Source organism: Triticum urartu, chromosome 2 (genome assembly GCF_003073215.2).
Source record: "Triticum urartu cultivar G1812 chromosome 2, Tu2.1, whole genome shotgun sequence".
Lineage (NCBI taxonomy): Eukaryota > Viridiplantae > Streptophyta > Magnoliopsida > Poales > Poaceae > Triticum > Triticum urartu.
The window spans coordinates 489899481-489971569 of record NC_053023.1 but is presented as its reverse complement, the minus strand read 5'-3'; the positions used below and the strand labels follow the sequence as shown (position 1 = coordinate 489971569).

At 45.9% G+C, this 72089-nt stretch overlaps 1 protein-coding gene across 1 annotated transcript; it reads right to left on the bottom strand.

Annotated features, from left to right (window-relative positions):
* Positions 1 to 34948: 34948 nt before the first annotated feature.
* On the bottom strand, positions 34949 to 35904 carry LOC125541709 (protein SOB FIVE-LIKE 1-like). The gene has a single exon (XM_048705053.1). The coding sequence runs from the start codon at positions 35772 to 35774 to the stop codon at positions 35112 to 35114; it is 663 nt and encodes a 220-aa protein (XP_048561010.1). The 5' UTR covers positions 35775 to 35904; the 3' UTR covers positions 34949 to 35111.
* Between the last annotated feature and the right edge of the window lie 36185 nt (positions 35905 to 72089).

Below are 72089 nucleotides of genomic sequence, written 5' to 3'. Positions count from 1 at the left end.
CTTGGTTCTCCTACTGGTTTGATAACCTTGGTTTCATCACTAAGGGAAATACCTACCGCCGCTGTGCTGCATCATCCCTTCCTCTTTGGGGAAATACCGACGTAGTCCTAGCAGACATCAAAAGGAATTTTTGGCACCGTTGTCGGGGAGGATCTTCAACATATACCGGGTTCCTAATCAAAAATGCCATCTCCTCGCAATTTACATTATTTGCCATTTGCCTCTCATTTTCCTCTCCCCCACTTCTAAAAAATTTGTCGTTTTATTTGCCCCTCTTTTTCGTCCGCCGTTTTCTTGCCAGATCTATCCACTTCCTTGCTTCCTAGCCATTATGGCTGTGTGCCTACTCCTCCTTTGTCACCAGATTTTGAAGTTCTTTACTTCAAGCAAAGACAACGAGAAAATTTGTAAGATGCCTGGTATAGGCTTATGGAATCTTATCGTATTTGCAATTTAAAGGGGGACGCTAAGATTTTGCTTCGTAATTTTTACATAGGATTGGCTTTGCATCATAGACAACTTCTAGATTTTGCCGCTAAAGGGAATTTTATTGAGCTTGATGCCAATGCTGCCTATGAAATTTTAGAAGGAATTTTGGGGGTTCCACCTAAAAAGAAGGGGTTTTCTTTCACCCCTGAGGGAGTTCAAATGTTGGACAAACTTGGTGATTTGCATAAACATATGGTTGAAATACAAGAATATAATGAACCCTCAAACACCTCAATGGTAGTATCAAATGCATGAATACCTTAATTACCCTCTGCAACAAGCGATTGGATATTTTTGATCTAAAGATGGTTTATTTTCCTGAGAATTTAGGGAAGCGTAAAAAGCCTCCTGGGTTTGAGAAAACCCTTACCAAAGTAGCCAAAACTACAAATGACAAAACTTAGATCCTTGCTTTATGCCTAGCTAAGGGCGTAAAACTATAGTGCTTGTTGGGAGGCAGCCCAATGAATAAAATTCATTTTTGCTTTTTGCTTTCTATTGTTGAGTGTTTGCACAATTATGCTACTGTTATAATTGTGTTTTTTGTGTTTTAATTAGTGTTTGTCCCAAGTAAAGGCTTTAGGATCTTCTTGGGTGATAGTTGTTTGATCTTGCTGAAAAACAGAAACTTTCGCGCTCACAAAAACAATTCTTACTTTTTACCAGAGCGTGATAAAATTCCAATTCTTTTTTCAGAAGATTAATATACAAATTTCTCAGGCCGTCCTAACCTTTCAGAATTTTTGGAGTTACATAAGTATTTGAAATAGTCAGGTTACTACAGACTGTTCTGTTTTTGACAGATTCTGTTTTCTTTGCGTTGTATGCTTGTTTTGATGCGTCTATGGTTTTCTTGGATGAGTTTTTGCCATATAAAATTTGGAATATAGGTAGATATAAAGCAAGAAAAAAAATATAAATTGGTTTGATACAGTACTTATAGTAGTGATTTGCTTTCTTATACTAACGGATCTCACGAAGGTTTTGTTGAGTTTTGTGTGATTGAAGTTTTCAAGTTTTGGGTTATCTTACAATGGGTGAAGGAATAAGGTGTAAGAAGAGCCTAAGCTTGGGGATGCCCCGGCATCCCAAGCTATTATACAAAATAAAGCAAGCAACTAAGCTTGGGGATGCCCCGAGTGGCATCCCCTCTTTCTTCTAACGACCATCGGTATTTTACTCGAAGCTATATTTTTATTCGTCACATACTATATGTTTTGCTTGGAGCGTCTTGTATGATATGAGTCTTTGCTTGTTCTATTTTTTGTTTTATGTCTTGATTCTTTGCTGGACACACCTGTTTGAGAGAGCCAAAATTATGTCATGACTTGTTAGAATTGCTCTCTATGCTTCACTTAAAAAATTTATGAGCTATGGACTTGCTCTAGTGCTTCACTTATATCTTCTTTAGCACGGTGTGCTTTAGTATTTTTGAAGAAATGCTCTCTTACTTCACTTAGATTTATTTGAGAGTTAGTAAATTTTCAAGAAATTCTCTCTTGCTTCACTTAAATTATTTTGAGAGAAAGAAAAATTATGCTCATGATATTCACTTATATTTTTATGAGCTTATCAAATGCAGCACATGAAAATTAGTCCCAAAGTGATAGATATCCAAGAAGGATATAATAAAAACTTTCATGAAGATCATTGGACAAAATAAACTTGATTCCTTGTAATAGTTTTGAGATATGATGATGTGATATGTGAGTCATGTTGATGAGTAATTATGCTTTAGTAAGAATATTGGTGTTAAGGTTTGTGATTCTCTATGCAAGCACGAAAGTCAATAGTCATGAAATGAAATTATATCCTACTTGTGGTGCATTATTTGGTGTTAATTATGCTTAATGCTCGCTCATGAGATTATTCGTTTCTTTGTTGGTCGCTTCTCAATCTTTTGCTAGCCTTCATTTTGCACTAAGTATGATCTCTACTTGTGCATCCAAAAACTTTTAAACCAGTTTTGCCACATGAGTCCACTATACATACCTATATGCGGTATTTTTTCGCCGTTCTAAGCAAATTTGTATGTGCCATCTCTAATTTTCAAAATAAACTTCTCTTTTGTGTGTTCGTGCTGCTCGCGAAGCAGTGAGGGGTGGCTAATATTTTCCATGCTAGATGTGTTATTCTCACGATGAGTGTTTATTCACTTGTCATTGCACCAGAGTAAGGAAAAGGTATTAGGGATGCCCAGTCCCGAAATGAAAAATGAATTTACTTTATGTTGTCAAATATTAAATTCCTTGGAAAGTGTTGGTATGGAAGGCAACCGTGGATTCGGCTAGCCATGGAAAGTGAAAGTATGGTGGAAAAAGGAATAAACTTTATTTTCTGTTTGGGAACCGCCTATGATATATTTAGCATGGAAAGTGTTGGGAACTCTAAGTCGTTTTCGTTGGTGGGAAAGGCACACCTCCCAAAATGTTTTTATCTCTAAGTTTTTCGCTTTGAGCTCTGGCACCTCTACAAATCCCTACTTCCCTCTACGAAGGGCCTTTCTTTTACTTTATGCAATTTTTATTTTGAATTTGAGTCTCCATCTTCTCTTATAAAAGCACCAACTAGGAGGAAATATGATCGTACTTGAGTATTGGGTGTAGCTAATATGCGAGTGTGTTTCATGAATGGATCAATAACTGATCATGATGGGCTAGGGATAACTTATTTTAGCGTTGACATTTTGAAAGACATGGTTGCTTGTTGATATGCTTGAGTATTTAAGTTATCATGTCAAAACTAGACTATTGCTTTGAATCACATAAAAGTCCAAATGTCCATGCTATAAAGAAAAGAATATGAGATGACATGTTAGGAAGCATTCCACATCAAAAATTCTATTTTTCTCACTTACCTAGTCGAGGACGAGCAGGAGTTAAGCTTGGGGATGTTGATACGTCTCCAACATATATATATATATATTATTGTTCCATGCTGTTATATTATCAATCTTGGATATTTTATAATCATTTTATAGTCATTTTATATCATTTTTGGTACTAACCTATTGACATAGTGCCAAGTGCCAGTTGTTGTTTTCTGCATGTTTTTTACATCGCAGGAAATCAATACCATAAGGAGTCCAAATGCAACAAAACTTCACGAACATTTTTTATGGACCGGAAGACACCCAATGGGCGAAGGCGGCACCTGGGGGGTGCTCCGAGGGGATCACAACCCACTAGGGCGCGCCAGGAGGCCTAGGCGCGCCCTGGTAGGTTGTGCCCACCTCGGGTGCCCCCCGGACCGCCTCTTTGCTCTATAAATACCCCAATGTTCTAGAAACCCTAGGGGAGTCGACGAAAATCAATTCCAGCCGCCGCAGAGTCCAGAACCACCAGATCCAATCTAGACACCATCATGGAGGGGTTCACCATTTCCATTGGTGCCTCTCCGATGATGCGTGAGTAGTTCTTTGTAGACCTTTGGGTCTGTAGTTAGTAGCTAGATGGCTTCCTCTCTCTCACTGGATTCTCAATACAATGGTCTCTTGGAGATCCATATGATGTAACTCTTTTTGCGGTGTGTTTGTTGGGATCGGATGAACTTTGAGTTTATGATTAGATCTATCTTTTTATATACATGAAAGTAATTTGAGTTTCTTTGATCTCTTATATGCATGATCTCTTATGGCCTCGTATTTCTTCTCTGATATTTGGGTTTTGTTTGGCCAACTTGATCTATTTATCTTGCAATGGGAAGAGGTGCTTTGTAGTGGGTTCGATCTTATAGTGCTTAATCCCAGTGACAGAAGGGGAACCGACACGTATGTATCGTTGCTACTAAGGATAAAACGATGGTGTCTATCTCTACATAGGTAGATCTTGTCTACATCATGTCATCGTTCTTATTGCATTACTCCGTTTCTCCATGAACTTAATACACTAGATGCATGCTGGATAGCGGTCGATGTGTGGAGTAATAGTATTAGATGCAATCAGGAGTCGGTCTACTAATCTTGGACGTGATGCCTATATAATAATCATTGCCTGGATATCGTCATGATTATTGTAAGTTCTATCAATTGCCCAACAGTAATTTGTTTACCCACCGCTTGCTATTTTTTCGAGAGAACCCACTAGTGAAACCTACGGCCCCCGGGTCTCTTTCTCATATTATTTGCCTTTGCGATCTACTTTTCCTTTGCTTTTATTTTCAGATCTATTAAACCAAAAATACAAAAATACCTTGCTGCGTTTTATTCTTGTTTATTTTATTTGGAGTTCAATCTATCAATCTATTACAACTTTCTCCCATTCACAAGCCAATTTCTGGCACTGTTACCTGAAAGTGATTGACGACCCCTTTAACACGTCGGGTTGCGAGTGGTTGTTATTTGTGTGCATGTGTTGTTTACGTTGTGTTGGTTGGTTCGCCTACTGGTTCGATAACCTTGGTTTCATCACTGAGGGAAATACCTACTGCCATTGTGCTGCATCATCCCTCCCTCTTTGGGGAAATACCGACGTAGTCCTAGCAGACATCAATATGTCGCAGGCCAGGTGTGCCATGGATATTGCGGTTGCACGCGGTGCATGGATGATACAACGTCTCAGGAGCTAACGTCAAGGAAAGATGGCAGGTCTGGGAAAATCGTGTACATGGGGCATCAAAGATGGCTCGAGAAGGACGACCCATGGAGAAACCATGGAGATCTATTCAATGGTCACGCTGAGCATCGAGGACCTCCACGTAAGCGGAGCAGCGCCAAAATTGATGAGTTGTTGAAAAACTGGGAATAGTGCCCCGCGCCGGGAAAGACGATGAAAAAGGCGCCGGAGCCACTGCTAAAGGTATGGAAGATGATGTCTGTGTTCTGGGACTTGGAGTACTGGCGCAAACTCGACACACCTCATTGCCTTGATCAAATGCATATCTGTAAGAATGTCCTTGCGAGCTTGCTTGCGACACTGATGAAGATGCCGGATAAGACCAAGGATGGGCCGAAAGCAAGAAAAGAAGTGTAAGATTTGAAAATCAGGGAAGATCTGCACATGCTGCCCTGTAAAAAGTTAGACAAGACAGAGACGGAGATAGAGGCGCGGGAGAAGAAGGGAAAAAAAGTAAAGGAAGAGGATTATTGCCCCCCCCCTTCTTGCTTCACCTTAAGTCCGGCTGAGATCGATCAATTCTTCAAGTGCCTTACCGGAGTCAAAGTTAGTTCTGGTTACTGTGGCAAGATAAGCAGATATCTAGACACGCGTAAGAAAAGGTTCAGCGGGATGAAGTCCCATGACTGTCATGTGATCATGACGCACATACTACCTATTGCCCTTAGAGGGATAATGGACAAGCATGTACATGGCACGCTTATTGGTGTCTGTAACTTTTTCAACGCCATCTTTCGAAAGTCAATCAGTGTGAAGCAGCTCCGAAGGCTACAGGAAGATATTGTTGTGATATGGAATGATCTCGAGATGTAATTACCACCCATGTTCTTTGACGTCATGGCGCATCTTTGTCTCCATATTGTGGATGACATAATAGACCTGGGGCTGTCATTCCTGCACAACATGATGCCGTTTGAGAGGATGAATGGGATCATCAAAGGATTCGTTTGTAACATGTCCCGTCCAGATGGAAGCATCGTCCAAGGCTATCTTACACAAGAGTGCTTCTCTTTCTGCGAGAATTTTCTATATGGCGCAGACCAGCCGCCTGGTGTTGGTGTTGGTTTGCTGGTTAACAAGCTCGATGGGAGGCTCGAAGGAGAAGGTCACTCCAACGGTCGCAGGGAACTACACGTGGCATACTCAGATCGATGCAATGACTTTGACAGAGTAAACTTGGTAGTGCTACAACACCTAGATGAGGTAGATCCTTTCGTGGCACTGCACAAAGAAATTATCGCAAAGAAGTATCATGACCGAGGGGTATGCAGGATGGACGCCGAAGTTACTAGAGAGCACAACTCCACTTTCCTGCATTGGTGCAAAGAGCATATTATTTCTAATCCCTCGGAAGAGGGCTCTAAGGACGGATTACTCATATACGCCTTAGCACATGGCCCCTCGCCCAACCTCGTCACCTATCAGGCATACGATATCAACGGATACACATTATACATGGAGGCGAAGGATATGGATAGTGATGATCAAAACTCAGGGGTGATGATGGAATGCATGACCGGCAGCGACAACGGCGCAATTGAGAGATTTTATGGAAGGGTCGAGGAGATCTGGGAGCTTGACTACTCTGTACTGCACAACACGACGATGTTCCGTGTCAAATGGGCTAACAATGTCAAAAGAGAAAACCGGTATTTCACTACCATGACTATACCCGACGCCAAGAGCGCTACCGTGAACGTTATCGCAAAAAAAAAGAGCCATGGGTACACGCAAAGCATGTGACGCAATGCTTCTTCATAACCGACCCATGCATTCCCAGTCGTGTTTTCGTGAGGAGAGGCAAAAGGAACATCATTGGAATGGATGGAGTCGCCAATGAGGAAGACTACAACCAGTACGGCAACCCAATGAGGGAAGATGACGATGACGATGAAGTATACATCAAAATAAAAATCAATACTACATTACCTAAGAAATATCGTACTCCATGGAAAAGGAAAAGTCACAATGAGGGGCTCAATTATTCTTCAACGAACAAGAAGGGAAAGAAGCTCACTGAAAAATGAAAACGTCAACGCTGAGGAACCGTTATCGGTCAAATGATGTAATATGTATGTTCCTATTTTGTGTACACACTTAGCCATTATGCATGGGTCAAATGATGTGATATATATGTTCCTATTTTGTATACATACTTAACCGTCAAATGATGCAACATATATCTCGTTAGTTATATACGTTGTATCACCTTCCCTTTGTTCACTACTCTCGGAAAAAGGAAAAGAAAAAGAAAAGAAAAGAAAAGAAAAGGGGGAGAAAATGAAGGAAAAGAAAATAGAAGAAACAAAAAAAGGAAAACTGTTACAGGTGCTAGTTATAGCAGTAGCGCTTTTCTGAAAAAGAGCCATAGCTAGCCAAGTTAGCAGTAGTGCTTACCGCATGAAAATGCTATAGCTAACTGTGATAGCAGTAGCGCTTTCTGGCTAAACGCGCCATAGCTAAGTTAGCTATAGCGTGTTTTCTTCGAACGCGCTATTGTTACATCGACTTAACCCCCCAAATCCCCACTCTCTGCTTCTTCCCGCCTCTGCTTTTCCCTTAAATCCCCACTCTCTATTCACCCATCGTCTTCGCCGGAGCCCTGCCCTCGCCGCGCCCATATGCTCGCCCCCGACCCCGGCGCTCGCCCCCGACCCTAGACGACGCTCGGCCCCGTCCCAGCGCTCGCCCCCGACCCTGGCGACCCTCGGTGCCGTGCCGTCTCCCCCGACCCCGCCTCGCCTCAGTGCCACGCCGTCTCCCTCGACCCCATCTCTCTCTGCCCTCTGTAAGCCCTCTCCCCTCCCCTATCCTCTGCTATTTAGTGCTAGTTAGTATGAAATAGTATGAACCCTAGGCTATTTCTTTAGTGTACGAAAAAACTAAATTGATTATATATGATTCTGTTGCTATTAGTTAATTAGAATTAGTATGAAACCTAGGACAGATTAGTTAAAGCAACTGTTGCGATTTAAGTTTTTTAGTTAAAGCAATTCTTGCTATTTTTAGTTGCAAATTTGAAGTGGACATGTGATATGTGGACATGTTATTTGGACATGTCATATTTGGAATTTGGACACATCATTTGGAGATCTGATGTTTTGGACATGTCACATTTGGAAAATGATGATTATGTGCAAGGTACATGATCCAAGTGGCCTATGTTTCACCGGAATGTTGATTCATTTCCGTTCTGGTGAATTTCAGGCGCCCAATATGTCCACTTTTTAGCAAAGGTCATGCCAAAAAATTTCGTGAATTTTGGCATGACTTGTACTACAAAGTAGGCATATCAAGTGCTGGGAGTTGGTGGGAAATGGCATTCCTTCAAACATAGATCTTTTTTATGTCATTTCTCTTTTTTTTTATAGTTCTAGAATTAAACGAGGAGACTTAATCATAGGAAACATGTCGAACAATGAAGAAATCGGGCCTTCTGACCAAGATGCAAACAAGATGGATTATGAGGGTGAACAACAGTACCTCGACTTTTTGTCTGCTAAGCACAGTCAAGGTTTGCAGGCCGGCCTCGATGATGGTACTGATGCCAACATCGACACTGATGGCGCTGGCATCGATGGCGACACCAAGAATGGCAGGGAAGGTACAGGCGGGGAAGGTACCGACGCCGATGCCGCTACAAAAAGAAGAAGCAGAATAAGCAGAGGATACGAAAACCTAACAAACTCGGCATCGGACAGCTGGTGATCACAAAGATGGCCCCTAGCAAGTTTGAGCCATTAGAGCCGAAAGAACCTCGCAAGTGCTATGGGAACCGAGTAGGATGCATCCTACGGGAATGCGCGAGCATCAACGACGATGACTTAAGGAGTAAAGAACATTTGAGGCAGCTGCTCCTGAAAGTTACACAAGAGATTCAAGTTCCCCGACCGGGATGATAACATAGAACAACCGTGGGATGATCCGAAGATGAAAAATATTAAAAATCATGCCATGGGCATGTTCAACAATGATTTGGCCTCCTGGAAAGGGAGGGTGAAACGAGCTATTGAGGCTAAGGAACCCCTGTCCAAGCTTCTGGAGGAAAATCCGACACTTACAGAAGAGGAATTTGAAAAGTTCAAGGACACTTGCGCTACCGAGGCAGCCAAGGCTAAGGCTACGAAATTCAAGAGCCTTCAGCAAAGGAAGACAGGGAAGCATCGCCTCAGAAGTCGTGGCTACCTCGGTAAAAGGCCTGTATGGGATAAGGAGGATGTGGAACGTGAAGCTGCGGGTCTCCCAGACCCCTTCGCGAAGTTCACCAACCCCTTAGAGTGTGACTTCATCAGGGCCCGCTACAAGTGGGACAACGAAAAGAAGGTTTTTTGCACGGACCAGATCATGAGGAGACTGATTAGAATACTGGTAATTATTCTTTTACTACCTTACATTTAGCTCCAGATCAAGTCGACTACACAGTCGTAAACGGTTCACGTTCCTTCTATAGAAGAAGCAACACCAGCTTGCAGCCGAAAGCCCTACTTCTCCGATGAGGCCCAAGTGGGACACCCCTCTCAACCGGGCCTTGAACAAACTTAAGGGACGCCCTTTGGGCCAGCAGCCGCAATATGGACGTGTGCACGGCGCCGGAGATGGCGCCACGTGGAAGGTATTTTACAACGAGGGCCCGGAGGCCAAGAAGTAGAAAAAAAAGTTTAGTCAGGCGGACATCAACGAGAAGGTGAAGCTTGCGTTCGAGAAAAAAGCAGGTGAGAACGTGAAAAAAAAGCCGAGGAGAAAAATGAGTTGCTACAGCAAGCAGTCAATGCAGCTGTACATGCCTGCAGAAATGATTTTTCTACTAACTTGGTCCCGGCTATCATAAACTAGACAAAGGAAAATCTAGACAAGATGGTACATGAGTTCCCCATGCCCAGTTTCGTCGTGAGAAACTCCGTGAACAACACCACCACACCATCACCTGCTCACGCAACCGGGCCTGCTCTCGCACCCGCACCCACACCCTCTCATAGCAACTCATCCTCAGTCTCTGGCATGCTAGGCGGTCCTTTGTCTTTGGCTGAGCTCGACGCCCTCACGGTAATTACATGTCGCACCAACATATATATCTAGAAAATTCCATTTTCGTTTCCTTTCGGATGTTTTACACCACAGACATGTGTTTGCAGGCTGACGAAACCCCATGCACTGTACTCTACTTCATCAAAGGCCAGAAGGTGGACGTGGGAAAGGGGGTGATAACGAAGCCCTTGGAACTCACGTTCCACAGCCAGTCGATGCCCGCTGGGCACGAGGATTTGTCTCCTCCAGTACGGCTAGGGGGAGAGGACGACGAGACCCCGCTGCGGATTGGAAGCTGCAAGGGTTGGGTGCTGCTATGGCCGAAGAATCTTCTTCATCTGGAGCTGGCCGAGAGCACACCAATAACAACACATCAACAAGCATGTATGGAGACCACCACCCCGCCTACACAATTAACAGCTCCTGTAGTGCTAGGTGAGAGCGGTGAATGATGTGATGAAGGGGGTCCAAAAGTGGATGATGTAATCGGCCCCGTAGAACAAAGAATGGATGATGAGATGGAGGAGACGGAGGACCCAATGGGTTTCCTCAATACAGGCGCCTATGGTGGTGACTTAGATATGATGAGTCAGCCATATGATGAATCGGGCTATCAGCATGGTGATGAGGATATGGATGATCTGCCCGGGCAGGAATGTCCTAGCAGGGATTGCAAGAAGTTTCTCTTCATCAAATCCTCACAAGACACACCTAAAGATGTGGCCTCAATACAGGCTCAACTAGCCGGGGGTCGTACAGTGCTTAGCCCAGCAACACTGGGCGGGGGTTAAGGAAGGCTTTGGAAGGTGTGCCCAAGAAAAAGGAGAGGAAGAGACCGGGGAAGATAGGCTCAGCTGCCTACAAACAAGCCAGAGCACATAGAAGCCAGACGATGGATTTCGAAGAGCATGTAACCGTCAAAGGTGCGGCCATGTTCCATGTCGCGGGCGAGCCGATGCTACCACCGAAACCGCTGGAGGCACTATCAGGGGATCTCAGAAGAATGCACAACCATGTGCTGTCGACTGAGAAAAGCCTACTAGCATCGAAGGATCCAGGATATCGGACATACGTGGCTCATGTGCCTGAGGGGAAGTGCTACGTCGACACATGGCCCGTGGAGGTGTTCTTCCTTCGGCTTGACCATATCTTCGAGATGTTTCTGACAAGGCGGCTCGATTTTACAATCGTCCGCCTTTTTGCGCTACATATGAGCTCTGTCATGAAGAGAAAAGTCTCGCAAATCTGTGTGGTGGATCCGTACTACATGCACGAGTCCTTCTTGAGTCTCAACGACTTTGAGCATGAAACTGCTAGGGAGTACCTCCAAAACTTCATGGTACAGAATAAGGACCAGGAAATTTTCCTCCTGCCTTATCATCCAAAGTAAGTCAGTTCCGGACAACCCTTTCATACATTTCAATCATTCCTTCTCACTCATATGGAGAATAATTTGAGGTGTCCTTTTCCCTGCAGCAACGGGCGCGTCTTATTGTTCTTTACCCGAGAGTCTCCCACGCCGTGTATTTTGACCCTACCAGAAACTACGAGAAGAAGGACTACACCCACATAATGAATATTCTAGATGATGCTCTCCAAGGCTCTATCATTAGGGTGGCCACCTGCAGATTAGAAAAACAAAGGAATAAGAAGTTGGGTTTCTTTCATAAAACTAACTTCTGTTGCATCCACGTCCCAAAACCAAGCAAGAAAGATGGATTCTACCTCCTCCATCTCATGATTGAGTTTAGCACGGATAAGCAAAAATGATGATCATATCCGCAAGTGGGTAGAATCTCACGGAGAAGCGGATTATAAACTAAAAGATGACTTCTTACGCATCCAGAGGGACATTACGATGATCATCATGAAAGAAGTCGTCGATGAGAAGGGGATGTTCCACCACGGCCCTATATCGTGAGCAAATGTCCGAACTCGCATAGGCATGCAACGTCATGACCTCACACCGTTCAAGAAGCTAGGGTCCATCCTTGATGATATGGAAGGATGGAACTTCTAGTGATTTATGATGCCGATGATGATGATATGTGTCGGTTGAACTTGTATACTTTCTGTAGTGATGAAACTTTGTGATGTCCACATTCCCTGCTGAACTTGCGTAATGCTACTTTGTTAGTTTGGGTACGATGACCCGCGTACCTCTAGTTAATTAGTTTGTGTACTATATGTTGCATCTAGTTGCTAACCCTTTCTTTTTCGTGTTGCTCTAGTATATTTTGTTGCATATTATCGTACATTCTCTTAGTGAATATGCATCTCTAACAGGTACCTAGATTCTTGATGGCGAAGAAGCAGTGCTATGTCGTGTACAAAGGGAAGGTTCTGGGAGTGTACGACCAGTGTCCTGAGTGTCAGGCGCAAGTGGATGGGTTCTCGGGCGTCAGCCATAAAGGCTTCAAAAGCAGACAAGAAGCAGAGGCTAGTTACTTGAGGTTCCAAGCGCGAGAGAGGACTCATAACTGCCACCTCATGTACTCCATAGTTCTGCTCTCACTCATAGAGATAGCTCTTCTCGCGTATATCATTGTTCAGATGGATGATGATGTAGTTGCAAGTATTCGAGACTTGTCTCGCTATTTTCGAGATGATGACGAGAGACCACTTTGTGTTGGATGATGATTATGATGATGACATGATTTGATGAGACTATTTGTATGTGTATGATATGATAGAGATTATTGTATAAAGCTCTAAACAAAATTCAGCAGCACAAAATATGGAGCAGAAAAAAATTTAGAAACTAATAACAGTAGTGAGGGCTATGGCTTTAGCAGCAGCGAGTTCTTAGCAGTACCGCTCTTTGTTCAAGGGCGCTACAGCTATTAGCAGCAGCGCGTGTTGGAGACCGACGCTGCTGCTATCCCTCGATAGCAGTAGCACAGGTCAAACCGCGCTACTCATAAGAGTTAGTTGTGGCGTCGTATCAGTAGCGCGGCCACCCGCGCTACTGCTAGGCTTTTCCCTAGTAGTGTATTGCTTTGAATCATATAAAGTCCAAATATCCATGCTACAAAAGAAAATAATATGTGATGAACATGTTAGGCAGCATTCCACATCCAAAATTCTATTTTCATCATTTACCAACCTGTGGACGAGTAGGAATTCGGCCTGGGAATGCTGATACGTCTCCAACGTATCTATAATTTTTGCCTGTTCCATGCTGTTATATTATCGTTCTAGGATGTTTTACAATCATTTTATAGCAACTTTATATCATTTTTTGGGACTAACCTATTGACATAGTGCCTAGTGCCAGTTGCTGTTTTTTGCTTGTTTTTACTTCGCAGAATATCAGTACCAAACATAGTCCAAACGTAATGAAACTTTTTGGAGAATTTTTATAGACCAGAAGAGACAACATGGGCCAAAGAAGTACCAGAGGGGTGCCCCGAGGGGGGCACAACCCACCTGGGTGCGCCCGGGGGCCCAAGCACATCCTGGTGGGTTGTGCCCACCTCGGTGGCCTCCCGCACCGCATCTTAGCCCTATAATACCCAAATATTCTAGAAACCCTAGGGGAGTGGACGAAACACAATTACAGCCGCCGCAAGTTCCAGAACCATGAGATCCAATCTAAAGACCATCACGGAGGGGTTCATCATCCTCATTGGTGCCTCTCCGATTATGCGTGAGTAGTTCACTATAGACCTATGGGTCTGTAGTCAGTAGCTAGATTGCTTCCTCTCTCTCTTCTGATTCTCAACAAAATGGTCTCTTGGAGATCTATTTGATGTAACTCTTTTTGCGATGTGTTTGTTAGGATCCGATGAACTTTGATTTTATGATTAGATCTTTTATCCCCGAATATTATTCGAGTCTTATTTGATCTCTTATATGCATGAGTACTTATAGCCTCGTATTTCTTCTTCGAATCTTTGGTTTAGTTAGGACAACTAGATCAATTTTTCTTGCCATGAGAAGAGGTGCTTTGTGATGGGTTCGATCGTGCGGTGTTCTTTCCCAGTGACAGAAGGGGCAGGAAGACACGCATGTATTGTTGCTATTAAGGATAACAAGATGGGGGCTATTCCTACATGAATAGATCTCGTCTACATCATGTCATCGTTCTTATTACATTACTCCATTTCTCCATGGACTTAATACACTAGATGCATGCTGGATAGCGGTCGATGTGTGGACTAATAGTGGTAGATGCAGGCAGGAGTCGATCTACTAATCTTGGACGTGATGCCTATATAATGATCATTGCCTGGATATCTGTAACACCCCGGATGTAATTTACCTAATATGTACTCCAACTCTTGCCGTTTCCGGCGCTAAGTTATTTTATTTCCTCGGGTTCGGGTTTTTGTCTCCGTGTGTTGTTGTCGTTGTCATGCATCTCATATCATGTCATCATGTGCATTGCATTTGCATACGTGTTCGTCTCATGCATCCAAGCATTTTCCCCATTGTCCGTTTTGCATTTCGGCGCTCCTATCTCCTCCGGTGGTCCTTTCTACCTTATTTTCGTGTGTGGGGGTTAAACATTTCCGGATTGGACCGAGACTTACCAAGCGGCCTTGGTTTACTACCGGTAGACCGCCTGTGAAGTTTCGTGCCATTTGGACTTCGTTTGATACTCCAACGATTAACCGAGGGCCCGAGAAGGCCTCGTGTGTGTTGCAGCCCAACACCCTTCCATTTTGGCACAAAACCCACCAAAAACCCTCTCCATCATCTAGAGCGTTCGATCACGATCGCGTGGCCGAAAAATGCACCTCATTTGGAGTCTCCTAGCTCCTCCTATGCCTATATATAGACCCCCCCCCTCCGAAAATCCCGGGTCTCTTCTTCCCCAAACCCTAATTTTCCGCTCCCCACGCCGCCGGACACGTCCGAGGCGGACTGGACGCGTCCGCCGCCGCCTCCGCGCCAACCACTCGCCGCCACGTGTCCCCGCGGGCGCCCACTCCGCCGCCGACCTCGCGGGCCCGCCAGGCCCGAAGCCGGCCCCCGCGGCCCAGCCGCCGAGCGCCGCCGCCTGCCTCTTCTCCGCCCGAGCCGGAAAGATCCTCGCCGCCTTACCTCGCCGCGCCGCCGCCTTCGCCTCGCCAGCCGCCGCGCCGACGCCGCCCCGCCTCCTCGTCGCCGGCGCCCACCTCACCGGACCTCGCCGCCCGTCCTCTCCTCCTCCGCCGCCCTCACCGGATCCGGCAAGTTCCGGCCGGCCAGCTCCTCTCCACGCCAAGTCCGGCGACGTCCCCATCTCCGGCGAGTTCCCTGGCCAACCTCGGGATCCGCGCGCCCGGCCAGATCTCGATCTGAGCTTTTTGTCTTGGTTGACTTTTGCCCCAAACACTAGATATTTTGCATTCTTGTTCATGCCGTAACTCCGCATCCGTAGCTCCGTTTTGCGCATGTAGCATATCAAGATGTTCTTCTCATAGAGTACATCATTTCATATCATTGCATCGTTTTCATTTGAGCTCATCTTGATGCCCGAAATGTTGTTGGAAGAGAGCTATTTGAGTTAATTGTCAGATCTGCTGCACCAAATAGCTATTTGTCATTTTTGCCATGATTAATGTGTGCATGATATGCTCCTGAGCTCTACATGAGTTTTGTTATATGCCATGCCATCTTTCCATAGGTTCTTACCATGTATTTTTGTGACTTGTGTGGTGACTAGCACAAGCTTGCAAAGTAGTGCATTCGTTAATGCTGATTTCAGGGACTTAGAATTTCACTAAGTCCTTGATCTGTTTTTATCAATATGCCATATGTTAATGTTGTTTCCTAGTGATCCGTGCCTCTTTTGAGGATGATCAGTAAGGATGATTTGTTAATATTGTGGTGCTCTATCCATCCATGTATTTATTTGCAATTGTGGAACAACCTAGCTTGAGTCAATCGAGCTCTACTTTTGCTATTTCATAATTCCTGGCAGATTATCTACTTGTTAGCGATTTTGCCGAGGATGTTGTTGTTGATCCGTGCATGCTATGATGTTGTTCTTGCCATGTCTAGCTTCTATGATATGTATTCTTGATGGGTGTATGCTTATATTGTCATGCCTTGCTCTGTAGTGAGTGCATCGACCTCGTGAACATGCCTACTCGTTAACATATTTGCATGCTCCAGTTTTTCACCAAGTCTGAGATCTGATTATGTTTTTGCCATGTTCACATGCTTGCAATTGTATTTTCTAATCCCTTTTGGCGCAAGGTCACTAAGGGACTTATGTTAAGATCTTTGAGTAGCTCCATGCCATACCTTGCTTTGCCATGTTAAGTTCATGTAGCATATATTGTTCATGCTCCAAAGTGTGCTACCTGATCTGAAATTCCAGACTTGTGTTAATTTCACTAAGTCTGAAACCTGTTTATTATTTGCACTTTTGCCATGCTTGTTTGAACCTGTTAATGGATGAATTGGCCGTAGCTCTGTTAATGGATGAATTGGCCGTAGCTCAGTATTTTGTTGCCAGGTTTGAGTGCTTTAGCATAATTATCTTGATGCATCTAGATGGCTACTTGCTGTTTATCGCACACCGGTGCCATATTTGTTTTGCTTGCCATTTCCAAACCGTGCATCCGATTCCGGTGTTCTTTATATCGATTTCAACCGAAATCACCTCAGTTTTCCAGTGGCACTCTTGGATTTCCATGTTGAGGCCAGGTTCAGTCATTCCTTGTCAAATCTTGCATATGCATCACATATCGCATCCCGCATAGCATACCATGTTTGCATCATGTTGATTGAGCTTTGCACGTGGTTGATTGTGTTCCTTTTGCTTGTTTGTCTTGTCTGGGTAGAGCCGGGAGATGATTTCGCTACCGAGGAGCCCGTTGAGTTTGCTTACGAGGATCAAGTCAACTCTGACAACTTTGCAGGCAAGATGATCATACCCTCGAAATCACTTCTATCTTTGCTTGCTAGATGCTCGCTCTTTTGCTATGCCTATGCTACGATGCCTACCACTTGCTTATCATGCCTCCCAAATTGCCATGTCCAACCTCTAACCCACCATGTCCTAGCAAACCGTTGATTGGCTATGTTACCGCTTTGCTCAGCCCCTCTTATAGCGTTGCTAGTTGCAGGTGAAGATTGGAGACCGTTCCTTGTTGGAACATTGTTTATTTGTTGGGATATCACTATATTATATTTTTATCTTAATGCATCTATATACTTGGTAAAGGGTGGAAGGCTCGGCCTTTTGCCTAGTGTTTTGTTCCACTCTTGCCGCCCCAGTTTCCGTCATATCGGTGTTATGTTCCCGGATTTTGCGTTCCTTACGCGGTTGGGTGATAATGGGAACCCCTTGACAGTTCGCCTTGAATAAAACTCCTCTAGCAATGCCCAACCTTGGTTTTACCATTTGCCACCTAGCCTTTTTCCCTTGGGTTTCATGGACTCAAGGGTCATCTTTATTTTAAACCCCCGGGCCAGTGCTTCTCTAAGCGTTGGTCCAACCCAGAGCACCGTGCGGGGCCGTCCCTTGGAAACTTGGGTTACGTTGGCTCCCGTACGCTTAGCTTATCCGGTGTGCCCTGAGAACGAGATATGTGCAGCTCCTATCGGGATTTGTCGGCACATTCGGGCGGTGTTGCTAGACTTGTTTTACCATTGTCAAAGTTGTCTTGTAGAACCGGGATACCGAGTCTGATCGGAATGTCTCGGGAGAAGGTTTATCCTTCGTTGAGCGTGAGAGCTTGTGATGGGCTAAGTTGGGACTCCCCTGCAGGGATTTGAACTTTCGAAAGCCGTGCCCGCGGTTATGGGCAGATGGGAATTTGTTAATGTCCGGTTGTAGATAACTCGAACCTTAACTTAAATTAAATGAATCAACTGCGTGAGTAGCCGTGATGGTCTCTTCTCGGCGGAGTCCGGGAAGTGAACACGGTGTTGGAGTTATAGGTTGTTCTATAGTTCTTCGTTCGTGCTTTGCCTTCTCTTCTCGCTCTCTTTTGCGAACAGGTTAGCCACCATATATGCTAGTCGCTTGCTGCAGCTCCACATATTACCTTGCCTTACCTATAAGCTTAAATAGTCTTGATCGCGAGGGTGCGAGATTGCTGAGTCCCCGTGGCTCACAGATTACTTCCAAACCAGATGCAGGGCCCGATGACTCCGTTCCTGATGATGTGCTTGAGCTCAAGTGGGAGTTCGATGAAGACTCACGCCGTTACTATGTGTCTTTCCCTGATGATCAGTAGTGGTGCCCAGTTGGGGCGATCGGGACCGTGTCGCATGTTGGGGTTGATCTTTTATTTTGGTACCGTAGTCGGACCATGAGTGTATTGGATGATTGTAATGCTATTTATGTACTTTGTGTGACGTGGCGCGTGTAAGCCAACTATGTACCTTTCCCCTTATTATCTATTTACATGGGTTGTTGTGAAGATTACCTTACTTGCGACATTGCTTTCAATGCGGTTATGCCTCTAAGTCGTGCTTCGACACATAGGAGATATAGCCGCATCGAGGGCGTTACTATATCATCATAATTATTTGAGGTTCTATCAATTGCCCAACAGTAATTTGTTTACCCACCGTGTGCTATTTCTTGAGAGAAGCCACTAGTGAAATCTACGGCCCCGGGTCTATTCTTTATCATATTTGCTTTTAGACCTATTTTATTCGCTTTTATTTTCAGATCTATTATTCCAAAAACCCAAAGATACCTTGCTGCACTTTTTATTTTATGTTTTATCGTGAGCTATTTATTCAATCTACCACAAATTTATCTATCTTTTTACCGTGGAGGGATTGACAACCCCTCTTATGCGTCGGGTTGCAAGTATTTGTTCTTTGTGTGCAGGTGCCATTTACATAGTATTGCTTGGTTCTCCTATTGGATTGATAACCTTGGTTTCATAACTGAGAGAAATACCTATCGTAGTTGTGCTACTTCATCCCTTCTTCTTTGGGGAAATACCGACGTAGTTCAAGTGACATCACCGCGTTCCTTCATGGTTTCCTTAAGGAAGAGTTGTATATGATGCAACTGGAAGGTTTTTTCAATCCAGAGAATGCTGACAAAGTGTGCAAACTCCAGTGGTCCATTTAGACTGGTGCAAGCATCTCAAAGTTGGAATCTGCGCTTTGATGAGGTGATTAAAGCGTTTGGGTTTACACAAGTTTTCGGACAATCTTGTATTTACAAGAAAGTGAGTGGGAACTCTATAGCGTTTCTAATATTATATGTGGATGACATATTGTTGATTGGAAACAATATAGAACTTTTGTAAAACATGAAGGAATATTTGAACAAGAGATTTTCAATGAAGGACGTAGGAGAAGCTGCTTTCATATTAGGCATCAAGATCTATAGAGATAGATCGAGATGGTTGATAGGAATTTCACAAAGCACATGCCTTGGTAGGATTTTGAAGAAGTTCAAAATGGATCAATCCAAGAAGGGGTTCTTGCCTTTCTGGCAAGGTGTGAAGTTGAGTAAGATTCAATGCCCAGCGACTACAGAGGATAGAGAAAAGATGAGTGTCATCCCCTATGCTTCTGCCATAGGATCTATCATGTATGTGATGCTATGCACAAGACTAGATGTCAGCCTTGCCATAAGTATGGCTGGAAGGTTTCAAAGTAATCCAGGAATGGAACATTGGACAGCGGTCAAGAATATCCTTAAGTACCTGAAAAGGATTAAGGAAATGGTTCTCGTTTATGGAGGTGATCAAGAGCTCATCGTAAAGGGTTACGTCGGTGCAAGATTTGACACTGATCCGGATGACTCTAAGTCTCAAACCGAATACGTATATATTCTGAATGGAGGAGCGGCAAGCTGGTGCAGTTCCAAGAAAAGCATGGTAGCTGATTCTACATGCGAAGCGGAGTACATAGCTGCCTCGGAGGCAGCGAAGGAAGGTGTCTGGATGAAGCAGTTCATGACAAATCTTGGTGTTGTGCCCAGTGTACTAAATCCAATGACTCTTTTTTGTGACATCACTAATACCATTGCTCAAGCCAAGGAACCAAGGTTTCACAAGAGGACCAGACACATAAAGCGACGCTTCAACTCCATCTGCGATGCAGTCAAGGAGGAGGACATAAACATTTACAAAGTACATATGGATCTGAATATTGCAGATCCTTTGACTAAACCTCTTCCACGGGCAAAACATGATCAACACCAGAACTATATGGGTGTTAGATCCATTACCATGTAATACTAGATTATTGACTAGTGAAAGTGGGAGACTGTTGGAAATATGCCCTAGAGGCAATAATAAAGTGGTTATTATTATATTTCCTTATTCATAAGTGCTTGAACAGACAAGTACCCAACTAGCTATGTTATATTACATGGATAGTAAGAAACATCTTCCAGGGAGAATAGTTCCGTTAAGGGTTCCTTTCCCTGGGTATGCATGCCCTAATGTGCATGTCCGAACTGCGAAAAGAGACGCAGGCTATAAACATCTGGGGGCATGTATCAAAATAAATAAAAGTCATCTTTTGCTCATCGACCGAATATTTCCTTAAGAACGCTAGCTTTCGGCTTCACCCAGTCTGAGGTACACATCCGGCTGACCCAGTAGTAACAATTGCAGAGGTGCTCCCCTTATGCCCTAGCCGAATTAATGAGAACGTATGGCATAAATACAAGAGCCAGGCAACCCAACTTGGCCAAAACTTAAGTCATATCGATGCATATAATGGCGAAAAAGGTACATGTGGAAGAATAACACATGTGTGGGGCATAAAGCCTAGAAAAATAGTTATATTAAGCTTCTGTATAAGAAGCCCCCAGGTATAATGAGCGCGGTTAGCGTGTCAAGATTGTGTAACCAAGACACAAGTTAGCCTTTTAAGGCCTTGAGGAGAAGAAAAAAGAAGAGAGAAATAGAGAAAAGACAGATAATTGATATGCAAAAAATTGACGGAGGTAAGGAGACGAACATAGAGTCCGGCACTAGACGTAGAATCTTTGGAGTCTGGCTATGTTGCATGGGTTTGGCTCGAGTCGATTATCCGATACATCCCGCAGACGGTACGCTCCAGCGGTCAGAACCTGGTCAATAATGAAGGGACCTTCCCATTTGGGCTTGAGCTTGTTCTTTTTCTTCTCCGGAAGGCGTAGAACTAGTTCGCCAACGTTATAGGTTTTGGCCCATACTTCTCTTCTTTAATACCTTCGAGCATGTTGCGGATAGAATGCGGAACGGGCTTTTGCCACGTTGCGCTGCTCCTCCAGGGCGTCCAAACTATCCTGCTGATCGATCTCGACCTATTTTTCTTCGTACATGCGCACTCGAGGTGAGTCATGAATTATGTCGCAAGGCAGAGCCGCCTCTGTGCCGTACACCATAAAAATGGTGTGTATCCGGTAGTGCGATTCGGCGTGGTCCGTAGCCCCCATAGTACGGAGTCGAGCTCCTCTACCCAGTTCATGTTTGATTCCTTTAAGGACCACACTAATCTGGGTTTGATGCCGCTTATGATAAGATCATTTGCTCGCTCGACTTGACCGTTAGTTTGCGGGTGATAGACAGAAGCATAATCGAGCTTCATGCCGATGTTGCTGCACCAAAGTTTTACCTCGTCTGCTGTAAAGTTCGTGCCGTTGTCAGTGATGATGCTGTGGGGGATGCCATAACGGTGTATAACCCCAGATATGAAGTCTATCACCGGTCCGGATTCAGCCGTTTTAACGGGTTTGGCTTCTATCCATTTGGTGAATTTATCCACCATGACCTGTAAGTATTTTTTCTTATGGGTTCCCCCTTTAAGGGGTCCGACCATATCAAGCCCCCAGACCGCAAAGGGCCAAGTAATGGGGATTGTTTGGAGAGCGGTGGGCGGCATATGGCTTTGGTTTGCAAAAAGCTGGCAACCGACTCAATGTTGGACCGGATACTGTGCATCTGCTCGGGCCGTCGGCCAATAGAAACCTGTACGGAAGGCCTTGCTTACAAGGGCCCAGGCTGCGGCGTGGTGGCCGCCGAGTCCAGCATGGATTTCTGCCAAAAGCTTCCGCCCTTCCTCTTCGGAGATGCACCTTTGAAAGACTCCGGTAGTGGTTTTCTTATAAAGCTCTCCCTCGTGGACCTTGTAGGCTTTAGATCGCCGCACTATGCAGCGTGCCTCATTTTGGTCCTCGGGTAGTTCTTGCCTGGTTAGGTAGGCTAGGAATGGTTTTGTCCACGGGGCGATGACGGCCATTATCACGTGGGCTGAAGGTGTTATTTCGATGGCAGAGCCTCCGATTGTGTGAGAATGTTCGGTATCTGGTGTTGTGGCCGGGTCCGAACTATTGTTACCGGTGTCCCCTTCCCATACCACGGATGGCTCAAACAGCCTTTCCACGGTGGGGCAGGATTGCGCTTAGCACCGATACAGGCGAGGATATCCGTCGCCTGATTGTTTTCCCGAGCCACATGGTGGAATTCAAGCCCCTCGAATCGAGCTGACATTTTGAGGACGGCGTTGCGATATGCCGCCATTTTCGGATCCTTGGCATCGAAGTCTCCATTTATTTGAGATATTGCGAGGTTCGAGTCCCGCACCTCCAGGCGTTGAATGGCCATGGAAACTGCCATCCGGAGACCATGTAATAGGGCCTCATATTTGGCTGCGTTGTTGGAGTCTGTATACAGTATTTGGAGTACGTATTGGACTGTATCTCCGGTGGGGGACGTTAGGACGACGCCAGCCCCCAGACCAGCCAGCATTTTAGAGCTGTCAAAGTGCATGATCCAATTGGAGTATGTGCCGTACTCTTTAGGGAGTTCGGCTTTTGTCCATTCGGCGACGAAATCGGCCAGTACTTGCGACTTAATGGCTCGCCGTGGTCTATATGTTATGTCAAACGGGAGGAGCTCGATAGCCCATTTGGCAATCCGGCCCATGGCATCATGGTTGTTTATTATGTCGTTGAGTGGTACTTCTGAGGCCACCGTGATTGAACACTCTTGAAAGTAGTGTCGTAATTTCCGGGATGCCATGAATACCGTGTATGCTATCTTTTGATAATGTGGGTACCGTGATTTGCATGGAGTGAGAGGACAGTTGATACATAATATACCGGCTTTTGAAGTGGGAATTTATGTCCGTCCGTCTCTCGTTCGACGACGAGCACTGCGCATACAACTTGGTGAGTTGCCGCTATATATAACAGCATTGGTTCGCCGACGTTTGGTGCAGCCAAGATTGGGTTGGTGGCCAGGATGGCTTTTATCTCTTCCAATCCGACCGTGGCTGCGTCCGTCCACTCGAAGTGTTCGGTGCGCTGAAGAAGGCGATAAAGGGGGAGTGCTTTTTCTCCTAATCGGGAGATAAAGCGGCTTAAGGCCTCCACACATCCAGTTAACTTCCGGATTTGCTTGAGGTCAGTTGGGATAGAAAACTGCGACAGAGCTCAGATTTTAGCCGGATTTGCTTCAACTCCTCTACTGGAGTCTATGAGGCCCAGGAGTTTTCCGGTGGGTACGCCGAAAACGCACTTTTTCGGATTGAGCTTAATCTCGTATGTTCGGAGATTGTCGAATGTGAGCCTCAAGTCGTCTATTAAGGAGTCGACGTGTCTGGTTTTAACGACCACATCATCTACGTATGCCTCCATTGTTTTGCCGATCTGCTTTTCCAGACATGTCTGAATCATGCGTTGATATGTTGCACCGGCGTTTTTGAGCCCGAAGGGTATTGTGTTAAAACAAAGGGACCGTATGGAGTGATAAATGCCGTTGCGGCTTGATCGGACTCCGCCATCTTAATTTGGTGGTAACCGGAGTATGCATCGAGGAAGCACAATGAGTCGTGTCCTACGGTGGCGTCGATAATTTGATCGATGCGAGGGAGGGGGAAGGGATCCTTTGGGCAAGCCTTATTAAGGTCCTTGAAGTCGCCGCATAGGCGCCAGGATTTGTCCTTCTTTGGTACCATTACCAGGTTTGCTAGCCAGTCCGGATGTTTTATTTCTCTAATGAATCCGGCCTCCAGTAACCTGGCTGGCTCCTCTCCCATGGCTTGCCGCTTAGGTTCGGAGAAACGCTGAAGAGTCTGCTTGACCGGCTTGAATCCCTTTAGAATGTTAAGGCTATGCTCGGCCAGCTTGCATGGGATTCCTGGCATGTCTGAAGGATACCAGGCGAATATGTCCCAATTCTCGCGCAGGAACTCCCATAGTGCGGCGTCTACAGCGGGGTTTAACTGTGCCCCGATCGATGCTGTTTTTGTGGGGTCTATTGGATGGACTAGGAATTTGACTATTTCATCTGCTGGTTTAAAAGAGGTGTACTTGGATCTTTTGTCGAGTATCACGCCGTCCCTGTCCACTGTGGAGCGCAGCACGGTTAATTCCTCCGCCACAAGGGCTTCGGATAATGCCTCGAGGGCCAGTGCGGCTGTTTTGTTCTCGGCGCGGAGTGCTATGTCCGGATCACTAGCTAGAGTGATGATTCCATTAGGCCTGGGCATTTTGAGCTTCATGTACCCGTAATGGGGTATGGCTTGGAAGATCGTGATTGCCTCCCGCCCTAGAAGGGCGTGGTATCCGCTACTGAACGGGGCCACTTGGAATGTAATTTCTTCGGACCTGTAATTCTCCGGAGTGCCGAATACCACATCTAGTGTGATTTTCCTAGCGCAACGTGCCTCTCGACTGGGCATGATTCCTCGGAAGGTCGTGCTACTTTGCTCAATACAGTTTTTGTCTATTTCCATTTTTTGAAGAGTCTCCTCATAAATGAGGTTTAATCTGCTGCCGCCGTCCATGAGCACTTTAGTAAGCCGAAAGCCGTCCACAATTGGACTGAGGACCAAGGCGGCTGGTGCTCGGGCTGTTCGGAATTTAGGTTCGTCACTGGCATTGAAGGTGATAGCCGTGTCGCTCCATGGATTTATTACTGCCACATGGCAGACTTCGGCAAGGCTGCGGAGTGCTCGCTTACGCCTATTATTTGAGGCGAAGGTCTCGAAGACTGTCAATACTGTATTGTTACCCATGGGATGGTGCTCTGTGGTGTTTTGATTGAGGAGATCCTCGCCACTCTTGGCCACCTGCCGGAGTACCCAACATGCTCTAAGGCCGTGTGTTGGTATGGTATCCGTTGTACTATGAATTTTGCAGGGCCCACTAAGCCATCCCTCCAATACGGTTCCACGCCCTGTATTGGGCTTTTGCTTCTTTGTAATTGAGTCGGGCGACTTATGAGAGTGCACCCTTTTAGGTCGGACTGGGGGTTTTGTCAGAGCCGGATTATCCCAAATTTTTGTTTGGGTTTTCCAGGCGCTTTCCATCGCACAATACTTCCATACTATGGCCGCCCAGTCAGCAAAGTGTTCTATGTCACGGTGACTTATGGCATTGAGGATTCCCTTGTCCGTGCAATTGTTGCAAAAGAATGAAATTGCGTCTTCCTCGCGATAGTCCTTGACCTTGTTCATTACAAGGAGGAATCTGGCCCAATAGTGATGTACTGTCTCTTGGGGCTATTGCCTAATGTGGGAAAGATCATTTATATCTGGGTGGGTGGGTGGATTTAAGTCCAGACCTTGACCCAATCTGAGACCCAGGGGCGGGGGAGTTTCCGATCTAGGAAGTTCGGGCTCCGGGATGTTTCCCCGCAGGTTCGGCATACTGCCTGATTCTAGGTTCAGGGTTAGGGCGATGTCCTCCCGTGGACGAGTATCCGGCTCGGAGAGCTCGGGAATCCGGACATAGTTCGTCCTCGGGATAGAGGAAGATTCGCCGCGTTCCTCCTCCACCACCGCTATCTGATGGGTGACCGATGGAGAGTTAATCTCCCTTTGGTCGGGTTTAAGCCCAATCCGGTCATAGTCCGTAGCAACTCCCAGAGCGACGATGCGATCCAAGAGTTCATTCAAAGAGGAGAGCTCCATTGGATCCATCTGCTCGGTGAATTTCGAGCCGACGTGGAGGCTATTTTTGATGTCCTGAGAAGTCATCATCGACGCAGCGGCCGAGCGGGCGGTCATGACGAAGCCGCCTAGTCGGAGAGTTTGGCCTACAGCCAGGGCTCCCCCAGAGGTGATGTTGTTCTTGACAACGAGACGAGCCATCCCTCCTTATGATGACGACACAGTGGAACTGTCAATGAAAGCACCAACGTCGGTGTCAAAACCGGCGGATCTCGGGTAGGGGGTCCCGAACTGTGCGTCTAAGACGGATGGTAACAGGAGGCATGGGACATGATGTTTACCCAGGTTCGGCCCTCTCGATGGAGGTAATACCCTACTTCCTGCTTGATTGATCTTGATGATATGAGTATTACAATAGTTGATCTACCACGAGATCGAAGAGGCTAAACCCTAGAAGCTAGCCTATGGTATGATTGTGTGTTGTCCTACGGACTAAACCCTCTGGTTTATATGGACACCGGAGGGGGCTAGGGTTACACAAAGTCGGTTACAAGGGAGGAGATCTACATATCCGTATTGTCAAGCTTGCCTTCCACGCCAAGGAGAGTCCCATCCGGACACAGGACGAAGTCTTCAATCTTGTATCTTCATAGTCCAACAGTCCGGCCAAAGGATACAGTCCGGCTATCCGGAGACCCCCTAATCCAGGACTCCCTCATTCCCCAACACAAGTCCCCTGCCACCCGTTGATGGAATTGGAGAAGCTCATCTTGGGAAAGCACTGCCATCCCCGAGCTGAATCCCCAAGCCTCCGCATAGCTGGGTGACGTGGGTCTTCTCACCAGTCGATGAGTCCTTCTTTGTAGTCATTGACCGGCACGTGAAAATATGCTTGAAGAGACCCCAATGCGAGTGGCAACCAATGAAGTTTTCGCAAAGAGAAACAAAGGCAGAAAGATAGAAGACGACATTTCGGAGGGAGATGCTGGAGCTGCACCCCAAAAAAATCCAAGAAAGCTCGAAAGAAGGGGTGAGGAGGCATCAAGAAACCTCGATCGATGTGGGTCACCAAGAGAACGCGCTCGACCTCCTGCAGCGCCGGCTCGACCTCGCCTGCCTTGGGACGCCTCCACCCATCCGTCGGAATGAGCCCCTCCGCGGTGAGGTCCTCTAACCACTTTGTCGAGATGTGCGAGGGGATCCAATCCCCCGAGGCGCTGCCTGTCGGGGGGACCGAGCTCGACGACGTGGCCTTCTCGGCCTTCTTCGCCTTCTCCAGCTTTTCTGTGGACTTCTTCGCCTTCTCCAACTTTTTCGTGGAGTCCTTCGCCATGGCCTTGAGTGCTCTGACACGCATGGTGAGCGGACGAGTGGAGAAGTGAAGAAGAGGAGATGAGAAGAAAAGGGGATCTGAGGGAATAACCCTAGCCCCAAAATCTTTTATACCTCAAGTAAAAAATCACACCACGGATCCTCAGCCGCAGATCCCTGGATTGATGGCACCCGCGGCGGCAGTGCGCACAAAACAATCATGGCACGTGGCAAATTTCGGGGGCAAAAACCAAGGCGTCCTGCCCCATTTCCCCACTAATCCATGATGTTACCGGTTCTGCGCGCGCACGCTCAATTCCGAATCCCAGAATTACCGTGGCGAATCAACCCGATTGATTTCCCACCATTCCTTTCCCAAAGGACGTTTGTCAGCCCAACTGACCACCCTCTGTGGGGACCGTGCACTCGAACACGTAAAACACCCGGCTGTAGTCACCATCAGGATTTCTATGAGATGAGCTTGATGCCCCTCCGTAGGTTAACTTGGCCCTTTCACTAGGCTCCAAGGCGCATCAAACTTGGACTCGTAGATGGCCCGCATTGGCATTCCCCTGGGATAAGAGTGGCATCTCCCGGGAGAGTCAGACCGCGCCGACATCGCCACTAGTTTTTTTGGCATGTCCACACTCAGACCCAAGCCTATCTCTCCTGACAGATATATGAGTGCCACCAAGTTTTTCTCGGCGATCGACAATGTACGATCATTCGGAAACCCTTTAGTCCACAATCTGTTGCGTTTTCGTCCAAGGCGCATCTGACCACGACTCGGAAACATATTCCAAGAGCCCTTGAAGCACTCGGACATAACCGAGAAGCTCGGTCCGCTTGCTCTACGAAACATCAACCGATTTGGGGGCTAATGATGAGGTCACTTACTACAAGTAGGGTCAAGGATCCATCATCTAGGCCCCGCCTAGGGCCCCACACCATCATTGGTAGGTCTCCGGACCATAGACGCATTCGGATGCGTACAACTGGAAGTCCACTCGGACGCACCAACGGCACTCGGACGTCTTCCCTCCAGTCGGCCCGGCGATCACCACTCGGACAAGGAAGGTGAAGGGACGACGTGGAGCTGCAATGGCTGAGTAGTCTTAAGCGAGGCTTTAAGCTTAGTCAAGGCTACCGTTACCTGTAACTGCCATATTTGTGGCTATTTATACTAGTAATTGCCGTAGTTATGAGACTTTATTCACCCTTGCAACATGGAGGTGGAGAGGTAGCGACGCACTATATATAAGCCACCTTCTCTCTCTGCTCCAGGGTTAAGCACTTTCTGTAATCACACCCCCCAAGAGAAAACAAGTCTCAGGGCATGAGATGTAGGGATGTTACCTCCTCCGAGAGGGGTCTGAACTCGTAAACACCGAGTGTTACACTTGCGGCGTAGCTAGGCTCTGCCCCTCTTTCGTACCCCTAGTACTTATTGTCAGGATCATAACCCCGACAGTAATCCCTCCGGCTACGTCGTCGTGAGACACCGACCAACCGCACCACTATCAAGATCTCATGGGCCAAACATGACCAACGAAAAGACCGCAACTCTTCGCTCTGTCGATCACCGCTGCGGAGGTTGTTTTCGGAGGACAAATCATTTCTCTCCCATTGCTTCTCGTAAAAAAATATCTCTCTTGTTGTGACGCACGGGCATATGTGCTAGACCCTCGAAAAAACGAGCATCAACAGGGGTAGAGCATGCCAGACATGCCGACTTGGATGGCTCGGTTGTAGCAACATCCGGGCTCTGCTCGGCTCGGCTCGGCTCAGCTTCTGGGCTGCTATGTGCATACAGTACTGTAGATCAAGACAGATCAGGCAGCAGTTTGGCGGTGTCCACTTTGTGGTGGCGCGACCAGGTGTCCAGGTCCCCACGTCATCTAACATGGACAGCCTCCGCCCCGCGTGCCATGCCATATGACAGACCCGGATTCCCGCGAGAAGCCACTTGAATTGCATCTCAGTACGTACTAGTACGACCTTGGATTCGTGCTCATCTCTAGCTAGTGCCGCGCTGTACTGTACTGTACTCCGTGCACGCACCGGGATAAAACACAAAAGCACGGCACATACGCGTGCATGTGCATCGGGCTCGGGGCACCAGCAAGGATAAACAAGAGCCGATGCACCATTCCATGAGAATTAAGATCAGAGGAGACGGGGCACGATCGAAGACCGCCGCAGCGCATGCGCGAGCGCTGGGGCGCCGGGACGGCGCATGTGAGCGAGCACGCCGACGCCGCAGCCGATCGTGCGCACGCGTGCAGATGCGGCGCGCCACGTGAGCCCCCGTGCGCGCGCCCGACGGCCGGCTGCAGCGGCATGTGCCACGGCACGGCCGTGGGTGCGTGGCGTGGCTGGCCGACGCCACTGCCGATGTCCGCGCACATGGCGCCACGCACGCGTGTGCCTGTGCCGCGAGACCGGGTCAAACGTGGCTGCGCTGCACGAGGCGACGGGAACGGGAACGGGATCGAGCCGAGCGAAACAAGGGAGAGGAAGCATCCTCGCGTCTCTATCCTCCCGCGCCTACGTCCTTTTGACTTGTCTTGCAACTTGGCATGCTTGCAAGTGCAGCTTGATGTCTAACAAGTTAATGCAAGCTTGGAGATGCTAATCAATGTTCTCTCCAAAACCTTGCCGGGATCCACCGGCCAAATTCATCCAAAACCTGTTAATTTAGTTTTGTTTTTGCATGGAACCTGTTAATGCGCTTAACAAAAGCCCGAAGTTGAGAGACAATGAGCTTTGGCGCCTTGCTGTGCCTCCATGTTTAGAGACCCCTCTCCTCTGGGGACCCAGCTAGGCGGAGAGACTTTAGCTCACCGCCCCGTTTTTGTGTTTCTCTTATCCACGCTGATCTTTTGATTACTCGCATTGTTTTCCAGCGACTTTTCTGTTTAATATATGGTGAAAGGCTGGATCTTCACCATAAGGTAATCCCGTGCCACGCTTTACTATCTTCGACGATTATTCTGATGAGTGCTTGGGGGTATCTTAGCGGATAGTGGTGTTAGGATGTCTGACGAGGGGGAAGCGCGCGAAGTTCTTTCTCTTATCCGTGCTAAGGAAATCACGCAGGCCGCGCTCGCCCAGGCAGCGTTGGCCCGCGTTGCGCCAGTCGCAGAAGAAGCAGGGGCTTCTCTTGTGACTGTTGCGCGGCCCGATCAGGAGGATAGAGCAGCAGGGGCTGCGTCGTCCCCCTCCAACCGTCGTCTTGCCAAGACACGGCGCGTGGCCAAAGCGGTGACCGCTCGCGGTATCCGCCTCCGCAATCGCATTATCTAATGCGTTACATATTCTGGAATATCCGGGGCTTCGGCCACGCTGGGAGGCGGACCCAGCTAAAAGAGTTCATTCGAAACGAGGCGATCGATGTAGTTGGCCTGCAGGAAACCATCAAGACTGATTTCAATCATCGGGACCTGCTAACTGTTGACCCGCTGGAGCGTTTTGTTTGGCATTGGGTGCCGGCGGTCGGGCACTCGGGAGGCATGTTGCTAGGCATCAACCTAGTTTGCCTGGAGGTGGTGGCATGGGATGCTGGCCGCTTCTTTCTGTCGGCCCACGTGCGCCACCGTGCAACTCTCCGCGAGTGGGAGGTGATTGTGGTTTACGGCCCGGCCGATCACTCGCGCTCGCTCGAGTTCTTGGGAGAACTCCAGGCAAAGGTTGCGTCTTTGGGCACGCGAAACCTTCCTCTGCTTGTGGGAGGGGATTTCAACTTAATCCGTTCGGGAGCGGATAAAAACAATGGTATTATTAATTGGACAAGGGTGTCCATGTTTAATAGTGCAATTGCAGCTATGGCCCTTAGGGAAGTGGCTCGCGTGGGGGCACGCTATACCTGGACCAACAAACAACTTACACCGGTGCGGTCGGTTTTGGACAGGGTTTTTATGTCCCCGGAGTGGGAGGCGTTGTTTCCTCTTTGCTCCTTGCACGCCGAAACGAGGATAGGGTCGGACCACGTCCCCCTCATTCTCTCCTCGGGGGAGGAAAGGCTAAAACGCAGTCCTCGTTTCTTCTTTGAAACCGCGTGGTTAGAGTCTTCGGACTTTGAGAAAATCTTCCTATCGAATTGGGAGAATTGCGTCGCCCGGATCGGGCGCGTACGCGGGCCGATGGAGTTCTGAATTGCTGCAGGCGCGGGCCTGCGTGTGGCCCTTAAAGGGTGGGGGGCTAACCAGGGGCGCGACGATAAGTTGCTTCGCTCGCGTTTGACTGCTGACCTTGCTCAGATGGACGCTGTGGCAGACGTGCAGACCTTCTCGAAGCAGCGCTACGCGCTTGAGGCCCAGGTTGAGTCCCTCCTCCGGGCTGAGGAGGAGTACTGGCGTAGACGTGGAGGAATCAAGTGGACGCTCAAGGGTGACGCGGATACCAAGTATTTTTCACGCCTATGCAAATGGCCGTCGTCGCAAATGTGCAATCCCGCGCTTGCAATCTGAGCAGGGGCTCATTTTGCGGCAACAAAATATCGTACGACACATTTATGATTTTTACATCCATCTCATGGGTTCCAGGCAGGAATCCCGGGCCCGGCTTAGGGCGGACGTGTGGGACCCTGCGCTGCGGGTCACGGATGCGGAAAATGAGGGCCTGGGTCTGGCCTTCACCCCGGAAGAGATTGACAAGGCGACGCTGGGCATGAAATCGGACACCGCTCCCGGGCCGGATGGGTGGCCGGTGGCGATGTTCAAACGGTTCTGGCAAGTGCTCAAAGGGCCTATTTTTGACGTTTGCAATGGTTTTATGCGGGGAACGGTAGATATCTCTCGCCTAAACTTTGGGGTTCTCTCTCTGATCCCCAAAGTTCTGGGCGCGGATCATATTAGGCTCTTTCGTCCTATTGCGTTGATTAATGTTCCGTTTAAAATTTATGCGAAAGCTTGCTCAACCCGCCTGACTCCGGTAGCTCACCGTATTATTAGTAGGAACCAATCGGCCTTTATTCGGGGGCGCAACATCTTGGAAGGGCCGCTGGCCTTAAATGAGATTGTGCACTCCCTTAAACGTGCTTGTCAGCCCGTGATCCTACTGAAACTGGACTTCGAAAAGGCTTACGACCGCGTGAACTGGGAGTTTCTCCGACAGGTTCTCCTGGACCGGGGATTCTTGTCGGTTTGGGTTCACCGTATGATGCAATTGGTCTCGGGAGGCCAAACGGCGATTGCAGTGAACGGAGAAGTAGGGAACTTCTTTCGCAACAAGCGTGGGCTGCGGCAAGGGGACCCAGCCTCGCCGTTGCTGTTTAATTTTGTGGCCGACGTCTTGGGCGCCATGCTAGACAAAGCCCGTATAGCTGCCCACATCAGGGGAGTGATGGGCAACCTGATCCCGGGGGGGTGTCTCACCTGCAATACGCGGATGACACACTCCTCCTTTTCGAGCCCGACACTCACAGTATTGCAACGGTCAAAGCCATTCTGCTGTGTTTCGAACTCATGTCAGGGCTAAAAATCAACTTTCACAAATGTGAAGTAATGTCCATAGGGATGGACATGGCTGAGAGCCAGCGGGTTGCCAACTTGCTCAATTGCAAACTTGGCCAATTTCCGTTCACATACCTCGGCCTCCCGATCGCGGCGAAGAAGTGTTCGATCGCTGATTGGGAACCTCTCACCTCCAAGGTAGCGGATAGGGTGTGTCCATGGAGAGGGAGATTTATGTCTTCAGGGGCTAGACTTATCTTAACCAACTCGAGCCTCTCATCCTTACCTATGTTTGCCATGGGTTTGTTCATGCTGGCGGACGAGGTACACATTAAGTTGGATACCCCGCGGTCCCGCTTCTTTTGGGAAGGAGCGGGTCCTAAACGGAAATACCATATGGTTAAATGGCAGGCCGTTTGCAGACCTAAAGCCCAGGGGGCCTTGGGATCATCAACTCCAAGCTGATGAACATTGCACTCATGTGCAAATGGATGTGGAAGATGTCTCAGGGTGAGACTGTCCTCTGGATCGACCTTCTCCGTGCGAAATACTTCCCAAATGGGAGTTTCTTTGAGGCGGCCCCTCGTGGGTCCCCCTTCTGGAACTCCATTCAAGCCCTTAAACCCTTCTTCGCCAGGGGTGCGAAGTTCGGGGTTAACAACGGACGCTCCACGCGGTTTTGGCTTGACCTTTGGATTGGCCAACAACCTCTTTGGTCCGAATTTCGCCAACTCTACTCCATTGCTGTTGAGCCCAACCAATTGGTTGCTTCGGCCCTTAGCTCATCTCCACCCTACATCAATTTTCGGAGAGAACTAACGGGGCCGGAGATGGCAGAGTGGGATCGCCTTCGGGCGCTGATTGCGGATGTTCCCCTGTCTGACTCCGCGGACACGGTCTCTTGGAGGCTTTCTTGCTCTGGCAAATTTTCTGTCAAGTCCTTATACAGAGAGCTTACCCGCGGCCAGGTTCCTTCGGCTGCCATGGGGCTATGGAAGGCTAAAATCCCTCTAAAGATCAAAGTCTTTTTATGGCAACTTTGCCAAGACCGCCTTCCTACCTCGATCAACCTTTCCAAGCGCAATGGCCCCGCCTCTGGCCCTTGCACTTTGTGTGGGGTGCCGGAAGATGCGGATCACGCCTTCTTCCGGTGCCCTCTGTCGTGTTTCTCTTGGAGTGCGGTTCGCGACGCCGCGAGGGTGGATTGGGACCCCCGCTCCGGTGCAGCGCTGGTGTCTTCCTTGTCTTCGCTTCAAGGCTCGTCGCGACGGGTCATGTGGACGTGTGTGGCGGCCATGTTATGGGCTATCTGGCATATTCGTAACAAGCTTACCATTGAGGGTGTTTTTCCCTCGCACCCTGCTGACGTTATCTTCAAATGCATCGTGTTCTTGCAGCAATGGACACCGCTGGGAAGGCAACAGGACTCTGATCTTCATCGTCATGCGATTATCCGCCTCCGCTCTGTCTACGCCGAGTCCCGCGCCCCGTCGTCCACGTCGTCTGCTGGCTCATAGGGATGGGCAGCCCCTTTTGGTTCTACTTTCAGCCGAGCCTGCGTGCTCGTTTCGCTAGGCCGGTCGCGCCCTGTACCGTACTTATTTCCGTCTCCGGTTTAGTTTGCTCTCCTGGACTTTTTCGCTTTTGGTCTGTTGCAAAGTGTGGGTTATGTGGTTCTGCTACGCTGCCTATGTTGAGGGCTTTATTAATTTAAAGCCGGATGGCCCTGACATCTTTGTTCTAAAAAAAAGCTGGATCTCTAAAAAAAATGAATCTACGTGGAGGAGAAAAATCGGAACGCCACCTGACTACAAAACAGAGGCTCTGCAGTAGTACATAGTACCATTTATGCAGGCCCTTCTCTTAAAATTCCTTAGGCGACCGGAGATTATAAGGTAGTTCCAAAGTTAATATAAAGTTGGGTCATCTATTTTGGAACGGAGGGAAGTAATGGTAAAGACGAGATGGATTCAAGATAAGATATTGGCGTTTTCTGGCTGGCTCCAGACATGTTCTACATTGTCGACGATGCTGACCCACCAGCCGGGAAATAAAAAGTAGACCTAAAGCTTTTCATAACACCATTACATTAGTCTTAGGATTTTTCTCCAAAATGCATGTGCATATGCGTTTCGTTGGAAGCACGTGTGGCTATAGGCTATAGCTAAGAAGGCCTAAGTATTGGAAGCACAAGAAGACACGCAAAGTAAACAAGCAAAACCTGGTAATGAAAATTAGGAGTACACGAAGATCGATCAAAACTGTTGGTTCTTGTCTCCACTACGGACGATTTGCTTCGTACATATAACTTGAAACAAACAAGCTAGGTGAACTGTGAGGTTATGATCGAGCGATCTGATTATACATGCGGCCGACAAAACAAGGCCTTTCTCGTTCCCTGGCTAGCTATACTTCATCAGTTATGGTGCAGCATCGCGAGACCCTGCATGCCGGTGCTTCGAACCGAGAAGGCACAGGCGCAGCTTGGCTGCAGGTCCATGCCATCCTTGATAGCTTCCACCACTGCTGCGGGAGCGACGACGCCGGACGAACTCGCGGTGTCGTGGAGATCATCGTCGTCGTCGAAGACACCATGGCGACGCGTCGCCGGCTCATCCTGCCGTTGGACGACGGCCCTCCTCTTCTTCCTGCTTCTCATCTCGCCCGAACTACGAGACCTCGTGGAGACGAAGGAACGGGAGCCAGAGAGGCTCGCGGTGCGACGACTGCCACCCCAGCCGGAGTGGCATTGGTCGCCGCCGAAGGCCGACCGACGCTGCTGTGAAGGCATGTTGGTCTGACCTCGCACTTGCAACAGCTCCTCCTCTTCGCCGCGCAGGTGCGGCGGCAGGCCGGAGGACGCGTCGGAGACCATAGAATCCTCCTCCTCCTCGTCGGAGTATTCCACCTGCGGCAGCATCTGCCTCAGGACGTCGCCGGGCTGCACGTATGGCAGCGTGCGACGTTGCTGTTGGCCTGACCCGGAGTGCTCCAGGTACAGGGTCCAGCCGGACTGGCAGCCGCTGCTGCACTGCGAGCTCTCCTCGTCGGCGGAGGCTCCATCTTCTCTCCCCGGCATGGTGTGTGTGATGAGAGCAGAATCAGATCGGCTTCTCCTTTTCTCTGGCTAAGCTAAGCAGTGGCGTGCGACGATGCTGTGTGTTCACTCGCTTGTTGCAGCACTCGGTAACTGGCCAGTAGAGTGTATATGAGGAGAGTGGAGTGGGGATCTCGAGGCGAGCGGAAACACTTGTTTTATATCAGGCGCAGCTGAGCTGGGCAACCCATTCCCTTCTTGGTTCCTGTCCACGGACAAGGGCACATGTGGATGGGCGTGGGAGGAGTGCACGGTAACGAGCCGTGCACGTGCGCGGACACCACGACGACTGGGGGACATCTCGGCTTGGATCCAAACTTGGGGCTTCGCTTGGTTCTGGCTTCCAAGCCGACCCACACAACCCGTAATTTTTTTACATAAGGTATAAGAGGCTTGCCATTTTCATTGGTTAAAATTGCTCCGTTAATTAACGAAAAATCGGGCTAAACCAATACAATCCAACCCATACGACATGGGCATCACCGGCCAACATGAAACATAGAGCTGCAAAGAAGAAAGACATCTACCGAGGAGTCACAAGCATCATCGTGGTCACCGGTTGCCCTGAACAAGCGACTCCGACTTCACCGTAGAGTCCATCATCGAAGCCAACCTGCAAATGGCTACACAGAAGCCATGATGGCACATGCCAACAGGTGGCCACACGCACGAGCGACCGACAACTCCAACTTTAAAAGCGAGCTTCACATAGGAAATATGTAGGACTTGCGCCGACCGTGCCCTCGCAAACGACCACCGACTGACTATCATTGTCACCACCTGAACACGCTCCATCGCAGCTCCGGCTTCAAAGCAACCAAACAACACACGAAAGAGCACCTCAGACACGCCGGAAAGAACATATTACCGAAGTCAACGACGCGACCATAGCTCTTCTCGGTGCCATCGTCATCGTCGCCAAAACAGATATCAGCGCCCCGCCTCAGCAAACCACGCAGCCAAGATGCCGTCATCCACCAGTTTCCCAGTAGTAGCCGGCTCCGAGACGATGCCCCCGACAAGGAGAAAAACGTGAAAATCCTCCATGGCCCGACCCAGCGGATCTGAGGTTTCCGTCCAGAGCCAAAGCGGTGGTGAGAAGCAGCACACCTCCATGCATGATGATGCTTCTACGAAAAGGCTGTGATGCTCATACGTGTCCCCGTCGCCAGCTCCAATGAAGATTGGAACGAGGATTTCTCCCAAAGACGTCGTGATCACCTACCACCGCCCATGGATCACCACACATGCCGAGTCCTACCTCACTCTATCTGCAAGATCCGACAATCCACTGTGCCCAGAAAACGCACCACCCCCTGGTCGTAGCCGCCGTCCACCACCGTGACCGCCACTACTGCAACAACCAATGCCGCGTCGCGAGCAGCAACACCCAGATCGGAGAACCAGCATGCACCAGATCCAGATCGAAGCCGCTTGAGCTAAGTAGCGAAGTATACATGCATGCTCTCCATCTTTAGCACACCACGCACTCTGGAGACGTCACAATCGCCATGCCTTGCAAGTAACCGCGCCTGACATGCGCTAGCCGCCGTCACACCAGACCTTCGATCCGCGCCCCACGCGCACATCAGGAGATGAGCACCACCGCGCAGACACTGCCACACACGCCATCCATGTCCAGGCCACGCCAAGAGCTTGGACCGGGGTTGCCGTCCCGGCGCCCTGATGGGGAACGTTGCATGAAAATCAAAAATATTCCTACGAACACCCAAGATCAAATCTAGGAGATGTATAGCAACCAGAGGGGAGTGCGTCTACATACGCTTGTAGACCAAAAGCGGAAGCGTATATAATGCGGTTGATGTAGTCGTACTCTTCACGATCCAATCACGATCCAATCCGATCTAGCGCCGAACGGACGGCACCTCTAGGTTCAACACGTGGCTCGATAACGTCTCCTCCATCTTGATCCAGCAAGCAAGAGAGGAGAAGTAGATGGGATCTCAACTAGCACGATGGCGTGGTGGATATGGTGGTGGTGCAATCCCGGCAGGGCTTCACCGCTGGAGGAACCAATCTAAGGAGAAAACGGGGTTTTGGGAGAGGTAGGGCTACCGCCGGGAGATACGTCTCCAACGTATCTATAATTTTTGATTGTTCCATACTATTATATTATCCGTGTTGGATGTTTAATGGACTTTAATATGCTCTTTTATATTATTTTTGGGACTAACCTATTAACTAGAGGCCCAGTGCCAGTTGCTGTTTTTTTGCCTATTTCAGTGTTTTATAGAAAAGGAATATCAAACGGAATCCAAACGGAACGAAACCTTCGCGAGGATCGTTTTTGGAACAAGCACAATCCAGGAGACTTGGAGTGGACGTCAAGGAAGCAACGGGGCGGCCACGAGGTAGGAGGGCGCGCCCCCACCCTCATGGGCCCCTCGTAGCTCCACCGACCTACTTCTTTCTATTGGGGAACATAGTAATTTCAAAAAAATTCCTACGCACACGCAAGATCACGGTGATGCATAGCAACGAGAGGGGAGAGTGTTGTCTACGTACCCTCGTAGACCGTAAGCGGAAGCGCTTATCAATGCGGTTGATGTAGTCGTACACCTTCACGATCCGTCCCGATCAAGTACCGAACGTATGACACCTCCGCGTTCAGCACACGTTCAGCTCGATGACGTCCTCGCCTTCTTGATCCAGCAAGAGGGGCGAAGTAGTAGATGAGTTCCGGCAACACGACAGCGTGGTGACGGTGTTGGTGAAGAACAATCTCCGCAGGGCTTCGCCTAAGCACTTTGAAAACTATGACGGAGGATAAACTAGAGGGGACGGGGTTGCCGACACACGGCTTGATGTTTCTTGATGTGTCTTGGGTGCTAGCCCTACCCCTCTATTTATATGTTGAGCCTTGGGGTCGAAACTTGGATTAAAAGCCTCCACAAAGTCAGTTTCGCCCGAAAGGCAAGAGTCCTTCTCGGACTCCAAGGCCAGACGCCAGGGTTCCCGGCGTCTGGACCTGGGCCCCTGGACTCCGCAAAACTTCCTTTTGCGCTTTCCAAAAACCTTGTGGGCTTTCCCCTTTGGCCCAAATAAAGTGTTCTCGTACCCAAACATTTAGGGAAACATCCAGAACCCCTTCCGGTGAATTCTGGAACCCTTCCGGAGACCAAACACTATTATCCCATATATCAATCTTTATCTCCGAACCATTCCAGAGTTTCTCGTCATGTCCGTGATCTCATCCGGGACTCCGAACAACATTCAGTCACCAACATACATAACTCATATAATACTATATCGTCAACGAACGTTCAAGCGTGTGGACCCTACGGGTTCGAGAATTATATAGACATGACCGAGACACCTCTCTGGTCAATAACCAATAGCGGAACCTGCATGCCCATATTGTCTCCTACATATTCTACGAAGATCTTTATCGGTCGAACCGCATAACAACATACGTTGTTCCCTTTGTCATCGGTATGTTACTTTCCCGAGATTCGATCGTCGGTATCTCAATACCTAGTTCAATCTCGTTACCGGCAAGTCTCTTTACTTGTTCCGTAATGCGCCATCCCGTAACTAACTCTTTAGTTACATTGCTTGCAAGGCTCATAGTGATGTGCATTACTGAGAGGGCCCAGAGATACCTCTCCGACAATCGGAGTGACAAATCCTAATCTCGATCTATGCCAACTCAACAAGTACCATCGGAGACACCTGTAGAGCACCTTTATAATCACCCAGTTACGTTGTGATGTTTGGTAGCACACAAAGTGTTCCTCCGGTATTCGGGAGTTGCATAATCTCATAGTCATAGGAACATGTATAAGTCATGAAGAAAGCAATAGCAATATACTAAACGATCAAGTGCTAAGCTAACGGAATGGGTCAAGTCAATCACATCATTCTCTAATGATGTGATCCCGTTAATCAAATGACAACTCATGTCTATGGCTAGGAAACTTAACCATCTTTGATTCAACGAGCTAGTCAAGTAGAGGCATACTAGTGACACTCTGTTTGTCTATGTATTCACACATGTAATAAGTTTTCGGTTAATACAATTCTAGCATGAATAATAAACATTTATCATGATATAAGGAAATATAAATAACAACTTTATTATTGACTCTAGGGCATATTTCCTTTAGTCTCCCACTTGCATTAGAGTCAATAATCTAGATTACACAGTAATGATTATAACACCCATGGAGTCTTGGTGCTGATCATGTTTTGCTCGTGAGAGAGGCTTAGTCAACGGGTCTGCAACATTCAGATCCGTATGTATCTTGCAAATCTCTATGTCTCCCACCTTGACTTGATCGCGGATGGAATTGAAGCGTCTCTTGATGTGCTTGGTTCTCTTGTGAAATCTGGATTCCTTTGCCAAGGCAATTGCACCAGTATTGTCACAAAAGATTTTCATTGGACCCGATGCACTAGGTATGACACCTAGATCGGATATGAACTCCTTCATCCAGAATCCTTCATTTGCTGCTTCCGAAGCAGCTATGTATTCCGCTTCACATGTAGATCCCGCCATGACGCCTTGTTTAGAACTGCACCAACTGACAGCTCCACTGTTCAATATAAACACGTATCTAGTTTGTGACTTAGAGTCATCTGGATCAGTGTCAAAGCTTGCATCGACATAACCATTTACGACGAGCTCTTTGTCACCTCCATAAACGAGAAACATATCCTTAGTCCTTTTAAGGTATTTCAGGATGTTCTTGACCGCTGTCTAGTGATCCACTCCTGGATTACTTTGGTACCTCCCTGCTAAACTAATAGCAAGGCACACATCAGGTCTGGTACACAGCATTGCATACAGGATAGAGCCTATGGCTGAAGCATAGGGAACACTTTTCATTTTATCTCTATCTTCTGCAGTGGTCGGGCATTGAGTCTGACTCAACTTCACACCTTGTAACACAGGCAAGAACCCTTTCTTTGCTTGATCCATTTTGAACTTCTTCAAAATTTTATCAAGGTATGTGCTTTGTGAAAGTCCAATTAAGCGTCTCGATCTATCTCTATAGATCTTGATGCCCAATATATAAGCAGCTTCACCGAGGTCTTTCATTGAAAAACTCTTATTCAAGTATCCTTTTATGCTATCCAGAAATTCTATATCATTTCCAATCAACAATATGTCATCCACATATAATATTAGAAATGCTACAGAGCTCCCACTCACTTTCTTGTAAATACAGGCTTCTCCAAAAGTCTGTATAAAACCATATGCTTTGATCACACTATCAAAACGTTTATTCCAACTCTGAGATTCTTGCACCAGTCCATAGATGGATCGCTGGAGCTTGCACACTTTGTTAGCATCCTTTGGATCGATAAAACCTTCAGGTTGCATCATATACAACTCTTCTTCCAGAAATCCATTCAGGAATGCAGTCTTTACATCCATTTGCCAAATTTCATAATCATAAAATGCGGCAATTGCTAACATGTTTCGGACGGACTTAAGCATCGCTACGGGTGAGAAAGTCTCATCATAGTAAACTCCTTGAACTTGTCGAAAACCTTTCACAACAAGTCGAGCTTTGTAGACAGTAATATTACCGTCAATGTCAGCCTTCTTCTTGAAGATCCATTTATTCTCGATGGCTTGCCAATCATCGGGCAAGTCAACCAAAGTCCACAATTTGTTCTCATACATGGATCCCATCTCAGATTTCATGGCCTCAAGCCATTTCACGGAATCTGGGCTCATCATCGCTTCCTCATAGTTCGTAGGTTCGTCATGGTCAAGTAACATGAATTCCAGAACAGGATTACCGTACCGCTCTGGTGCGGATCTTACTCTAGTTGACTTACGAGGTTCGGTAGTAAGTTGATTTGAAGTTACATGATCATCATCATTAGCCTCCTCACTAATTGGTTTAGGAGTCATAGGAACATATTTCTATGATGAACTACTTTCCAATAAGGGAGCAGGTACATTTACCTCATCAAGTTCTACTTTCCTCCCACTCACTTCTTTCGAGAGAAACTCCTTCTCTAGAAAGGATCCATTCTTAGCAACGAATGTCTTGCCTTCGAATATGTGATAGAAGGTGTACCCAATAGTCTCCTTTGGGTATCCTACGAAGACACATTTCTCCGATTTGGGTTCGAGCTTATCAGGTTGAAGCCTTTTTTACATAAGCATCATAGCCCCAAACTTTAAGAAATGGCAACTTTGGTTTCTTGCCAAACCACAGTTCATAAGGTGTCGTCTCAACGGATTTAGATGGTGCCCTATTTAACATGAATGCAGCCGTCTCTAAAGCATAACCCCAAAACGATAGCGGTAAATCAGTAAGAGACATCATAGATCGCACCATATCTAGTGAAGTACGATTATGACGTTTGGACACACCATTACACTGTGGTGTTCCGGGTGGCGTGAGTTCCGAAACTATTCCACATTGTTTCAAATGAAAACCAAACTCATAACTCAAATATTCTCCTCCACGATCAGATCGTAGAAACTTTATTTTCTTGTTACGGTGATTTTCCACTTCACTCTGAAATTCTTTGAACTTTTCAAATGTTTCAGACTTATGTTTCATCAAGTAGATATACACATATCTGCTCAAATCATCTGTGAAGGTGAGAAAATAACGATACCCGCCGCGAGCCTCAACATTCATCGGACCACATACATTAGTATGTATGATTTCCAACAAATCTGTTGCTCGCTCCATTGTTCTGGAGAACGGAGTTTTAGTCATCTTGCCCATGAGGCATGGTTCACAAGTACCAAGTGATTCATAATCAAGTGATTCCAAAAGCCCATCGGAATGGAGTTTCTTCATGCGCTTTACACCAATATGACCTAAAAGGTAGTGCCACAAATATGTTGCACTATCATTATCAACTCTGCATCTTTTGGCTTTAATATTATGAATATGTGTGTCTCTACTATCGAGATTCAAAAAGAATAGACCACTCTTCAAGGGTGCATGACCATAAAATATATTACTCATATAAATAGAACAACCATTATTCTCTGATTTAAATGAATAACCGTCTCGCATCAAACAAGATCCAGATATAATGTTCATGATCAACGCTGGTACCAAATAACAATTATTCAGGTCTAAAACTAATCCCGAAGGTAGATGTAGAGGTAGCATGCCGACCGTGATCACATCGACTTTGGAACCATTTCCCACGAGCATCGTCACCTCGTCCTTAGCCAATCTTCGCTTAATCCATAGTCCCTGTTTCGAGTTGCAAATATTAGCAACAGAACCATTATCAAATACCGAGGCACTACTGCGAGCATTAGTAAGGTACACATCAATAACATTTACATCACATATACCTTTGTTCACCTTGCCATCCTTCTTATCCGCCAAATACTTGGGGCAGTTTCGCTTCCAGTGACCAGTCCCTTTGCAGTAGAAGCACTCAGTCTTAGGCTTAGGTCCAGACTTGGGTTTCTTCTCCTGAGCAGCGACTTGTTTGCCATTCTTCTTGAAGTTCCCCTCCTTCTTCCCTTTACCATTTTCTTGAAACTGGTGGTCTTGTTGACCATCAACACTTGATGCTCCTTCTTGATTTCTACCTCTGCAGCCTTTAGCATTGCGAAGAGCTCGGGAATTGTCTTTTCCATCCCTTGCATATTATAGTTCATCACGAAGCTCTTGTAGCTTGGTGGCAGTGATTGAAGAATTCTGTCAATGACACTATCGTACGGAAGATTAACTCCCAGTTGAATCAAGTGATTGTTATACCTAGACATTTTGAGTATATGATCACTGACAGAACTATTCTCCTCCATCTTGCAACTGTATAACTTATTGGAGACTGCATATCTCTCAATACGGGCATTTGCTTGAAATATTAACTTCAACTCCTGGAACATCTGATATGCTCCATGACGTTCAAAACGTCGTTGAAGTCCCGGTTCTAAGCCGTAAAGCATGGCACACTGAACTATTGAGTAGTCATCAGCTTTGCTCTGCCAAACATACATAACATCTGGCGTTGCTCCTGCAGCGGGTTTGGCACCTAGCGGTGCTTCCAGGACGTAATTCTTCTATGCAGCAATGAGGATAATCCTCAAGTTACAGACCTAGTCGGTGTAGTTGCTACCATCATCTTTCAACTTAGCTTTCTCTAGGAACGCATTAAAATTCAATGGAACAATAGCACGGGCCATCTATCTACGACAACATAGACATGCAAAATACTATTAGGTACTAAGTTCATGAGAAATTAAAGTTCAATTAATCAAATTAGTAAAGAACTCCCACTTAGATAGACATCCCTCTAATCATCTAAGTGATCACGTGATTCATATCAACTAAACCATGTCCGATCATCACGTGAGATGGAGTAGTTTTCAATGGTGAACATCACTATGTTGATCATATCTACTATATGATTCACGCTCGACCTTTCAGTCTCAGTGTCCCGAGGCCATATCTGCATATGCTAGGCTCGTCAAGTTTAACCCGAGTATTCTGCATGTGCAAAACTGGCTTACACCCGTTATATGTGAACGTAGAGCTTATCACACCCAATCATCACGTGGTGTCTTGGCACGACGAACTTTCGCAACAGTGCATACTCAGGGAGAACACTTGTACCTTGAAATTTAGTGAGTTGCAAATATTAGCAACGGAACCAGTATCAAATACCCAGGTGCTACTACGAGCATTAGTAAGGTACACATCAATAACATGTATATCAAATATACCTTTCTCTTTGCCATACTTCTTCTCCACCAAATACTTGGGACAGTTCCGCTTCTAGTGACCAGTCCCTTTCCAGTAGAAGCACTTAGTCTCAGGCTTAGGTCCAGACTTGGCATTCTTCACTTGAGCAGCAACTTGCTTGCTATTCTTTTTGGAGTTCCCCTTCTTCCTTTTACCCTTTTTCTTGAAACTGGTGGTCTTGTTGACCATCAACACTTGATGCTCCTTCTTAATTTCTACCTCCACAGCCTTTAGCATTGCGAAGAGCTCGGGAATTGTCTTATCCATCCCTTGCATATTATAGTTCATCACGAAGCTCTTGTAGCTTGGTGGTAGTGATTGAAGAACTCTGTCAATGACACTATCATCAGGAAGATTAACTCCCAGCTGAGTCAAGTGGTTGTGGTACCTAGACATTCTGAGTATATGTTCATTGAAAGAACTATTCTCCTCCATTTTGCAGCTGTAGAACTTATTGGAGACTTCATATCTCTCAATCCGGGCATTTTCTTGAAATATTAACTTCAACTCCTGGAACATCTCATATGCTCCATGACGTTCAAAACGTCGTTGAAGTCCCGGTTCTAAGCCGTAAAGCATGGCACACTGAACTATCGAGTAGTCATCAGCTTTGTTGTGCCAGACGTTCATAACATCTGGTGTTGCTCTTGCAACAGGTTTGTCACCTAGCGGTGCTTCCAGGACGTAATTCTTCTGTGCAACAATGAGGATAATCCTCAAGTTATGGACCCAGTCCGTGTAATTACTACCATCATCTTTCAACTTAGCTTTCTCTAGGAACACATTAAAATTCAACGGAACAACAACACGGGCCATCTATCTACAACAACATAGAAATGCAAAATACTATCAGGTACTAAGTTCATGATAAATTAAAGTTCAATTAATCAAATTATTAAAGAACTCACACTTAGATAGACATCCCTCTTAATCATCTAAGTGATCACGTGATCCAAATCAACTAAACCATGTCCGATCATCACGTGAGATGGAGTAGTTTTCAATGGTGAACATCACTATGTTGATCATATCTACTATACGATTCACGCTCGACCTTTCGGTCTCAGTGTTCCGAGGCCATATCTGCATATGCTAGGCTCGTCAAGTTTAACCCGAGTATTCCACATGTGCAAAACTGGCTTGCACCCATTGTATGTGAATGTAGAGCTTATCACACCCGATCATCACGTGGTGTCTCGGCACGACGAACTGTAGCAACGGTGCATACTCAGGGAGAACACTTATACCTTGAAATTTAGTGAGAGATCATCTTATAATGCTACCGCCGAACTAAGCAAAATAAGATGCATAAAGGATAAACATCACATGCAATCAATATATGTGATGTGATATGGCCATCATCATCTTGTGCCTTTGATCTCCATCTCCAAAGTACCGTCATGATCACCGTCGTCACCAGCGCGACACTTTGTTCTCCATCGTAGCATCATTGTCGTCTCGCCAACTATTGCTTCTATGACTATCGCTACCGCTTAGTGATAAAGTCAAGCAATTACATGGCGATTTCATTTCATACAATAAAGCGACAACCATATGGCTCCTGCCAGTTGCCGATAACTCCGTTACAAAACATGATCATCTCATACAATAAAATTTAGCATCATGTCTTGACCATATCACATCACAACATGCCCTGCAAAAACAAGTTAGACGTCCTCTACTTTGTTGTTGCAAGTTTTACGTGGCTGCTATGGGCTGAGCAAGAACCGTTCTTACCTATGCATCAAAACCACAACGATATTTCGTCAAGTATGTGCTGTTTTAACCTTCACAAGGATCGGGCGTAGCCACACTCGATTCAACTAAAGTTGGAGAAACTGACACCCGCCAGCCACCTATGTGCGAAGCACGTCGCTAGAACCAGTCTCGCTTAAGCGTACACGTAATGTCGGTCTGGGCCGCTTCATCCAACAATACCGCCGAATCAAAGTATGACATGTCGGTAAGCAGTATGCCTATTATCGCCCACAACTCACTTGTGTTCTACTCGTGCATATAACGTCTACGCATAAACCTGGCTCGGATGCCACTATTGGGGAACGCAGTAATTTGAAAAGAAAATTCCTACGCACACGCAAGATCATGGTGATGCATAGCAATGAGAGGGGAGAGTGTTGTCTACGTACCCTCGTAGACCGTAAGCAGAAGCGTTTATCAACGCGGTTGATGTAGTCATACACCTTCATGATCCGTCCCAATCAAGTACCGAACGTACGGCACCTCCGCGTTCAGCACACGTTCAGCTCGATGATGTCCTCGCCTTCTTGATCCAGCAAGAGGGGCGAAGTAGTAGATGAGTTCCGGCAACACGACAGCGTGGTGACGGTGTTGGTGAAGAACAATCTCCGCGGGGATTTGCCTAAGCACTACGAAAACTGTGACGGAGGATAAACTAGAGGGGACAGGGTTGCCGGCACACGGCTTGGTGTTTCTTGATGTGTCTTGGGTGCTAGCCCTACCCCTCTATTTATATGTTGAGCCTTGGGGTCGAAACTTGGAGTAAAAGCTTCCACAAAGTCGGTTTCACCCGAAAGACAAGAGTCCTTCTCGGACTCCAGGGCCAGACGCCAGGGTTCCCGGCGTCTGGACCCAAACGCTAGGGACCCCGGCATCTGGCCCCTGGACTCCGCAAAACTTCCTTTTGCGCTTTCCAAAAACCTTGTGGGCTTTCCCCTTTGGCCCAAATAAAGTGTTCCCGTACCCAAACATTTCGGGAAACATCCGGAACCCCTTCCGGTGAATTTCGGAACCCTTCCGGAGACCAAACAATATTATCCCATATATCAATCTTTATCTTCGAACCATTCCGGAGTTCCTCGTCATGTCCGTGATCTCATCCGGGACTCCGAACAACATTCGGTCACCAACATACATAACTCATATAATATTATATCGTCAACGAATGTTTAAGCGTGCGGACCCTACGGATTTGAGAATTATGTAGACATGACCGAGACACCTCTCTGGTCAATAACCAATAGCGGAACCTGCATGCCCATATTGGCTCCTACATATTCTACGAAGATCTTTATCGGTCGAACCGCGTAACAACATACGTTGTTCCCTTAGTCATCGGTATGTTACTTGCCCAAGATTCAATCATCGGTATCTCAATGCCTAGTTCAATCTCGTTACCGGCAAGTCTCTTTACTCGTTCCGTAATGCGTCATCCCGTAACTAACTCTTTAGTTACATTGCTTGCAAGGCTCATAGTGATGTGCATTACCGAGAGGGCCCAGAGATACCTCTCCGGCAATCGGAGTGACAAATTCTAGTCTCGATCTATGCCAACTCAACAAGTACCATCGGAGACACCTGTAGAGAACCTTTATAATCACCCAGTTACGTTGTGATGTTTGGTAGCACACAAAGTGTTCCTCCGGTATTCGGGAGTTGCATAATCTCATAGTCATAGGAACATGTATAAGTCATGAAGAAAGCAATAGCAATATACTAAATGATCAAGTGCTAAGCTAACGGAATGGGTCAAGTCAATCACATCATTCTCTAATGATGTGATCCCGTTAATCAAATGAAAACTCATGTCTATGGCTAGGAAACTTATCCATCTTTGATTCAACGAGCTAGTCAAGTAGAGGCATACTAGTGACACTCTATTTGTCTATGTATTCACACATGTAATAAGTTTTCGGTTAATACAATTCTAGCATGAATAATAAACATTTATCATGATATAAGGAAATATAAATAACAACTTTGTTATTGCCTCTAGGGCATATTTCCTTCACTTTCGCCTATATATACTCTTATACACTGAAAACATCAAGGGGAGCCACGAAACCACTTCTCCACCGCTGCAACCTTCTGTACCCGTGAGATCCCATCTTGGGGCCTTTTCCGACGCTCCGTCGAAGGGGGGATCGATCACGGAGGGCTTCTACATCAACACCATAGCCTCTCCGATGATGTGTGAGTAGTTTACCACAGACCTTCAGGTCCATAGTTATTAGCTAGATGGCTTCTTCTCTCTCTTTGGATCTCAATACAAGTTCTCCTCGTTCTTCTTGGAGATCTATTCGATGTAATACTTTTTGCGTTGTGTTTGCCGAGATCTGATGAATTGTGGGTTTATGATCAAGTTTATCTATGAACAATATTTGATTATTCTCTGAATTATTATATGCATGATTTGATATCTTTGCAAGTCTCTTCGAATTATCGGTTTAGTTTGGCCTACTAGATTGATCTTTCTTGCAATGGGAGAAGTGCTTAGCTTTGGGTTCAATCTTGCGGTGTCCTTTCCTAGTGATAGTAGGGGCAGCAAGGCACGTATTGTATTGTTGCCATCAAGGATCAAAAGATGGGGTTTATATCATATTGCTTGAGTTTATCCCTCTACATCGTGCCATCTTGCCTAATGCGTTACTCTATTCTTACGAACTTAATACTCTAGATGCATGCTGGATAGCGGTCGATGTGTGGAGTAATAGTAGTAGATGAAGAATCGTTTCGGTCTACTTGACACGGACATGATGCCTATGTTCATGATCATGCCTAGATATTCTCATAACTTTGCGCTTTTCTATCAATTGATCGGCCGTAATTTGTTCACCCACCTTTAGATATGCTATCATGAGAGAAGCCACTAGTGACACCTATGGCTCCCGGGTCTACTTTACATCATATTAGTTTCCCGTCAACTAGCTATTTCTGTCGCCGTTTATTTTGCAATCTTTATTTTCCAATCTATACAACAAAAATACCAAAAATATTTATCTTATTATCTTTATCATATCTCACTTTTGCAAGTGGCCATGAAGGGATTGACAACCCCTTTAACCTGTTGGTTGCAGGGTTCTTGATTGTTTGTGTAGGTACTAGGCGACTTGTGTGTAGTCTCCTACTGGATTGATATCTTGGTACTAAAAAACCGAGGGAAATACTTACGCTACTTTGCTGCATCACCCTTTCCTCTTCAAGGGAAAACCAACGCATGCTCAAGAGGTAGCACCGGGGCGTGGGATTTGGTGTGTCCAGACCCTCCCTCTCTCGAACTATTTATAGGAGGCAAGGGGGAGGATTAGGGAGCAGCCTTGGCCCCTCCTCCAAGGGAGGGAGTGCTAGCCTTGGGAGGAGTCCTCCCTCCCCAAGGCACCTAGGGCGGTGCCTTCCCCCCTTAGGACTCTTCCCCTCTTCCTTGTTCTAGGCGCATGGGCCTCTTGGGGGTGGTGCCCTGGCCCATGTAGGCCAGGGAACCCCCCTATATCCCATGTGGGCCCCCGGGGCAGGGGACCCCGGACCCCTTTCGGCACTCCTGGTACAATACTGATAATGCCCTAAACTTTTCCGGCGACAGTAACAGGACTTCCTATATATGAATCTTTATCTTCGGACCATTCTGGAGCTCCTCGTAATGTCTAGGATCTCATCCGGGACTTCGAACAACATTCCATTACAAATGCACATATCCTAATACTACTCTAGCATCATCGAACATTAAGCGAGCGGACCCTACGGGTTCGAGAACCATGTAGACATGACCGAGACACCTCTCCGTTCAATAACCAATAGCGGGACCTGGATGCTCATATTGGTTCCTACATATTCCACAAAGATCTTTATCGGTTGAACCATGATGTCAAGGATTCAGTCAATCCCGTAGGCAAATCCCTTTGTCGGTGATATGTTACTTGCCCGAGATTCGATCGTTGTTAGGGGGATAGACCACGGGTAGCCTCATCCACACCCCTTAGTATTTCAGGACATTGGGGCTAGCCTAGCCCCTGGAGCCTAGTGACCAGGCGGCCGGCTTCCAGAAGACGGCGCTGATACGTCTCCAACGTATCTATAATTTTTTATTGTTCCATGCTGTTTTTTATCAATCTTGGATGTTTTATAATTATTTTATAGTCATTTTATATCATTTTTTGGTACTAACCTATTAACATAGTGCCAAGTGCCAGTTGCTGTTTTTTCCATGTTTTTTACATCGTAGGAAATCAATATCAAACGGAGTCCAAATGCCACGAAACTCCACGATGTTTTTTATGGGCCAGAAGAAAGGCGATGGGCCCTGGTTGCACCTGGGGGTGCCCCAAGGGGGGCACAACCCGACAGGGCGCGCTAGGAGGCCCAGGCGCGCCCTGGTGGGTTGTGCCCACCTCGGGTGCCCCCGGACCGCCTCTTTCCTCTATAAATACCCCAAAAATCCAAAAACCCTAGGAGAGTCAACGAAATATTCATCCAGCCGCCGCAGAGTCCAGAACCACCATATCCAATCTAGACACCATCACGGAGGGGGTTCACCACTTCCATTGGTGCCTCTCCGATGATGCATGAGTAGTTCCTTGTAGACCTTCGGGTCCGTAGTTAGTAGCTAGATGGCTTTCTCTCTCTCGCTGAATTCTCAATACAATGGTCTCTTGGAGATCCATATGATGTACTCCCTGCGTCCCATAATATAAGAGCGTTGTTTACACTATTGTAGTGTCAAAAACGCTCTTATATTATGGGACAGAGGGAGTAACTCTTTTGCGGTGTGTTTGTTGGGATCTGATGAACTTTGAGTTTATGATCAGTTATACCTTTTTATATCCATGAAAGTTATTTGAGTTTCTTTGATATCTTATATGCATGATCTCTTATAGCCTCGTATTTCTTCTCCGATATTTGGGTTTTGTTTGGCCAACTTGATCTATTTATCTTGCAATGGGAAGAGGTGCCTGGTAGTGGGTTCGATCTTACGGTGCTTGATCCCAGTAACAAAAGGAGAACCGACACATATGTATCGTTGTTACTAAGGATAAAAAGATGAGATCTATATCTACCGCCATATAGATAAACAGATCTTGTCTACATCATGTCATCGTTCTTATTGCATTACTCTGTTTTCCCATGAACTTAATACACTAGATGCATGATGGATAGCGGTCGATGTGTGGAGTAATAGTAGTAGATGCAGGCAGGAGTTGGTCTACTAATCTTGGACGTGATGCCTATGTAATGATCACTTCCTGGATATCGTCATGATTATTTGAAGTTCTATCAATTGCCCAACTGTAATTTGTTTACCCACCGTTTGCTATCTTTTTCAAGAGAAGCCACTAGTGAAACCTACAGCCCCCCGGATCTTCTTCCTCATACATTTGCCTTGCGATCTACTTTTCCTTTGCATTTTTATTCAGATCTATTAATCCAAAAATACAAACATACCTCGCTGCATTTTATTTCTATTTATTTTATTTGCGATCTACTATTTTAATCTATCACAACTTTCTCCCGTCAACGTGCTTTCTGGCGCCGTTACCCGAAAGGGATTGACAACCCCTTTAACACGTCGGTTTGTGAGGTGTTGTTGTTTGTGTGCAGGTGCTGCTTACGTTGTGTTGCTTGGTTCTCTTACTGGTTCGATACCTTGGTTTCATAACTGAGGGAAATACTCTACCGTAGCTGTGCTACATCATCCCTCCCTCTCCGGGGAAGTACCGACGTAGTTCCAGCTACCATCAAGGAGAATTTCTGGCGCCATTGCTGGGGAGGATCTTCAACATAACCAGGTTCCTAATCACAAATCTCATCTCCTCACAATTTACATTATTTGCCATTTGCCTCTCGTTTTCGTCTCCCCCACTTCACAAAAATTTGCCGTTTTATTCGCCTCTCTTCGCTTGCCGTTTTTCGGTTGCCATGGCCGATTCTAAAAAGGCTAGGGGTTTACTCCCGAGTTTTAATGCTTTGGATAGCCCCTTCGTCCTCTCCAAGCTCATAAACAATGATGCTATGGAAGGACTTAACGGGGTTGTTAAGGAAAATCTTGACAATTTTGATGAAGATGATCTCAGAATTTTTCGTTACTTACTTGATGAATCTTTGAAAGATGCTTGGGATAGGCTGTTAAGAATTCGAGCTAGCTATGTGCCCCAATATCAGATAGAGATGTACTTGAAAAGTTTTTATGATGGTTTGCCTTCCTCCTTTAAGATAGTTTTGGATTCTATATTTGAAAATGGTTTTCTTGAAGGGGATGCCGTTGATACTTATGAAAATATGAAAACCATATTTGGGCATCCCAAGGAAGATCATGTTTAGCCAACTACCCTTCTATGCTTCTATCAGAATGAAACAGTCAAAGAGATGAAGGCTAGTTTGGATACGAATTTTCACACTATGGTTAATATTTCTTATTCTATCAATGGTCTCGCGCTTTCACAAAATAGAAGATTAAATCCATTGATAGAAAATTATCTATTTGCCTTCAAAAGGACAAGGATGACAAAACTAAGATCCTTGCCTTACGCCTAGCTAAGGGCGTAAAACTATAGCGCTTGTTGGGAGGCAACGCAATGAATAAATTTATTTTTGCCTTTTGCTTTCTGTTCTTGAGTGTTTACACAATTATGCTACTAGTATGATTGTGATTTTTATGTTTTAATTAGTGTTTGTGCCAAGTAAAGCCTATAGGATCTTCTTGGGTGATAGTTGTTTGATCTTGCTGAAAAAGACGAAACTTTGTGCTCACGAAAACAATTGTTAAAAATCACCAGAACGTGATAAAATTACAATTCTTTTTGCAGAAGATTAATATACAAATTACCAAGGTCTTACTATTTTTGTAGAATTGTTTGAGTTACAGAAGTATTCGCCAAAGTTAGATTGCTACAGACTGTTCTGTTTTGACAGATTCTGTTTTCTTTGTGTTGTGTGCTTATTTTGATGGCTCTATTATTTTCTTTGATGAGTTTTTGCTATAGAAAAGTTGGAATACAGTAGATATAATACAAACACAAAATATGAATTGGTTTGATACAACACTTATAGTAGCGGTTTGCTTTCTTATACTAACGGATCTCACGGAAGTTTTGAAGAGTTTGTGTGATTGAAGTTTTCAAGTTTTGGGTTATCTTACGATGGATGAAGGAAGGATGTAAGAGCCTAAGCTTGGGGATGCCCTGGCATCCCAAGCTATTATCCAAGAATGAGCAACCAACTAAGCTTGGGGATGCCCCCGAGTGGCATCCCCGCTTTCTTGCAACAACTATCGATATTTTACTTGAGACTATATTTTTATTCGTCACTTGATATGTGTCTTTTCTTGCCTTATTTTGTGTTTTAAGTCATCAATCCTTACTGGACACACCTATTTGAGAGAGCCAAAATTATATCATGAATTTCTAGAATTGCTCTCTATGCTTCACTTAAATCTTTTATGAGATAGGACTTGCTCTAGTGCTTCACTTATATCTTTTTGAGCACGGTGTGCTTGTTATTTTTGAAGAAATGCTCTCTTGCTTCACTTAGATTTATTTGAGAGTTAGTAAAATTTTGAAGAAATTCTCTCTTGCTTCACATAAATTATTTTGAGAGAAAGAAAATTTGTTATGCTCATGATCTTCACTTATATTTGTTTGAGCTTATGAAAAGCAACACATGAAAATTAGTCCCAAAGTGATAGATATCCAAGAAGGATAAAGAAAAAATGTCATGAAGATCATTGGACAAAATAAACTTGATTCTTAGTAATAGTTTTGAGATATGATGATGTGATATGTGATTTATGTTGATGATTAATTGTGCTCTAGTAAGAATATTGGAGTTAAGGTTTGTGATTCCCTATGCATGCACGAAAGTCAATAATCATGCAATGAAAATTATATCCTACTTGTGGTGCATTATTCTGTGTTAATTATGCTTAATTCTTGCTTTACGAAAGTATTCGCTTCTTGGTTGGCCGCTTCTCAATCTTTTTGCTAGCCTTCATTTTGCACCAAGTATGATATCTACCTGTGCATCCAAAATCCTTTAAACCAGTTTTGCCACATGAGTCCACTATATCTACCTATATGCGGTATTCTTTTGCGTTCGAAGCAAATTTGCACGTGCCATCTTAATAAACTTCTCTTTTGTGTATTTTTTTCGCTCGGGGAATGGTAACGGGTGGCTAATATTTTTCATGCTGGATGTGTTATTCTCACGATGAGTGTTTATTCACTTGTCATTGCATGAGAGTAAGGCAAAGGTTTTAGGGATTCCCAGTCCCGAAATGCAAAAATGAATTTACTTTATGTTGTCAAATAATAAATTCCTTGGAAAGTGTTGGTATGGAAGGCACCCGTGGATACGGCTAGCCATGGAAAGTGAAAGTATGGTGGAAAAGGAATAAACTTTATTTTTTGTTTGGGAACCACCTATGGCATATCTAGCATGGAAGTGTTCGTAGCTCTAGTCATTTTCGTTGGTGGGATGGATACACCTCCCAAAATGTTTTTATCTCAAATTTTTCACTGAGCTCTGGCACCTCTACAAATCCCTACTTCCCTCTGCGAAGGGCCTTTCTTATACTATATGCAATTTTTATTTTGACATCTTCTCTTACAAAAGCACCAACTAAGAGGCAATATGATCATGAGTAACTATTGGGTGTAGCTAGTATTCAAATGTGTTTCATGAATGGATCAATGTTTGAGCATGATGGACTAGGGATAACTTGTTTTAGCATCGATATTTTGAAAGACATGGTTGCTTGTTAATATGCTTGAGTATCTAAATTATTATGTCAAAACTAGACTATTGCTTTGAATCACATAAAAGTCCAATTGTCCATGCTATAAAGAAAAGAATATGATATGACTTGATGAACAACACTCCACATCAAAAATTCTGTTTTTATCACTTACCTACTCAGGGACGAGTAGGAGTTAAGCTTGGGGATGCTAATACGTCTCGAACGTATCTATAATTTTTGATTGTTCCATGCTGTTTTATTATCAATCTTGGATGTTTTATAATCATTTTATAGTCATTTTATATCATTTTTTGGTACTAACCTATTGACATAGTGCCAAGTGTCAGTTGCTGTTTTTCCATGTTCTTTACATCATAGGAAATCAATATCAAACAGAGTCCAAATGCCATGAAACTCCACGATGATTTTTTATGGGCCAGAAGAAAGGCAATGGATCCTGGTTGCACCTTGGGGGGGGGGTGCCCCGAGGGGGGCACAACCCACCAGGGCGCGCCAGGAGGCCCATGCGTGCCCTGGTGGGTTGTGCCCACCTCGGGTGCCCCCCGGACCGCATCTTTGCTCTATAAATACCCCCAAAATCGACAAACCCTAGGGGAGTCGACGAAATATTCATCCAGCCACCGCAGAGTCCAGAACCACCATATCCAATCTAGACACCATCACGGAGGGGTTCACCACTTCCATTGGTGCCTCTCCGATGATGCATGACTAGTTCCTTATAGACCTTCGGGTCTGTAGTTAGTAGCTAGATGTCTTTCTCTCTCTCTCTCTCTCGCTGAATTCTCAATACAATGGTCTCCTGGAGATCCATATGATGTAACTCTTTTGCGGTGTGTTTGTTGGGATCTGATGAACTTCGAGTTTATGATCAGTTATATCTTTTTATATCCTTATTTGAGTTTCTTTGATCTCTTATAGCGTCGTATTTCTTCTCCGATATTTGGGTTTTGTTTGGTCAACTTGATCTATTTATCTTGCGATGGGAAGAGATGCGCGGTAGTGGGTTTGATCTTACGGTGCTTGATCCCAGTGACAGAAGGGGAACCGACACGTATGTATCATTGCTACTAAGGATAAAAAGACAAGATCTATATCTACCGCCATATAGATAAACAGATCTTGTCTACATCATGTCATCGTTCTTATTGCATTACTTCGTTTTTGCATGAGTCGGTCTACTAATATTGGACGTGATGCATGCTGGATAGCTGTCGATGTGTGGAGTAATAGTAGTAGATGCAGGTACGAGTCGGTCTACTAATATGGGACGTGATGCCTATGTAATGATCATTGCGTGGATATCGTCATGATTACTTGAAGTTCTGTCAATTGCCCAACAGTAAACGCTATAAAAAAGGCACATCCGTGACATTTTGGGCCGAACGAAATTTTTTCCTGTCATGCTTATGACACTTCTATGACGATAATTGTGACAAAACCCGGTATCATCATAGATGTGGTGGGCTCCTACTTCTATGACAAAAAATCATGATAGAAAATGGGCTTTTCATCCTGGGCAGGACGGAGACGCAGCTACATGACATTCTTTGGGCCGTCCATGACGGAGAAAATCATGGTATAAGCGAGGGCGAGGAAAATATCAGGGGAGTTCCTGGTTACTGTGGGTGGTCGGGGGCCAAGCGATGCGTGTTTCTCTCGTATGTACGCGCGTGTGTGTGAGGCGTTGCACTCTATCTGAACCCGAGCGACGCGTTGGGCTCTAACTGAACCGAAGCGATTGCACTGCAGGCTACGCGTTACTGAACCCGAGCGATCAATCGATCCCTTGCTGTTAACTGAACCCGAGTGATTCCTTCGCTACTGCTGCTAACTGAAGCCGATCGATGCTGCCTCTGGATGAACAGTGAGCGTTCTTGGGCGGTTTGGGTGAACAGTTCCCATTGGGGAGTTGGATGAACACGACCCCGTGGTAGTAGGGGCCATTGCCGCTGGATGAACAGGACCCTGATTGATCGAGCCGGTGGATGAACAGGACCCCGTGGAGGGCCGGTTGAACAGTAGCCGGTGGAGGGCTGGTTGAACAGTTGCCGGTGGAGGGCTGGATGAACAGTAGCCCGTGGAGGGGTGGTTGAACAGGACCCCGTGGAGAGGGCTGGTTGAATAGTAGCCGGGGGAGGAGCGCGCGGTGGAGGCTGGATGAACAGGAGCCCGTGGATGAACAGTCACAGGTGGAGGCTGGAGGAGGTCGACGGTGGATGAACAGGAGCCCGTGGAGGCAGTCGACGATGGATGAACAGTAGCCCGTGGAGGAAGTCGACGGTGGAGATGAACAGTATCCCGTGGAGTCCCGTTTTGCGGTACGCCACACCCCTCCCGATGAATAGGACCCCCGTTTCGACCGTAGCGCTCCAACACAAGTCTGTTTCCTCCGTTTTGTGGTACGCCACACCCCTCCCGATCAACAGGACCCTGTTTCGACCGTAGGACGTCTGTTTCCTCTGTTTTGCGATATGCCAGACCCCTCCCGATGAACAGGATCCTATTTCCACCGTGGCCGGTCGAACACAAGGCCGTTTCCTCCGTTCTGCGGTACGCCAGGCCTGGTTTTTTCATCAGTTGTTCCGTCCAAGCCGGTTGGCTGCCGATGAACAACACGCGTTCCGTTGCCTCCCGATGAACAAGACGCATTCCGTTGCCTCCCCATGAACATGATGAAAACGCAGTATCTCCGTTTTGACCCAGCCATGTACACGAGACCTGGTCGTACGTATGCGCGAGTAGGCGTTCGAGACCCCACCCGTATGTATGTACATGATCGTATTTACTTTCTTGCACCCTGGCCGCTGTACGTACGTGTACATGCTACGTGCGCGCCTCTACTACGACATGTGCGCGCCTCTACTACGACACATGCCCTTCCTTAGACGGCCAAGGTTCATCGCTGCAGCTTGCAGACATACCGATCGTATGTACGTACACGTTCGCGACCAGAATGACAACGCTGCGTACGCTTCGACCGGGGGGTCCCGACTGTCAGGCACTTCCTTGCATGTGAAGATGTAGCTAGTGGGTCCCAGCAGTCAGGGGGGGACGTTTTTTTTCATGAAATATGGTGGCCCGTCCGGTGGGTCGCTGTTGTTAGGTGGTGGAATCATTATTTCTGCATAATAAGGAGGCACTTCCTTGCTGTGGCCGTGGACCCAGCTGTCAGCCTCTCCATGTACATTACTCTTCCGATGGAAGTCGTTCCTTGACCATGTTGACCATGCCGCGCCGAGAGCACCAGGGCGGTGGACGACGGCGAGGCCTAGGAAGGGGACGACGTCGAGCCGGGGAAGACGCGGCAGTGGATGCCCATGCGGAGAGGAGTACAGCCCGTCACGAGAGGCAGGAGCAGGCGACACGACCGGCGCTGCTTTGGGCGGCTGGAGCAAGAAGACCAGAGGTTGAAGAATCACAACAGCCCTTCGATGGACGTCGTAGGGTCACTGTAGCTAGAATTGTTTATATTGACTAAATTGACAAAGCCCTTGGTACACGTCAACTTAGTAGGCCCACAGGTCAGCCTCCAAAACGGTGCGCCCCAGATGTCAAGGAGAGGAATCATTTCTTGGGCGGCTGAAGCTAGAATATCTGAGAGTGAAGAAGAAGCACGACATCCGTTGGATGGACATCCAACGGCCACTGCTAGTAGAACTATGCGTTGACTATAAGTTGACAAAGCCTTGCATAGGTGTCAACTAACTTTTTCTAGGGGACGCGTCAACTTAGTAGGCCCACAAGTGTGTGGCGGAGAACTTATAGCCCATTTGCAATTTGTAAGAATGTACAACCCATTTTTGAATTCTAATGGAATTTACTACAGCCCATTTACAGTTTGTTAAAAGTACATCCCATTTTCTAGCTAGGACAAGGATTAATAATTTCAACCAACCGTTCAAAATAGAATTCAATAAAATTTCCCAGATTTTGATGGGATCCGAAATATTTTTATCCCGGAATTTCTAGTCAGACTAAATACAATTTCAATATAAATTTGTATTACATAAAAATCCAACGAAACATTGCGCGTGCAACAATTAATGAAATTAAAATTTTCAAAATCCAGAAGTAATATTTTATAAACTAATTACGTGTTTGGTGCATGTTTTTATAGTTACTGCCTAGTTTTTATAATTACATCCCATTTATTATTTCTAAAGCCCATTTTCTTGTTAAGCCTAATGCATCCCTTCTAGGAATGATTTGCAGCCCATCGGGGTGGAGAATAACAAGTTGACCTAGATTGTGTACAACTGTTGGCCCAGTTGCATTGCTGATGTTGAAAAAAAGGCCTGTGTAGTACAGTACAACCTTACATGGCTACTCAGGCCACATTCAGCGACGCCAGAAAGGCCCAAACAAGGCTTCTGTACAACCTTTTGAAGTCACTAAGCTCAATTAATAACTTAAGAAAAAAGTTAGAGTACAGTGGAACCTAATTAAAAGTTGTCACGAGCGAAGAAATAATTCAATGGGTCCCACTTGTGTGTGTGTGTGTGCGTGTGTGTGTGAGAGAGAGACCCATTCGTCAATGCTCATAAATACATCTTTCAGCCATATGCATTGATGATGCTCAGTAAAAACTTATATAGTTGACATAATCATATATAACATCATAGCACACTGAACTTGGATACAAAAATTTCACGCAGGCGGCAAAATCAGGGTTGAAGCAGTGGATCGCTACGGGTAGGGCTATGTTGAAACCAACGAACTCGTACATAACGGTTCATCATCTTTATCAATGATGGGGAAATATCTTGAATGCTGTGCAAAGAAAACAGACAGACAACACAATATATAAGTTCTGCTAGAACATTAAGTTGACGTACAACCCTTTCTAAAAAAGTTCAGGTAAAAAAATAGAACAGGTCACAATCAAATATACTAGCACATCAGTTCTTCACACCCATAGCTCGGATTTAACTAGTATCTGACAAGATTCAGCTGTTACCTCAAATTAGAGCACATCCAGGCAGCCAACCCTGCCTCTTGTCTCAAAGAAGCAGTGGCCTCCGCCGCGCGATGGAGTAGGCCCTGTGCCATCCATCGTTCCGAGCAACATGGGGAAAGTCTAACGTTGACTCCTGTAATGGACGTCATCGACGGACCCGGGCACCAGCAGCAGCGGCAGGACTTCGATTGATGGATTGACCACTTCTTCGACATGCATGAACACTCGATACAGGTACATCCCTACCGTGGTCCGCGACGGCCTTGGTGGCGATGAATAGTACAACCCCGGTTCCTGCACCGGCATCTCAACACCAACCACCTTTGGTATGGTGGACAACTTCTTCATCCATGCCATAACTGTCAGAGCTCAGCTATCTGGAGGAACAAACATACTTACGAGCTCACCTCCAAGGTCATTGATAAGTGCATTCATGGACTCACTGTTCCAAGAATGTCGAGGCATGCCGTGGAAGGTAAGATTTGTTAAAAATTCAAGCTCGGAGGGCACCGAACCCCATCCTGGGTGCCACCGATCAAAGCTCACCAGCGCACCATCACAGAACAAACGCCGGGAAGATTCGAACACACGACTGCAGTCAAAAGTTGTCCGGAACCTAATGAAGAAATCAGCCGGTGGCGGACAGACTTCGAAGAGCTAGTCACTTATTTGGATGCCATGCGCAATGCCAAGATCTTTGACAAGGTCGTCTAGCGAGACGGGAGGTCGGTCGCCGTTGATGGTTACCATCAGCACTTTGCCAGCAAACTGGTCGTCAAGCGCCACCATGCCACTGTTGAGCGACAGCACGCAGCGCCCGAAGGCAGGACGGACCTCAGGATCTCCGGCTCGGAGATCCGCGTTGACCGGCGACATGATAGTGCGCTTGAGTACAGGGAGTACAGGAGGGGTATTTGGGGGAACTGGAGTAGGAATCGAGATTCCAGAGGTGGGGGAGGGGCGGGAGATTGGGGATGAAAAGGTAGCATGAATTTCGAACACGCGCCAATATGCTCTCGGCGCACAAGCGCACGAAAACACCGGTGGCACCCACATGTCGCCCTAAGAGTCCCTATTTTTCTTTTTTTGAGAGCCCGGCCTTTTTTTAGGATCTTTTGAGAGCCTGGCCTGAGAGTCATAATTGACCTATTTGGCATTGCTTACTACTCAGCCCATATTAAATGATGCCTCACTGTCCCAAACAAGTGTACATCATCGAAAAGACACCGAGCTCAAATTATAACTTGAAAAAAAGGAGATATACACTGAACACTGGAGAATGGTGATGCCCTCATTTAGCCCACCAGCAGTTCAAGGCAATAAATAGTTCGAAACAACGATATATACATCATTCAAACACTGACTAGTGAATACTACTGGCATAAACATCAATACATGATAGTTCATAAGAAGTCTTGCTACACCACCAAAGCACACCCATCTGCAGCACTCAGACTCTCGTGATCCAGACGAGAATGACATTCTAAATAGAGGAAACTATTACATAGTAAGAGTGACATAGACGAGGATGACCAAATGACAAGGAATATGCATAACTAAAGAGAGAACTACCCATCCAGAACAAGCAGCAAAGACAAAAATTCATTCGAAGAGGGATGATCCAACACCATCATTATTTGTAGCCCCGGTCCAGCCACCAGTGATCTGGAGACACCAGTACTCCACCCTTTTGATGCGACAGCCCAATTACCTATCAACTTGAAGGCTTGAACCACATCACTGCCTGTCGGACTCGACACATCCAAGGATCAAAGTTAATCCAAATTCCTTTTTCATTCTCACCTTCTTTTGGCTGCAGGCTGTATCGTTGACAATCAGGGGAGTTTTCTCCTGAACTCCTAGGGCTCGCCGTGTAGACACAATTTTCCATAGCAAACAGAGCCTCTCTGCCATCAAGGTCCTTGCCAATGGTGATCTCCTGGTTAATCGGATAATTGAGTCCGAGAAACAGAGAGTGTGAACCAAGGCTGTTTACCCGCCTCCAACTCAAAAATCCTGAAGGCCCCAACAAGCTGGTATGCTGCTCATAGACGTAACAGCCACTGTCTGGATACTCATGTATTTCACGGTGCTTGCATAAAGTGGGGTTTTTGCAATATAACTTTTCCGGCTCATGTGTCCAAATGATCATCAGTCTTTTGTCATCTTCTGATAGAGCGAGGAACCAGTTGTGCTTCCCTGTTTTTGGCAAAGGTGGTGTGATTACAAAGGGCAGTAACTGTAGGGACACTGCATCATATCAAAAATGACATACATTATTAATGTAAGATCAGCAGTGTTCAGAGTATGAGTATGATAATGCAAGAAACAACATTGATATGTCCCTGTTGGAACTGGGAGGAAAATACAGGGAAATGTATACTGGATTCGAAAATATAGAAGTGCCATGCATGGTTATACTCATGTTATCTCACAATCGATTCTTCACAGGAAACTACCATGTCATGCATGTTATGTAATCATGCTCTGTCCTCACAAACAAATTCTTCAAGGAAACTAACAGACCATGCATTGTTATATACTCATGTTCTGTGGTCAAAATTTTTGTGAGCATATTATTCTAGCCATTGATTGCTGAAGGGCGAACATAGGTATGTACACATGGTAAGCATAACAGGATTTCACTACTTCCGAATATAGAGTTCTCCATATGCACATTTACTTCCCTAATGTATGGTTAGATGAAACCAACAGTGTGATTCATGTTTCTACATCATGAAAATGAGGAAACTAATATGGCCATTGATACACACTCATATTTAGTAGTATATAGATTACTATAAAATAAGGAGAATATCAATATCTTCCTAACCGTTTGATTATTCATGGGTACAAATTGGTTGTAATGACATGGTCATAATCGCATGAATTAACTCATTCCAAATATAGCTGATTTACGGCGTCTCTAATACATTGCCATAGTTCTACTCAAATTCTGCTCAAACAAGGATATTTCAATCATCACAAAAAGTTCAAACAATGTCATGTCATCATCATTAACATCAGACGGAAACAACTTACACGCGCCGTCCCAGCAATACGTGGTGCCATCTGCTTTGTCGATCACGTAGATGATGCCATTGTGTTCAATAGCAACACAGAAGTGTGTATCAGCTTTGACAACAATCCACTACGAGCTGAGTTGTCTCTAGCTAAAGAAGGAACCGACAAAAAGATAGGAGAGTCCCTTGTCTAACAAGGCAATTAGCTTGAAGTCTGCGTAATCCGCATGTCGTGTGGGCACTTGGCAGATTACAATCTTCTACAAAACAAGGTGCGACCAATTGACGATGTAATCTAGATGACTTGGACCGCGATGGTAAAACTCTATTTCATGCAACGGAGGAAGGATAATCTCATGGGAGGTCTGTATGTTCATGAGCACCAACTTTTTCTCGTCTTCTCCAACGGCAGCTGATACGTCTCTAACGTATCTATAATTTTTGATTGTTTCACGCTATATTATATTCTGTTTTGGATGTTAATGGGCTTATTTATACACTTTTATATTATTTTTGGGACTAACCTATTAACCGGAGGCCCAGCCCAAATTGCTGTTTTTTTGCCTATTTCAGAGTTTCGTAGAAAAAGAATATCAAACGGAGTCCAAACGGAATGAAACCTTCGGGAACGTGATTTTCGGAACAAACGTGATCCAGAGGACTTGGAGTCCATGTCAAGAGATCAACCAGGAGAGCACGAGGCAGGGGGGTGCGCCTACCCCCTGGGTGCGCCCTCCACCCTCATGGGGCCCACGTTGCTCCACCGACGTACTTCTTCCTCCTATATATACCTACGTACCCCCAAACTACCAGAGACGGATCCAAACACCCAATTCCACCGACGCAACCTTCTGTACCCATGAGATCCCATCTTGGGGCCTTTTCCGGCGCTCCGCCGGAGGGGGCATTGATCACGGAGGGCTTCTACATCAACACCATAGCCTCTCCGATGAAGTGTGAGTAGTTTACCTTAGACCTTCGGGTCCATAGTTATTAGCTAGATGGCTTCTTCTCTCTTTTTGGATCTCAATACAATGTTCTCCCCCTCTCTTGTGGAGATCTTTTTGATGTAATCTTCTTTTGCGGTGTGTTTGTTGAGATCGATGAATTGTGGGTTTTTATGATCAAGTTTATCTATGAACAATATTTGAATCTTCTCTGAATTCTTTTATGTATGATTGGTTATCTTTGCAAGTCTCGTCGAATTATCAGTTTGGTTTAGCCTACTAGATTGATCTTTCTTGCAATGGGAGAAGTTCTTAGCTTTTGGTTCAATCTTGCGGTGTCCTTTCCAAGTGACAACACGGGCAGCAAGGCACGTATTGTATTGTTGCCATGGAGGATAACAAGATGGGGTTTATATCATATTGCATGAGTTTATCCCTCTACATCATGTCATCTTTCTTAAAGCGTTACTCTGTTCTTATGAACTTAATAATCTAGATGCATGCTTGATAGCGGTCGATGTGTGGAGTAATAGTAGTAGATGCAGGCAGGAGTCGGTCTACTTGTCACGGACGTGATGCCTATATACATGATCATACCTAGATATTCTCATAACTATGCTCAATTCTATCAATTGCTCAACAGTAATTTGTTCACCCAACGTAATACTTATGCTCTTGAGAGAAGCCACTAGTGAAACCTATGGCCCCCGGGTCTATTTTCCATCATATTAATCTTCCAACACTTAGTTATTTCTTTTGCCTTTTATTTTACTTTGCATCTTTATCATAAAAATACCAAAAATATTATCTTATCATATCTATCAGATCTCACTTTCGTAAGTGACCGTGAAGGGATTGACAACCCCTTTATTGCATTGGTTGCGAGGTTTTATTTGTTTGTGTAGGTGCGAGGGACTCGTGCATGGCCTCCTACTAGACTGATACCTTGGTTCTCAAAAACTGAGGGAAATACTTACGCTACTTTGATGCATCACCCTTTCCTCTTCAAGGGAAAACCAACGAAGTGCTCAAGAGGTAGCAAGAAGGATTTCTGGCGCCGTTGCCGGGGAGTCTACACAAAAGTCAACATACCAAGTACCCATCACAAACTCTTATCTCCCGCATTACATTATTGGCCATTTGCCTCTCATTTTCCTCTCCCCCACTTCACCCTTGCCGTTTTATTCGCCCTCTCTTTTCTGTTCGCCTCTTTTTCGCTTGCTTCTAGTTTGCTCGTGTGTTGGATTGCTTGCTTGTCATTATGGCTCAAGACAATACTAAATTGTGTGACTTTACCAATACCAACAATAATGATTTCCTTAGAACTCCGATTGCTCCTCTTACCGATACTGAATCTTGTGAAATTAATGCTGCTTTGTTGAATCTTGTTATGAAAGATCAATTCGACGACCTTCCTAGTGAAGATGCCGCTACCCATCTAAATAGCTTCGTTGATCTGTGTGATATGAAAAAGAAGAAATATGTGGACAATGATATTATTAAATTGAAGCTATTTCCTTTTTCGCTTAGAGATCGTGCTAAAGCTTGGTTTTTGTCTTTGCCTAAAAATAGTATTGATTCTTGGAATAAGTGCAAAGATGCTTTTATCTCTAAGTATTTTCCTCCCGCTAAGATCATCTCTATTAGAAACGATATTATGAATTTTAAGCAACTTGATCATGGACATGTTGCACAAGTTTGGGAGAGGATGAAATCAATGATACGTAATTTCCCTACACATGGTTTGAATCTTTGGATGATTATACAAATTTTTTATGCCGGATTGAATTTTGCTTCTAGAAATCTTTTAGACTCGGTCGTGGGAGGCACTTTTATGGAAATCATTTTAGGAGAAGCTAGTAAAATCCTAGATAATATTATGGTTAATTATTCTCAATGGCACACCGAAAGATCCACTAATAAAAAGTGCATTCTGTAGAAGAAATTAATGTTTTGAGTGGAAAGATGGATGAACTTATGAAACTGTTTGCTACTAAGAGTGTTTCTTATGATTCTAATGATAGGCCCTTGTCTACTTTGATTGAGAATAATAATGAATCTATGGATGTGAATTTTGTTGGTAGGAATAATTTTGGTAACACCGCGTATAGAGGAAACTTTAATCCTAGGACATATCCTAGTAATTCCTCTAATAATTATGGTAATTCCTACAACAACTCTTATGGAAATTTTAATAAGATGCCCTCTGAATTTGAGACTAGTGTTAAAGAATTTATAAATTCACAAAATAATTTCAATGCTTTGCTTGAAGAAAAGTTGCCTAAGATTGATGAATTGGCTAGGAACGTTGATAGAATTTCTCTTGATGTTGATTCTTTGAAACTTAGATCTATTCCACCTAAGCATGATATCAATGAGTCTCTTAGAGCCATGAGAATTTCCATTGATGAGTGCAAAGAAAGAACCGCTAGGATGCGTGCTAAGAAAGATTGCTTTGTGAAAGCATGTTCTTCCAGTTTCTATGAAAATAAAGATGAAGATCTAAAAGTTATTGATGTGTCCCCTATTAAATCTTTGTTTTTCAATATGAATCTTGATAATGATGGGACTAAATATGATCCACCTCTACCTAGAAGGCGTTCCAAAAATTCGGAGTTTTTAGATCTTGATGCGAAAATTGATAAAAGTGAGATTAAAGAAGTTAAAACTTTAGATATCAATGAACCAACTATTTTGGATTTCAAGGAATTTAATTATGATAATTGCTCTTTGATAGATTGTATTTCCTTGTTGCAATCCGTGCTAAATTCTCCTCATGCTTATAGTCAACATAAAGCCTTTACCAAACATATCGTTGATGCTTTAATGCAATCTTATGAAGAAAAACTTGAGTTGGAAGTTTCTATCCCTAGAAAACTTTATTATGAGTGGGAACCTACTATTAAAATTAAAATTAAAGATCATTAATGCTATGCTTTGTGTAATTTGGGTGCTAGTGTTTCCACGATTCCAAAACCTTTGTGTGATTTGCTAGGTTTCTGCGAATTTGATGATTGCTCTTTAAACTTACACCTTGCGGATTCCACTATTAAAAACATATGGGAAGAATTAATTATGTTTTTATTGTTGCAAATAGGAGTTATGTGCCCATAGATTTTATTGTTCTTGATATAGATTGCAATCCTTCATCTCCTATTATTCTTGGTAGACCTTTTCTTAGAATGATTGGTGCAATTATTGATATGATGGAAGGGAATATTAGATTCCAATTTCCATTGAGGAAAGTCATGGAACACTTACCTAGAAATAAAATAGAATTACCTTATGAATCCATTATGAGAGCACTTATGGATTTCCTACCAAAGATGGCAATACCTAGATCTATTCTTGCCTTTTTGCCTAGCTAGGGGCGTTAAACGATAGCGCTTGTTGGGAGGCAACCCAATTTTATTTTAGTTTTTTGCTTTTTGCTTCTGTTTAGTAATAAATATTTGATCTAGCCTCTGGTTAGATTTGTTTTTATGTTTTAATTAGTGTTTATGCCAAGTTAAACCTATAGGATCTTCTTGGATGAGAGTTATTTGATCTTGCTGTAAATAACAGAAACTTTTTGTTCACGATAACAATTGTTAAAAGTTACCAGAACATGATAAAATATTGATTCCAATTGCTGCTGATCAATAAACAAATTTTCCAGGTCGTCCTATTTTGGTAGAAGTTTTTGAGTTAGAGAAGTTTGCATTAGTTACAGATTACTACAGACTGTTCTATTTTTGACAGATTCTGTTTTTCGTGTGTTGTTTGTTTATTTTGATGAATCTATGGCTAATAAAGTAGTTTATAAACCATAGAGAAGTTGGAATACAGTAGGTTTAAACCAATATAAATAAAGAATGAGTTCATTACAGTACCTTGAAGTGGTGTTTTCTTTTCTTTCGCTAACGAGGTAATGAGATTTTCTACTAAGTTCTGTGTTGTGAAGTTTTCAAGTTTTGGGTAAAAAATTTGATGGATTATGGAATGAGGAGTGGCAAGAGCCTAAGCTTGGGGATGCCCATGGCACCCCAAGATAATCTAAGGACACCAAAAAGCCAAAGCTTGGGGATGCCCCGGAAGGCATCCCCTCTTTCGTCTACTTCCATCAGTAACTTTACTTGGAGCTATATTTTTATTCACCACATGATATGTGTGATGCTTGGAGCATCTTGTATTATTTGAGTCTTTATTTGTTAGTTTTCCACAATCATCCTTTCTGTAGACACCCTTTTTAGAGAGACACACATGATTTGGAATTTATTAGAATACTCTATGTGCTTCACTTATATCTTTTGAGCTATATAGTTTTTCCTCTAGTGCTTCACTTATATCTTTTAGAGAACGGTGGTGGATTTGTTTTATAGATACTATTGTTCTCTCATGCTTCACTTATATTATTTTGAGAGTCCTACAAAACATCATGGTAATTTTCTTAAATTAAGAAACTAGTCCTAAACTAATAGGCATCCAAGATTAGTAAAAATTATCTTATGAGTGTGTTGAATACTATGAGAAGTTTGATGCTTGATAATTGTTTTGAGATATAAAGATGGCGATATTAGAGTCATGCTACTTGAGTAGTTGTGAACTTGAGGAATACTTGTGTTAAAAGTTTGTGATTCCCGTAGCATGTACGTATGGTGAACCGTTATGTGATGAAGTCGGAGCATGATTTATTTATTGATTGTCTTCCTTATGAGTGGCGGTCGGGGACGAGTGAGGGAGTCCTGGATTAGGGGGTCTCCGGACAGCCGGACTATATCCTTTGGCCGGACTGATGGACTATAAAGATACAAGATTGAAGACTTCGTCTCGTGTCCGGATGGGACACTCCTTGGCGTGGACGGCAATCTTGGCAATACGGATATGTAGATCTTCTTCCTTGTAACCGACTCTGCGTAACCCTAGCCCCCTCTGGTGTCTATATAAACCGGAGGGTTTAGTCCGTAGGACGAGGACAATCATACCATAGGCTAGCTTCTAGGGTTTAGCCTCTACGATCTCGTGGTAGATCAACTCTTGTAATACTCATATCATCAAGATCAATCAAGCAGGACGTAGGGTATTACCTCCATCGAGAGGGCCCAAACCTGGGTAAACATCGTGTCCCCTGCCTCCTTTTACCATCCGCCTTAGACGCACAGTTCGGGACCCCCTACCCAAGATCCGCCGATTTTGACACCGACATTGGTGCTTTCATTGAGAGTTCCACTGTGCCGTCACCGTAAGGCTTGATGGCTCCTTCGATCATCGGTAATGATGCGGTCTAGGGTGAGGTTTTCCTCCCCGGACAGATCTTCATATTCGGTGGCTTCGCACTGCGGGCCAACTCGCTTGGCCATCTGGAGCAGATCGGGAGCTACGCCCCTGGCCATCAGGCCAGTTTCGGAAACTTAAACTACACTGCCGACATCCGTGGAGACTTGATCTTCTACGGATTCGAGCCCATGTCAGGTGCGCCGCACGATCACGACGAGCATGATTTAGCTCTGCCGTCGGACAATGTTTGGGAGATCACACCTGCAACTACTCAGGCCTTCAATCCAGAGCAAATTGCGCCATCCGAGGACGTGTGGATAGACGCCGCCATGGAGGCCGCACTCTCAGTGGCGATAGAGCCAGATACTGGCTTCACCCCTTATGAGAGCCGTGTTGCCGAACCACTGGATTCGTCTCCGACCATGGACTCCGAGCCGCCTGCGTCCGTGCCTATCAAATCCGATTGGGCATCGATCATGGAGTTCACCTCCGCGGATATCTTTCAGCACTCACCTTTTGGCGATGTGTTAAATTCATTAAAGTCTCTCTCCTTGTCAGGAGAACCTTTGCCGAACTATGTCCGGCTAGAATGGGATGCGGACGACGAAGAAATTCGCTGCCCACCAACCACCCACTTAGTAGCCACTGTGGACGATTTAACCAACATGATCGACTTCGACTCCGAAGACATCGACAGTATGCATGATGATGCAGGAGACGAACAGGAACCACCACCCACAGGGCGCTGGACCGCCACCTCATCATATGATATATACATGGTGGACACGCCCAAAGAAAGCAATGGCGATGAGACAGCGGGGGATGACCCCTCCAAGAAGCAACCCAAGCACCGACGTCAGCGGCGTCGCTCTAAGTCCCGCCATAACAAAAGTAGTGATACCGGCACAAGAGAAAATAACACTCCGGATAGTGCGGAAGACGACAACAATCCCCTCCAGTATGATTTAGAGCGGGAGGGTGAACAAGCTAGCCCTCCAGAGCGAGCAGCAGATAGAGAATCGGAGGAGGACAATCACATGCCCCTCTCCAAAGACGAGGTAAGCCTCGGCGATGAAGAATTTATCGTGCCTGAGGATCCTGTCGAGTAGGAGCGCTTCAAGCACCGACTTATAGCCACAGCAAATAGCTTGATGAAAAAGCAACAACAGCTTCAAGCTGATCAAGATTTGCTAGCAGACGGATGGACCGAAGTCCTTGCGGCCGAGGACGAACTCCAGCGCCCCTCCAAGAGTTACCCAAATTGCAGGTCACTACCCCGACTCGGGGAGGAAGCATTGAAACCTACATCACCAGTGTACGATGCGGCTGACCGGCCACCTCGTGGCCGAGACAAAGAGGCATTTCAGCCCGAAGTCCAGCCCGCACCCCGCCGCCACTCAAACAAAAATACCAAGGCCCGTCGCAACACACGGGACCTGCGAGACGTATTGGAAAGCAGGGCAAAACATGCAAGGTCGATATAAGGGTCACGATGGCGCGCGCCAACACGGGACGATGACCGTCACGCCGGATACACTAAAAGTAAATCCGGCCAGGCCGAATACATCAGACAAGACTCATATTAACTGCGTCGTGACATAGCCCGGCATAGAGGCGTCGCACACCCCCCATGCTCCATTGATGAAGTTATGGATCACGAATTCCCGGAGGGTTTTAAACCCATAAATATCGAATCGTGTGATGGTACAACAGATCCCGCTATATGGATTGAGGATTTCCTCCTCCACATTCACATGGCCCGCGGTGATGATCTGCATGCCATCAAATACCTCCCACTAAAACTCAAAGGACCAGCTCGGCATTGGCTGAATAGCTTGCCAGCAGACTCCGTCGGCAGTTGGGAGGATTTGGAAGACGCATTCCTTGACAACTTCCAGGGCACTTATGTGCGACCACTGGATGCTGATGACTTGAGCCATATAACTCAGCAGCCAGGGGAATCGGCCAGGCAATTCTGGACACGGTTCCTAACTAAGAAAAACCAAATTGTCGACTGTCCGGATGCAGAGGCCTTAGCGGCATTCAAGCATAACGTCCATGACGAGTGGCTCGCCCGACACCTCGGCCAGGAGAAGCCGAAGTCTATGGCAGCCCTCACGACACTGATGCCCCGCTTTTGCGCGGGCGAGGATAGCTGGCTGGGTCACAGCAACACCACATCAAGGAATCCGGGCACTTCGGATACCAAAGATGCCAACGGCAGACCACGTCGTAATAGACACAAGCGCGGCAACAACGGCGATGACGCCGATGATACGACAGTCAATGCCGGATTCAGAGGCTCTAGATCCGGTCAGCGGAAAAAGCCATTCACAAGAAGTACTCCGGGCCCGTCTAGTTTGGATCGCATACTTGATCGCTCGTGTCAAATCCACGGCACCCCCGATAAGCCAGCCAATCACACCAACAGAGAATGCTGGGTGTTCAAGCAGGCCGGCAAGTTTAATGCCGAAAACAAGGACAAGGGGATGCGTAGTGATGACGAGGAGGAGCCCCGGCCGCCGAACACGGAAGGACAGAAGAGGTTCCCCCCACAAGTGAAGACGGTGAACATGATATACGCAACCAACATTCCCAAGAGGGAACGGAAGCGTGCACTAAGGGACATCTATGCGATGGATCCCGTCGCCCCAAAGTTCAACCCATGGTCCTCTTGTCCGATCACGTTCGATCGCAGGGACCACCCCACTAGTATCCGTCATGGCGGATCCGCTGCACTGGTCCTAGACCCCATCATCGACGGATTTCACCTCACTCGAGTCCTTATGGACGGCGGCAGCAACCTAAACCTGCTCTATCAGGATACAGTGCGCAAAATGGGTATAGATCCCTCGAGGATCAAACACACCAAAACCACCTTTAAGGGCGTCATCCCAGGTGTAGA

Bases quoted from the DNA above. Each gene is read 5' to 3' on its own strand.
- LOC125541709 (XM_048705053.1), bottom strand. From the start codon at position 35,774: ATGCCGGGGAGAGAAGATGGAGCCTCCGCCGACGAGGAGAGCTCGCAG.